The following is a 72089-nucleotide window of genomic DNA, read 5'->3' as shown; positions in this document are numbered from 1 at the left end:
AAAGTGTTCATGGAGCTAAGACCTCCCGGCATTTCAGGCAAATTGTCTCATGGTTATGCGGCTCATTGTCATCATATAGAAGAGAAGAATTCTGCTCTGTTATGCCTGGAGTTGTGCATGACAAGTCCTGACTGAGCCCTGAGGGCTCCATCCAGGAGGGCCGCTCTCTGCAGGGCCCAGGCCCAGCCAGGGACAGAGGCAGAGACAGGACGGGCACACACACCTACAACAGGGCTCAGGCAGGGACTCAAGGCCCCAGGCTGAGCTCAGACAGGTCCCCTGGGCCCTTGGCAGGAGACGGTGGCGGTGGGCGGGGGTCCCAGGGGAGCCCGGTCCCAGCCACTGAGGCCTCGGAGCACCCCCAGGATCCCAGCAGAAGCAGACTGGCTCTGCTCATGTGCTCTGCTGTAGACACTGGTGGCTGGCCACTCTAAAGACAGGGCATTGGGCCAGATGGACCTTCTCTCTGATGGAGCACTCTTGTTCTCAGGTTCTTGTATTTTAGTATGTTGGTTTTTTTTACATGGGAAACAGAACAAGAATTTCTAGAAATGAGTACTAGAAGGAAAACAATTCCATAGGATATGAACATTTATTGCTCAACTCAGAAGGATTTGCAACCATTCAGTTGAGGAGCACGTCTTGCTCCAGAGCGAGGGCTTGATCTTTGAGCCTCCCTAGTGTCAGAGATGTGGAGTTATTTCATCAGTGGAAACCCAGCTCAACTGGATGAGCACAAAAGACTCTCAAAAAACCTCCACTTTGCACTTCCTCCTTGCAAATTTGTGCAGATGGTCAAAGAAATGAAGAAGAAATGCAACAGACAGAAACAGCTCACCTTGTTATTTTGTCTTGATGTTTCTTTCTCGATTTTGCTTAAAAATTAAGAAACACCAAGTGTCATCAGCATTTCTGAGTGAATACGCGTAACGTGGTTTTATTACAAAACGTTTAAATACTTTTAAAAACATCTCCCTTTCCACACAAAACTATCAAGTGCTTAACATCAAACTGAAAGATAACATAGAAAAGAAACATTCCAACACTTTCATCTTCACTCCATAGTCATAAGGGTAACTCATGTGACTAGAGGATTCTAACCAAACCTTATAGCAAGAAACTTGCTCTACGGCATGGTTTCTTCTACCTGCTAATACTGTACCAAACAGAAGCATTTAATGGACCAACTGCATTGTCCCGTTTAGACTTGCATGTTGCCCTAGAGACAAACACGGCCATTCTTGAAGTCGGATGCAATACACCGTGATGATAACTTTTGCTGCAACAAAGGGAACCACTATCAGAAAAGCAGCTCCACAGTGGTCTCTATGGACTGCTGCCCTGTGCATAGGACCAGCTGGGCTTACTCATTAACACCCACACTCTAGGCACCTTACCTATGCATACAGATATTTATCATTTATCTTTTATTAGGAAGTCAATAAAAAATATCCATAGTTCATTACAGGTTTAAATAATGCTGCAAAACCAAAAGCAGTGGCACACCCTTATCATAACCTACTTTGTGTTGAGAACAAAAAAAAATTCGTATGGTTTTCTTCACAAAACAAGTGAAAAAAAAATAAATATAACAGAAATATATAGGCATGTTGGATTCAGTTGAAGGGAAAGACCAATTCACTACTTTCAGGACAGCAGTGTACTGGTTTTGACTGGGATAGAGTTAATTTTCTTCACAGTAGCTAGTCTGGGGCAATGATTTGGATTTGTGCTGGAGCCAGTGTTGATAATAGAGGTATCTTTTAGCTATTGCTGAGCAGTGCCTACACAGAGTCAAGGCCTTTTCTGCTTCTTGCACTGCCCCATCAGCAAAAAGGGTTGGGGTGCACCAGAAACTGGGAGGAGACACAGCCAGGAGAGCTGACCCCAACCGACCAAAGGGATATCCCATATCGTGTGATATCATGCCAAGCATAAAAACTGGGGGACATTTGGAGTTACATATAGAGCATCTAAAGGGGGGGGACATTTGGAGTGATGCCATTTATCTTCCCAAGTAATGGTTATGCGTGATGGAGCCCGGCTTTCCTGGGGATGGCTGAACAGCTGTCTGCCCATGAGAAGCAATGAATGAATCCCTTGTTTTGCTTTGCTTGTGTGCACGTCTTTTGCTTCACCTATTGAACAGTCCTTATCTCAAGCCATGAGTTTTCTCACTTTTACTCTTCTGATTCTCTCCTCCATCCCACTGGGGGGTAAGGCAGCAGCTGCGTGGTGCTTAGTTGCCGGCTGCGGTTAAACCACAACAGGCAGACAATGTCTAAAATATAACACTCAAACTGCTGATTAGCATCGTGCCTCCACTCTTAGCCAGGGTGCCCTTGAGGCACACGCTCCACCATACCAGCAAATGACCTACTTCCTTCATGCTTGGGATACTGACATCCAACAAACTGGCATAGCACCAATCGAGGTGGAAAAAGGACAACTTCCAGCCTTCTGCTGAGAAGCATGGGGTAAAGAATAACTCTGTGCTACCCTGATCCCCCTCCAGAGCTTCAGCAGAAAGGAAAAAGTAAAAGTGTGCACAACCGCTCTCACAGCTGCTGTGGTCTGTGGATGAGGCTTCTCCCAACCTGTCTCCAACCCCTTTTTACTCTATACTCAAAGCACAGGAGGCAACATTAACAATATCAGTGACTGCCAGGCTGTAATCATTTCTTGCCCACCCCCTTTCAGGGGGGAATGAGAGTGAGCTCTGTGAAGAGGGACGCAGAGTAGTGGAGAAAACCCAAAGACCAATACTCCTGCAGGTGCTACCTCACCTGTTACTGAGACAGGAAGGAAATACCTGAAAATCAGTACTCATGTCACCAGGGAGAGGCAACAAAGAGGGGTGTATATCTGGTTTGCAGCTTGACGCTCTTAGACCCAGGGGGCCTCACTAGTTCTTTGTCCCACCTTCCTTTTGGCAGCAGGAGAACGCCAGTGCTTTGTTTGCACCTCTCATGTGCACAGATTGGTTCCTGCTCCTCATCTTAGCTCCCCTGAGCTTTTGCCTGGGTTCTGGCCACTTCCTAATTTCTCCTGTATGATAGCTTCTTCCTATCAGGTGCTGCAGAATCAGCTTCCCCTATCCTCTCCTTTGCTCTCTTGCCATAATTTCAATCAAAGCCAAATAGAAATGGACAAGGAGAAAAACCATGTTTGCTACCAAGCTCAATGATTGAATAGACATGTATTTCTACAACAACATTCTAGTACTTCTTTTCCCCACTCCCCCATTTCCAACTAACTGGTTCCTAAAGAATCTGTAATTAACTTCCAAACGCTGCTCAAACTCATGTATCCACAGGCACCTAGGCATGTCATCCATGACTATCTCAGGAGGTGGATACGCTTCTGTCTACCTTGATGCAGCTGCATCCATCTTCCTAACAGACCTGGCACGGCAGAGGTGGCCTCACCACCTGGCTTGATGAGCAAAGCACAGGTTTTGTTCCCAGATCTGGCAAGCCCCTTGTCATTCCCCTGGCTCACTCAGCTCCACGGGCAAACGTTGGGATGGGTGGCTCTCCTCTGAATGTGCTTTGAAATGAGCACCGTATTGTCAGATTATTGTAGGAAAGGACAAAACTTTTCTTACAATGTCCAGGATTAAGAAAAATTAACCCTGAAATTAACACCAAACCACCTAGGACCTGAGATTTCTGAAACCACGATTTCCAGCATGAGGCATACAAAAATGGCTGAAGCTATAATCCTAACAGACTACCTGCTGAAGGCTTGTTTTTTTTTTTTTTTTTCCATGAAAATTTCCAAAGTGGTTCCCATAGAAAGAACTGTAGTGGAATGTTATTAAACATGTATCCCCCTCCTCCCCACCTCCATTTAGCTAAGTGAAAAGGAAACAACATAGCGATGAAATATTTCCCAATATTTGGACGCTTTTAAGAGCATCCAGGAGACCTCTTACCTTTAGCACAGCCTGAATCTTTCAGGACAGTGTTACATAAACTGGAGCACAGACTCCAGTGCTAGTGCTGTAGAACTACAGTTCAGCGTTATGGGTCTGAGATGTCACTGACACCACTTCTTCAATTCTTCTCCTGGTTTTGCATCATGATATTCAACTCCCCAGGGGCTTCACAATCTTTCACAAGTGTGAATTGTTCCAGAAATGATCCTTGCTTTACATGCAGGAATTATGTCTGTCTATAGGAGAATGGTATGTAACAGCCTCCCGCAACTGTGGAAAGCGGGAGGAGAACAAGAGTCCTGTAAAGAGCAGAGTAACGCAGTTGAACCCTTTCAACAAGCCATGTGTTCCCATGCTATTGGGGTTCAGACAGGACCTCAGTTTTTGACACTGCAACAGAGTCCGCTCGTAAGGGCTGTCCTTGCACTAGTTGAAAAGCGTAATTGGATGCCATGGTTTGGAACCTAATCACTAGGGTTTTCAGATCCTCCTGTGCCGTCTGCTTTGTGATACAGGTACAGTTTCCTACAGAGTCTTACCAGATCAGTAAAGGAAACTTGTAGTTGCCTGACACAAGGCATCGGAGTAAAATGGGAGTGCTAAGCCTGCTAATGCTTTTACTGGCCCACCGGGTCGGCTGGCGGAATTCCGCTGCTCTTGTCTCCATCAGACACACAAAAACCAGTCTTCTGCGCAACTGGAACTGTCCCACTGAAATCCACAAACAAAATGTATGGCAAATTAAGTGCTGGGGGAGTGATAAATATTACTGAGTGCAACATTAATCAAGAGGATGGTGGACGCACATCTATTTTTCGAGCAACTTACACTTTGGTATTTTTCCATTCTGCATGCAAGGAAATAAGGTAGAAAAAACACATCCCAGCACACAAAAAATGGTATCTTCTGAAAATCTTCCCCAAATGGATTGTACCAGTGAGATGGCTGGTTAGATGCAGCCAGGATCTCTTTGAAAGTGACAAGTGCCTTGGCACCTGCCAGATCCTGGGGAGATCTCAAGTGGTATTTCTTTCAGCATTTGACAATGAAGCCTCCTGAGCACCAGGACTGTCTCGGGGAAGCACCCCAAAGGCTTCCTCCATAGGGTGCTGAGCAGAGGGCTGGCAGGCGGGGCTGCTGCGGGCGGGGCTGCACACAGGGGCCCCGTCACCCCATGTCACAATGCCAGCACCCGGCAACGCAGCGGTCACAATGACTCGGGCAGGATAAGAAGGAGCAGCCTCCCGTGTCCACTGCCAGAGCTGGCCCAGAGGCAGCCCCAACACATCCCCGAGGAAGGCCTTGAAGAGCTGGTGGAATTCCTTGGTGGGGAGTGAGGAAGGAGAAGACTGGAGGCTGGACGAGCCTGCGGAAGGTTCTCTGCTGCACGACTCCTCTTTTGGACGGAAACCCTTCTGAGCTGGACAGCAGTGGTAAGAGCAAGGGAATGACTTCTGGAGGAGCACTGCAGAGCTCGCTGTCTTCATCCCCTGCAGAGCCAGGGTCAGCAGCGGTAAGAAATAGGATGTAGATAGAGATGTTGCCAGGGGTCCCAGTGATTTGGAGCAGCCCCTGGTGTCCTGACAGTCACGGGAAGGATTCCTGCCCGCAAGGTCCATTAGGTCAGAGGCATTTGGGCACTCTGGGAAGTCTGAGAAGTTGAGCACGGCTCCTCATCAAGGCTTCTTGAGGCCCTTTTGGCCTCAGTGCCTGCTGCTCCTGCTCTACCAATGTCGGCCTCGTGCTCTGCTCAACCCCCCTCAAGCAAAAGATCCTACCTCAAGCAAAAAAGCCTTCTTAAAACAGCCAACATGATTCTAAAAATCCCTACCCAAAGCAGAGAAGCAAAAACAAGGCAAATTATGGAAAGTGAACTACCAAAACCAGCTAAACTAGAACAAACAACCCTTAAAATCCTGAACCAAACAGCATCAACCAAAGTAAACCAAACAACCTATACCAGGCTAAACGAACGCAAAACAAACCAAGCTAAAGAAAACCCTCTTAAAACAAGCTCAAAAAAACTAGCTATTCTGCCCCATCCAAAACCAATTCAACCAATCAAGCTAAACCTAGGTAGACAGAAACACTTCAACCAAACCAAACTATGCAAAGCAAAACTACTTCAACTCGCTTTCCTAAAGACGCATATGTACAACAACCTACCTAAGCCACCTAATGAAATGAACCAATCCAAAACACCTAAATCACCTCCACAACCTAAATACCAGCAACCAAAATCAAGCAGCCTAAGCCATCCTCAAACAAGCACTGAAACCAAGTTCAAACATCCCACCTAAAACATACAACCAACCTTCAATAACAACCTAGCAGAAAAACATCAAGCAACCTCAGCCAAAAGTCACCTCACCCAGCCAACCAATCTAAACCAGCCACCCTTAACCAGCCAGCCTTCAAGAACCAGCCTCCAACAACCTGACTCAAGACAACAGCCTCTAACAACCTTAACAACCTGAACCAAGATACCCACACCAAAACACTAAAACCAAACTCTAACAGCCAACCCTGAAGAACCTTCCTAAAACAACATCAGCCTCCTCAGAAAGAGCAACAGCAAAACACACCTGAACCAAACAACAGAAATCGGAATTAAAACGGCCCCAAACCACCTCAAGCCACCAACTAACCAACTGCAACCAAGCTAATCCCAGCAACCTAAACCCAGGAACCTAAAGGCCAATGAAACAGCCCCAAAACAACCAAGCCTAAATGGCCTACAAGCACACAACCTGCAAACAAGCAGCCTCAACAAAACACCCTCAAACAACTCAGAGAAACCCAGCTAAAGCAACCAATGTCAATCAAGGCTCAAAAGAAAGAGCTTCAGGCAAGGTAGAAAACACCAACCTACAACCAATCTAGGAACAACCTATTGCAAAGGAAACAAAGTATCCAAAACCAACCAGATGGAAATGAGCCCCAACCAGCCCAGCAAGCAGCCTCAACCATACTAAATCAAAGCCTCAAGTATCAAAGTCAAGGCAGGATAGGGCTTGAGCAGCTCCTGAGAGGCATGACCAGCCTGTGGGACAAGGAGCCAGGTCTGGCTCACATGCTTAGGGAACAGCCGATCGCCAGCATTGGGGTCAGGAAGGAATTTTCCCCCGGGGCAGATTGGCCCTGGTCCCCGGGGGTTTTTTGCCTTCCTCTGCAGCATTGAGCATGACCACTTTGCAGAGCTCCTCTGGGCCCTTTTGGCTCGGTTCCTGCCTGCTGCTCAAGCATCAGGAAGATGGCCTTCCTGCCCTGCAGCTGGGGGGAGAAAGCTTCTTGGAGTTCCAGGGTGAGTGACAAGGGTTCTCTTAGGAGTTACTTCTTGTCCTCAGTAGCACTGAGCACAGCCCCGGGCTCTCTCAGGCTGTCTTACCCAGAGGAACTTTGCAGCAGGGGCCAGCTCTTCTTTTCCCTGGATTCCATTTCCCCAGGGGTTCTGGCTGCTGCAAAACAGCCTGTGCTTGGCAGGTCTCCCGGCTTGCTGCGCCATCCGGATCTGCCACTTTTCAACCCTCCCTGTGTGGAACGCTGTGCCGGTCAGTCACAAGAAAGCTAGTTAGGTGTCACTGGCCAAGAAGCACAAGAGCTTAGCAAGTTTTCAAAGGGAAAATGTCTGCTTGCCATCGCTATATGTCATAGTTTGGAAAATCCCTTCACAGTATCACCAATACTAGTACTAATACTACTAGTACTACTTCTTCTTTTCTTCTTCTCTTCTTCTTCTTCCCTTCTTATTCTTCCTTTCTTCTCTTTTTACTCTTTTTCTTCTTCTTTTCTTCTTCTTCTTTTCTTCTTCTTCTGTGCATGGTCACTCCTGATCCTCATACCGCTCATTCTCCCTCTTCAGGAACCAGGGACAGCTTGGTCTCTATTCCTGATGCTGCTCTTGCAGTTCTGTATCTTGTCTTTGCCAGACTGCAGGGGATGTTTCTTCAAGCTGAACTGAAGAATGCATCAGTCTGCTCCTGGCTACACGAGCTTGTGTTAATGCTTGTGCACATCGGCTCTGTAAACAGAGTCAGTAAATGACATAAAATAAAATCCTGTTTTGACTTATATCATTTGTGGTTTGTGTACTAGAAAGTGTTCATGGAGCTAAGACCTCCCGGCATTTCAGGCAAATTGTCTAATGGTTATGCGGCTCATTGTCAGCACACAGAAGAGAAGAATTCTGCTCTGTTATGCCTGGAGTTGTGCATGACAAGCCCTGACTGAGCCCTGAAGGCTCCATCCAGGAGAGCCGCTCTCTGCAGGGCAGGGCCCAGGCCCAGCAAGGGACAGAGGCAGAGACAGGACGGGCACACACACCTACAACAGGGCTCAGGCAGGGACCCAAGGCCCCAGGCTGAGCTGAGACACGTCCCCTGGGCCCTTGGCAGGAGACGGTGGCGGTGAGTGGGGGTCCCAGGGGAGGCCGGTCCCAGCCACTGAGGCCTCGGAGCACCCCCAGGACCCCGGCAGAAGTAGACTGGCTCTGCTCATGTGCTCTGCTGTAGACACTGGTGGCTGGCCACTCTAAAGACATGGCATTGGGCCAGATGGACCTTCTCTCTGATGGAGCACTGTTGTTCTCAGGTTCTTGTATTTTAATATATATTTTTTTTTACATGGGAAACAGCAAAAAATTTCTAGAAATGAGTACTAGAAGAAAAACAATTCCATAGGATATGAACATTTATTGCTCAACTCAGAAGGATTTGCAACCATTCAGTTGAGGAGCACGTCTTGCTCCAGAGCGAGGGCTTGATCTTTGAGCCTCCCTAGTGTCAGAGATGTGGAGTTATTTCATCAGTGGAAACCCAGCTCAACTGGATGAGCACAAAAGACTTTCAAAAAACCTGCACTTTGCACTTCCTCCTTGCAAATTAGTGCAGATGGTCAAAGAAATGAAGAAGAAATGCAACTGACAGAAACAGCTCACCTTGTTATTTTGTCTTGATGTTTCTTTCCTGATTTTGCTTAAAAATTAAGAATTACCAAGTGTCATCAGCATTTCTGAGTGAATACGCACAATGTGGTTTTACTTTTAAAAACATCTCCCTTTCCACACAAAAGTATCAAGTTAACATCAAAATGAAATATAAGGTAGAAAATATACATTGCAACACTTTCATCTTCACTGCATACTCATAAGGGTAACTCATGTGACTAGAGGATTCTAACCAAATCTTATAGCAAGAAACTTGCTCTACGGCACGGTTTCTTCTACCTACTTACACCGCACCAAACAGAAGCATTTAATGGACCAACTGCATTGTCCCGTTTAGACTTGCATGTTGCCCTAGAGACAAACACAGCCATTCTTGAAGTCGGATGCAATACACCGTGATGATAACTTTTGCTGCAACAAAGGGAACCACTATCAGAAAAGCAGCTCCACAGTGGTCTTTGTGGACTGCTGCCCTCTGTGTAGGACCAACTGGGCTTACTCATTAACACCCACACTCTAGGCACCTTACCTATGCATACAGATATTTATCATTTATCTTTTTTTTAGGAAGTCAATGAAAAATATCCATAGTTCATTACAGGTTTAAATAATGCTGCAAAACCAGAAGCAGTGGCACACCCTTACCGTAAGTCCTTCTTCACAAATCGAGTGAAAAACAATCATAACTATAACAGAAACATATCATGCTGCTGAGGTCAGTTGGAGAGAAAGACCAATTCACTACTTTCCGCACAGTAGTGTACTGGTTTTGACTGGGATAGAGTTAATTTTCTTCACAGTAGCTAGTCTGGGGCAATGATTTGGATTTGTGCTGGAGCCAGTGTTGATAATAGAGGTATCTTTTAGCTATTGCTGAGCAGTGCCTACACAGAGTCAAGGCCTTTTCTGCTTCTTGCACTGCCCCACCAGCAAAAAGGGTTGGGGTGCACCAGAAACTGGGAGGAGACACAGCCAGGAGAGCTGACCTCAACTGACCAAAGTGATATCCCGTACCGTGTGATATCATGTCCAGCATAAAAAGCTGGGGGACATTTGGAGTTACATATAGAGCATATAAAGGGGAGGGACATTTGGAGTGATGCCATTTATCTTCCCAAGTAATGGTTGTGCATGATGGAGCCTGGCTTTCTGCCAATGGGAAGCAACAAATGAATCCCTTGTTTTGCTTTGCTTGTGTGCACACTTTTGCTTCACCTATTGAACAGTCCTTATCTCAAGCCATGAGTTTTCTCACTTTTACTCTTCTGATTCTCTCCTCCATCCCATTGGGGGGTAAGGCAGCAGCTGCGTGGTGCTTGGTTGCTGGCTGGGGTTAAACCACAGCAAGCAGTCAATGTCTAAAATATAACACTCAAACTGCTGATTAGCATCATGCCTCCTCTCTTAGCCAGGGTGCCCTTGAGGCACAAGCTCCACCGTACCAGGAGATGACCTCCTTTGCTACCAAGCTCAATGATTGAATAGACATGTATTTCTACATCAACATTCTAGTACTTCTTTTCCCCACTCCCCCATTTCCAACTAACTGGTTCCTAAAGAATCTGTAATTAACCTCCAAACGCTGCTCAAACTCATGTATCCACAGGCACCTAGGCATGCCATCCATGACTATCTCAGGAGGTGGATACGGTTTTGTCTCCCTTGATGCAGCTGCATCCATCTTCCTAACAGACCTGGCACGGCAGAGGTGGCCTCACCACCTGGCTTGATGAGCAAAGCACAGGTTTTGTTCCCAGATCTGGCAAGCCCCTTGTCATTCCCCTGGCTCGCTCAGCTCCACCGGCAAACGTTGAGATGGGTGCCTCTCCTCTGAATGTGCTTTGAAATGAGCACCGTATTGTCAGATTATTGTAAGAAAGGACCAAACCTTCCTTACAATGTCCGGGATTAAGAAAAATTAACCCTGAAATTAACATCAAACCACCTAGGAACTGAGATTTCTGAAACCACGATTTCCAGCATGAGGCACACAAAAATGACTGAAGCTATAATCCTAACAGACTACCTGCTGCAGGCTTGGTTTTTTTTACAGGAAAGTTTCCAAAGTGGTTCCCATAGAAAGAACTGTAGTTATTAAACATGTATCCACCTCGTCTTCACCTCCATTTAGCTAAGTTCAGCTTTATGGGTCTGAGATGTCACTGAAACCATGTCGAGGGTTAAGATTGCTGGATGACAATAAAACACTGGCAGATGTATTGTTAACCCCCTCTTTCCCCCCCACTTCCCCCTTTTGCCCCTCCCTCTCCCCCCTTTCCACTAAGGAGAGGCGATTGGGAGGAAAAGAAGAACAGAGAGAAGAGAGTTGGAAAAAATTAAAGATGTTTTACTAATGCTACTAATAAGAATAGAGAAAATAATACAAAATATACAAAACCAATCTTGAAAGTCTCAGCAACTCCAGAGCCGGCACCCAAAGTCCTGGATTAGACTGCACAGCCAACCAGAGCTGGATTCAGTCTCTCACTAGGCCTCAGTTCGCAGGGACGACTAGCAAGGTCCTCTCCTAATGTCGGCCATAGGGAAAAGAAGGAAAAAGGAAAAAAAGGAAAAAAAGGAACGAGATCCTCGTGATCTCCCATTTTATATGAAGTATTCACCTGAATGGAATGTTATACACAGTTGGTCAGTTGTTTCTCGTAGCCCCTCTCGCGAGATGTCCATCCATGCTTACCAATAAGTTTGTATTCCATTGCTAGGTTTACCAAAACATGTATCTGGTTCTCCAGGAAAATGCAGTTAATATGAAGGCTTTAGCTGACAGGCAAAATTCACTGAAAGAGAAACTTGTTTTCAACAAAACCAGGACATTCTACCCCTTATAATATGCCATTCACTGAATACTTAAACCTTATCAATACAATCTATCAACACAATCTAATTAATCACTACTACTATATATATATATATACATATGTAGATATATACACAGGAGTAATTAATCTTAATCAGTGGACCATCCTTTGAAAAGTTCATTAAGTTCATTTTGTCACAACAGTCTCCCAGGGCAGGAAGAATGGTACAAGTGGATCTCATGACCACTGTTTGTGGGTTAAACACAGCAACTTCAAAGAAGTTGTCAGGCGCCACTCAAAGAAGCTAGCTTTGGTTTCATCATCACTGTCTTGATCTGAAAGACACTTATTAAATACTGTTAGTATGGCAATTCACATCCTGCAGTTCAGTATTGCATATTTTCACCTAAACTCAAATCCCCTTGAGGCACACACCGAACTTCTCCATCCTTAAGCATCGCCCACCAGGTGCTGCCAGGTCCCTGGGCAAAAACAATCCCACGAATGGGCTTGCCTTTGCCTGAGGCAGGAGTAACCCAGACTGCCTTTCCTAACATATTTTTCATGTGTACTACAGGAACTTTATCTCCTTCTACAGTCCGTAGAATTTCTGATTGGGCAGGCCCGGCTCGATTGGTTGATCCCCTGGTGTTGACCAACCAAGTGGCTTTTGCTAAATGTGAATCCCAGTTTTTAAAGGTTCCACCACCAAGTGCCTTTAGTGTAGTTTTTAGCAAACCATTGTACCTTTCAATTTTCCCAGAGACTGGTGCATGATATGGAATATGATATACCCAGTCAATACCATGTTCTTTGGCCCATTTGTCTATAATACTGTTTTTGAAATGAGTACCACTGTCTGATTCAATTCTTTCTGGCATACCATGTCGCCAAAGGACTTGCTTTTCAAGGCCCAAGATAGTATTTCGGGTTTGTAGCATGAGGTACAGCATATGTTTCTAACCATCCAGTGGTTGCTTCCACCATTGTAAGTACATAATACTTACCTTGACGTGTTTGTGGAAGTGAAATATAATCAATCTGCCAAGCTTCTCCATACTTATACTTTAACCATCGCCCCCCATACCATACAGGCTTTAACCGTTTCGCTTGTTTGATTTCGGCGCAAGTTTCACATTCATGAATAACCCGTGAAATAGTGTCCATAGTTAAATCCACCCCTCGATCGCGAGCCCATTTATATGTTGCATCTCTACCTTGATGCCCTGAAGCATCATGGGCCCACCGAGCTAGGAAAAGTTCACCTTTATGTTGCCCGTCCAAGTCCACCTCAGCTACTTTAATCTTAGCAGCTTGATCTGCTTGTTGGTTGTTTAGATGTTCCTCAGTGGCTCAACTTTTAGGCACATGAGCATCTACATGATGAACTTTCACAGGCAGGCTCTCTAGCCGAGCAGCAATGTCTTGCCACAGTGTGGCAGCCCAAATGGGTTTACCCCTGTGCTGCCAGTTGCTTTTCTTCCATTGCTGTAGCCACCCCCACAAGGCATTTGCTACCATCCATGAGTCAGTATAGAGATAAAGTATTGGCCACTTCTCTCGTTCAGCAATGTCCAAAGCCAGCTGGATGGCTTTCACTTCTGCAAATTGACTAGATTCACCTTGTCCTTCAGTGGCTTCTGTAACTTGTCATGTGGGACTCCACACAGCAGCTTTCCACCTTCGATGTTTTCCTACAAGACGACAGGATCCATCTGTGAACAGTGCACACTGCTTATCAGTCTCTGAAAGTGTATTATACGGTGGTGCTTCTTCAGCATGTTTTACTTCCTCCTCATCTGGAGACATCCCAAAGTCTTTGCCTTCTGGCCAGTCTGTAATCACTTCTAAGATTCCTGGACGGTTGGGACTTCAAATTTGAGCTCGTTGTGTGATCAATGCAATCCATTTACTCCACGTAACTTTGGTTGCATGATGTGGAGAGGGAACCGTCCCTTTGAACATCCAGCTCAGCACCGGCAGTGGAGGTGCTAGGAGGAGCTGTGCTTCAGTACCGATCACTTCTGAAGCAGCTCGAACTCCTTCGTATGCTGCTAGTATCTCTTTTTTCAGTTGGAGTATAGTTGACCCCGGATTCTTTGTACCCTCGACTCCAAAAACCTAAGGGTCGACCTCGGGTTTCTCCTGGTGCTTTCTGCCAGAGGCTCCAGGTAAGTCCATTATCTCCGGCTGCGGTGTAAAGCACATTTTTAACATCTAGTCCAGTCCAAACTGGTCCAAGGGCCACCGCATGAGTTATCTCACGCTTAATTTGTCCAAAGGCTTGTCGTTGTTCAGGGCCCCACTCAAATTGGTTCTTTTTATGAATCACTCGATAGAGAGGGCTCACAATCTGGCTGTAGTCAGGGATATGCATTCTCCAAAAACCTACAACGCCCAAGAAAGTCTGTGTCTCCTTTTTATTAGTAGGTGGAGACATTGCAGCAATCTTGTTGATCACATCCATTGGGATCTGACGACGGCCATCTTGCCATTTTATTCCTAAAAACTGGATCTCTCGTGCAGGTCCCTTGACCTTGCTTCGTTTTATGGCAAAGCCAGCATCCAAAAGAATCTGAATTATTCTCTCACCTTTCTCGAAGACTTCTTCGCTGTGTCGCCCCATACGATGATGTCATCAATATACTGCAAGTGTTCTGGAGCTTTACCTTGCTCCAGCGTGGTCTGGATCAGTCCATGGCAGATGGTAGGACTGTGTTTCCATCCCTGGGGCAAGCGATTCCACGTGTACTGGATGCCTCTCCAGGTGAAAGCAAACTGCGGCCTGCACTCTGCTGCTACAGGAATAGAGAAAAATGCATTAGCAATGTCAATTGTAGCATACCACTTAGCTGCCTTTGACTCCAGTTCAAATTGCAGTTCCAGCATGTCAGGCACAGCAGCACTCAGTGGTGGCGTAACTTCATTCAGGCCACGTTAGTCCACAGTTAGTCTCCACTCGTCACTAGACTTACGCACTGGCCAGATTGGGCTGTTAAAAGTTGAGTGAGTCTTACTGATCACACCCTGGATTTCCAATTGACGGATCGATTTCTGGATAGGAATCAAAGAGTCTCGGTTGGTGCGATATTGCCGGCGATGCACCGTCGTGGTAGCAATTGGCACCTGCTGATCGTCAACCATCAGCAGTCCTACAACAAAAGGATCATCTGAAAGACCAGGCAAATCAGACAGCTGTTCTATTTTCTCAGTGTCCACAGCTGCTATACCAAATGCCCACCTATACCCTTTGGGGTCCTTAAAATACCCTCTCTTGAGGTAGTCTATGCCAAGGATGCACGGAGCATCTGGACCAGTCACAATGGGATACTTTTGCCAGTTTTTTCCAGTTAGGCTCACTTCAGCCTCTACAACAGTCAGTTCCTGGGATCCCCCAGTCACTCCAACAATATTGATGGATTGCGTTCCTTTATAATTAGAAGGAATTATTGTGCACTGTGCACCAGTGTCCACTAAAGCTTTGTACTCCTGGGGGTGTGTTGTACCAGGCCATCGTATTTGTACAGTCCAATAAACTCTGTTATCCCTTTCCTCCACCTGGTTGGAGGCAGGGCACCTCTAATTTCTGTTTTGCACAGTCTCTGGGTGTGAATTAGAGGTTCCTTCAAGAGCGTCAGAATCTCTTCTGCTCCTTTTGTAAACTGGAGCAGCCACCTTCCTAGGAGTTTTTCCTTTGATCTCACGTACTCGTTCTTGAAGTTCTGAGGTAGGTCTTCCATGCCACTTACTCATGTTTTCTCTCTGCTCATGTAGGAAGAACCACAGTGAACCTCTTTTTGTGGGCTGCCTCTGTCCTCTCTCGAGATTGGAAACGCCTTTTCCTAACAGCTGAAACATAGGTTTGTGCAGGTCGTGAATGGAACGTGTCTTCTCTGAGTTCTTTGATTTCTTGCAATAGCTTTTCAAACCGGTCATCAGATTTTTCACACAGTTTCTCCACAGCAGAGACACAAGCCCGTAGAGAACCAGCAAGGCTGTCCTCAAAGTCACGGAGCTGCTCAATCACTTCAGTAATATTTTGTATACCTCTAGATGACCAGATCATTTCTGCCAATGACTTAGCATATGCAGGTGGTGCACTTTGTACAAATCTGCACCACAGAGGTCGTGAACAATTGATTCTATCTGGGTCTGTCCCCTCTTGGCTGTTTGGTCCAAAATAGATGATCTCTCGCACAGCTAATTCTCTCAGGAACTGAATACCTTTCTCCATAGTATTCCATTTCCCTAACTTGGATATACAATCTTCCTTGTAGGGAAATCTTACTTTCATAGCTGCCAGGAGTCGGGTCCAGAGAGTAGTGGCGTTAGACTCTCTTGAAATTGCCCTATCAATGGTGGAATCTCTTGACAGAGATCCCAGCTGCCCGGCTTCACCACCTTCCAGTTCAATTGTTTCTGCCCCATTGTCTCAGCATCGGAGTAACCAGGTTAAAATATTCTCGCCTTCACGACGACTAAAGTCTTTTTGCAGATCTCTCAGCTCACCTGGAGAAAAGGAGCGAGTGGTGGTCACTTCATCTCCTCCCTGTCCTAATGGTGCCCCTTGGGTTGATGTTGGCCCTGTGCCATCATCTGCTGCACGGGTAGTCTTTCTAGTGACTTTCTTACAACCAGCAACTGATGCTGATATGGGTTTACCATCATTGGATTCATTTCCAGAGTCTGAATGACTGTCACAGTGATCACTATGGTTACAGCAGCAACAGTGCCCAGTGTGTGAAGAAGGGGAGGCTGCCTTTAAGGCTGCAGAAGTAATGTTATCAGAAGCGACCTTGGCAGAGGAACTCTGCGGAGGAGCTGTAGCTTCAGCCTGCAAAGCCGCCGTTGCGGGGGCAGTGGCTGCAGCGGCAGCTTTTGCTGTTTTGCTCTTTCTCGAGCGGCCAGGAGTGCTTTTTGCTAAAGCTTCCGAAGACGCACCGCAAATTTCAGGACAACAAAGAGACGCAAACCTCCTGTTGAACGCCATTTCTCTTAACAGAAGCACAAACTGACACACATTCAGCAAAACAGATAACACCATCACCGTTCTATCAAAACTCCAAGGATATTCAAAACTCTCTAAAACATTTGCGAACTGTCCAAGCGAAAAAACGAAAGTATTGTTAGTCAGCCTTTCTAAAGATTCACTTGACCAGTTAGCAAACACAGAGCCGTACTGCTCTTTAATCTCTCCTGGAGGCTTTTCAAGGTAAAGCAGAAGCGAGTAGAAATTCATTAGCGGCTGCAGTATAATGAAATAAACCAGTGACAAACCACACAGTACCATCATGAGCATTGTCCAGTTCCTTGTTGTTATATAATGAATACTTCGATTTAAAAAGAAGGCCCAACACAGATATGGAATCAGTGAGCACAATGTAGAAAATAACTTATACAACTTATGCCATAACACTTTTAAATCAGTGTAATTCACTTTGCCTTAATACTACTAAATAATATCCAAAGCAAACAGACACGCAAGTATCACAACTCTATGAGTTGGCACCGTGCCAAGAAAATTGAAAGGTCGTCAGAGCAGTAGAAAAGCCAAAAATCTCCAAATTTACCCCTTTCTCTGGCCCCACAGAGGGCGCCAAATTATCTGTCGAGGGAAACCAGACATACCTTCCCTCAACATCTGAACCACAGGGCTGTAACTCTGACACTGCCCTGATCTTCTCACTCCATCTGGTTTCAGCTGCAGAAAGGCCAAACCTCTTTCTGCTGCTCAAAAAGAGCAGCTAACCCTGCACATCCGTCCTTTTCAAACTCTGGGTTGTCAATAGGACTCTGGTGTTTAAACACACATCTACTACTTAAAGGACAAATGCAATCTTCACTACCTCATAGAATCAGCACATAAATACTGGGAAGTCACGGGTTCCTTTCATGCTGTTTGCATACTTCTAATGTGGATATTTCCAAGGTATCCAAGATGTTTAAGTCATGAGCCAGTGTAGCCCTGCCATTGATCTGGCAGCTTTTTGTAGTTTTTAAAATAAACTCACATAATCGTTTTTTTATTTTTATCCCCCTCAGAAAGATGTAAACGTTTTCCAATCACAAGAAGCCTTCACTTCTGTCAAGAGTTTTGATTGCGGGGTGACAATAAAACCCTGGCAGATGTACTGTTAACCTCCTCTTCCCCCCACTTCCTCCTTTTGCCTCTCCCTCTCCCCACTTCCACTCAGGACAGGCGATCGGGAGGGAAAGAAGGACAGAGAGAAGAGAGTTGGAAGAATTAACAATGTTTTACTAATGCTAGTAATAAGAATAGACTAGCAAGGTCCTCTCCTAATGACGGCCATAAGGAAAAAGGGACGAGATCCTAGTGATCTCCCATTTTATATGAAGTATTCACGTGAATGGAATGTTATACACAGTTGGTCAGTTTCTTGGGCACTTGTTTATGGGAACTTGTGGTTCCCATAGAAAGAACTGTAGTGGAATGTTATTAAACATGTATCCACCTTGTCCTCACCTCCATTTAGCTAAGTTCAGTGTTATGGATCTGAGATGTCACTAACACCACTTGTTTCATTCTTCTCCTGGTTTTGCATCATGATATTCAACTCCCCAGGGGCTTCACAATCTTTCACAAGTGTAAATTGTTCCAGAAATGATCCTTGCTTTACACGCAGGAATTACGTCTGTCTATAGGAGAATGGTATGTAACAGGCTCCTGCAACTGTGGAAAGTGGGAGGAGAACAAGAGTCCTGTAAAGAGTAACGCAGTTGAACCCTTTCAACAAGCCATGTGTTCCCATGCTATTGGGGTTCAGACAGGACCTCAGTTTTTGACACTGCAACAGAGTCCACTGTTAAGGGCTGTCCTTGCACTAGTTGAAAAGCGTAATTGGATGCCATGGTTTGGAAGCTAATCACTAGGGTTTTCATATAGTCCTGTCTCGTCTGCTTTATGATACAGGTACAGTTTCCTACAGAGTCTTACCAGATCTTCTTTTTCCCAGTAAAGAAAGTTGGTAATTGCCTGACACAAGGCATCGGATTTAAATGGGAGTGCTAAGCCTGCTAATGCTTCTACTGGCCCACCGGGTCAGCTGGCCAAATTCCGCTGCTCTTGTCTCCATCAGACACACAAAAATCAGTCTGCTGCGCAACTGGAACTGTCCCACTGAAATCTACAAACACCATGTATCACATATTAAGTGCTGGGGGAGTGATAAATATTACTGATTGCAACATTAATCAAGAGGATGGTGGACACAAATCAATTATTTGAGCAACTTAAACTTTGGTATTTTTCCAATCTGCATGCAAGAAATAAGGTAGAACAAACACACCCAAGCACACAGAAAACAAATGGTATCTTCTGAATATCTTCCCCAAATGGATTGTACCAGTGAGATGGCTGGTTAGATGCAGCCAGGATCTCTTTGAAAGTAAGAAGTGTCTTGGCACCTGCCAGATCCTCGGCAGATCTCTAGTGGTATTTCTTTCAGCATTTGACAATGAAGCCTCCTGAGCACCAGGACTGTCTCGGAGCAGCACCCCAAAGGCTTCCTCCATAGGGTGCTGAGCAGAGGGCTGGCAGGCGGGGCTGCTGCGGGCGGGGCTGCACACAGGGGCCCCGTCACCCCACGTCACAATGCCAGCACCCGGCAACGCAGCGGTCACAATGACCCGGGCAGGATAAAAAGGAGCAGCCTCCCGTGTCCGCTGCCAGAGCTGGCCCGGGGTCAGCCCCAACACATCCCCGAGGAAGGCCTTGAGAAGCTGGTGGAATTCCGTGGCGGGGAGTGAGGGAGGAGAAGACTGAAGGCTGGACGAGGCTGCGGAAGGTTCTCTGCTTCAAGACTCCTCTTTTGGATGGAAAGCCTTCTGAGCTGGACAGTAGTGGTAAGAGCAAGGGAATGACTTCTGGAGGAGCACTGCAGAGCTCGCTGTCTTCATCCCCTGCAGGGCCAGGGCCAGCAGCGGTAAGAAATAGGATGCAGACAGAGATGTTGCCAGGAGTCCCAGTGATTTGGAGCAGCCCCTGGTGTCCTGACAGGCACAGGAAGGATTCTTGCCCCCAAGGTCCGTTAGGTCAGAGGCATGTGGGCACTCTGGGAAGTCTGGAAAACAGAGCACGGCCCCTTGCCAGACCTTTGGGGTCGTTCTGGCCTCAGTGCCTCCTCCTCCTGCTCTACCAAAGTGGGCCTCATGCTCCACACAACCTCCCCCAAATAAGACAACCTGCCTCAAGGAAAAGAACCGATCTAAAACATCCAACGTAATCCAAATTAATCCCTACCTGAAACATAGAACTGAAACCAAAGTAACTATGGATACGAACTTGCCCAAACCAACCAAACTAGAACAACCTCAACAATCCTAAACCAAACAGCATCAAGCAAAGTAAACCAAACAACCTCAACCAGGTTAAACTAGTGCAAACCAACTCAAGCTAAGGTAACCCCTCTTAAAAGAAACCTAAAAAATACTAGCTATTCTGCCCTATCCATAACCAATTCAACCAAGCAAGCTACACAGAAACATTTCAACCAACCTAAGCAACTCAAAGAAAACGTACTTCAACTCAGTTACCTAAAGACACATATACAAACTAACCTACTTAAACCACCCACCAAGAGGAAAAAACATAAACCACCTAAGCAACCTAAATCCAATGACCTAAATTGAACAACATAAACCATACACCCTAAGCCATCCTCAAACTAAACACTGAAAAAGACCTAAGAGAAAAAAACATCCAACATCCATCTAAACCAATCAACCAACCTTCATCACCAACCTAGCACAACAAACATCAAACAACCTCAACCAAAAATCACCTCAGCCAAACAATCTAAACCAGCCAAACTTAACCAACCAGCCTTCAAGAACCAGCCTCTAACAACCTGCCTCAAAACAAAAGCCTCCAACAACCTCAACAACCTAAACCAGGATACCTACCCCAAAATACTAAAACCAAACCAGCCAACCCTAAAGAACCTACCTAAAAAAACTCAACCAGTCACCTCCAAACAAGCAACAGCAAAAACCAGTTAAATGAAACAAGAGAAATCTAAATTAAAATGACACCAAACAACCTCAAGCCACCAACTACCCAACCGCAACCGAGCTACACCAACAAACATTAAACAACCAACCTAATGCCAACTGAAACAGCCCCAAACCAACCAAGCTAAATGGCCTACAATCACACAACCTGCAAACAAGCAGCCTCAACAAAACACCCTCAAACAACCCAGAGATATCTATCTAAAGCAACCAACATCAATCAACGCTCAAAACAAAAAGCTTCAAATAAGGTAGAAACAACCAACCTACAAACAACCTAGAAACAAGCTATTACAAAGTAAAAAAAGTGGCCGAAAACAACCGTATGGAAACGAGCCTCAACCAACAGAGCAAGGAGCCTCAACCAACCTAAATCTAAAGATCAAGAACCAAAATCTCAAACCTCAGGGCCTGCTGCTCCTGCTCTACAAAGTGGGCCTCATGCTCAGCAAACCCCCCTCAAACAGGATAACCCACCTCAACGAAAAGAACCTTCCTAAAACAACCAACATCATCTTAAAAATCCCTACCTAAACCAGAGAACTGAAACCAAAGCAAACTATGGAAAGTGACCTACCCAAACCAACTGAATCAGAACAAACAACCATAAATATCCTAAACCAAACAGCATCGATGAAAATAAACCAAACAACCTGAACCAGGCTAAACTAACGCAAAACAACCCAAACTAAAGTAACCCCTCTTAAAACAAACTTAGAAAATACTAGCTATTCTGCCCTATCCAAAACCAATTCAACCAACTAAACTAAATGAAGCTAAAGAGAACCACTTCGACCAAAAGAAACAACACGAAGCAAAACTACTTCAACTAACTTACTTAAAGACACATCTATACGCCAACCTCCCTAAGTCACCTAATGAAAAAAAACAACTTACATTGCTTCAACAACCTAAATACCAATGACCTAAATCAAGCACCCTAAGCCAACGTCAAAGAAACAACGAATACAATCTAACCAAGACCAGCTTCAAACATACACCTAAAATAACCAACCTTCATTACCAACCTAGCACAACAGACATCAAACAACCTCAGCCAAAAATCGCCTCACCTAACCAACCTCAAACAGCCACCCTAAATCAGCCAGCCTTCAAGAACCAGCCTCTAACAACCTGCCTCAAAACAACAGTCTCCAACAACCTCAGCAACCTGAACCGAGACACCTAGACCAAAACACTAAAGCCAAACTTGAACAGCCTATTCTGAAGAACCTTCCGAAAATGACATCAACCAAACTCCTCAAAACAAACAATCGCAAAGAACCTGAACTAAACAACAGAAATCTAAACTAAAATTACACCAAACCACCTCAAGTCACCACAAACCTAACAAGTCTAACAAACCTAAGAAGCTAAACCAACAAACCTAAAGCAAGGAACCTAAAACAATCAACCTAATGCCAACTGACACAGCCCGAATCCAACCAGGCTTAAATAACCTACAAGCACACAACCTGCAAACAAGCAGCCTCAACAAAACACCCTCAAACCACTCAGAGAAACCCAGCTAAAGCAACCAACCTAAATGAACAGTCAAAACAAAGAGCTTGAAACAAGGTAGAAAAAACCAACGTACAAACAACCTAGAAACAAGCTATTACAAAGTAAAAAAAGCAACAACAACAACAAAAACCTGGAAATAATGAGCCTCAACAAGCCAAACAATCGGTCTCAGCCAACCAGCCTCAACTAAGCTAAACCAAAAGACCAGTCTAGAACAAAGAGCCTTGACCAACCTACACCAAAGCTGCCTCTACCAACCAACCTGAAACAACCAACCTCAACCAAACAAGCCTCATGCAACAAACCGTAAACAACTAATTTGCAATCTTCAACAACAATCCTTAAAGAATCCCCAAACAGTAGACAAACAGTCGGAATGGCAAAAGAGACCTCAGGGACACCCGGCAGCTGTGCCCAGCGCATGGCCATTGAGGAGCAGGGACAGCCCCTCAGGACATTAGTAGAACCACCAGCCCCTAGAGGTTCCCAAGCCTATGGGGTCTTCTCAGCTGGACAGCAGTGGTAAGAGCAAAGGAATGACTTGTGCAAGAGCACTGCAGAGCTCACCGTCTTCATCCCCTGCAGAGCCAGGGGCAGCAGTGGTAAGAAACAGGATACAGAGATGTTGCCAGGGGGCTCAGCGAATTGGAGCAGCCTCTTTTGCCCTGACAGGCATGGGAAAGATTCTTGCCCCCAAGATCAAAGTGGCCAGAGGCACTTTTGCTTTCTTGGAAGCCCCTGATCTGGCTCCAAGTCAAGGCAGGATAGGGCTTGAGCAGCTCCTGGGAGGCATGACCAGCCTGTGGGACAAGGAGCCAGGTCTGGCTCACATGCTCAGGGAACAGCCGATCGCCAGCATTGGGGTCAGGAAGGAATTTTTTCCCCTGGGGCAGATTGGCCCTGGTCCCCGGGGGTTTTTTGCCTTCCTCTGCAGCATTGAGCATGACCACTTTGCAGAGCTCCTCTGGGCCCTTTTGGCTCGGTTCCTGCCTGCTGCTCAAGCATCAGGAAGATGGCCTTCCTGCCCTGCAGCTCGGGGGAGAAAGCTTCTTGGAGTTCCAAGGTGGGTCCCAAGGGTTCTCCTAGGAGTTACTTCTTGTCCTCCGTAGCATTGAGCACAGCCCCTGGCTCTCTCAGGCTGTCTTGCCCAGAGTAACTTTGCAGCAGGGGCCAGCTCTTCTTTTCCCTGGATTCCATTTCCCCAGGGGTTCTGGCTGCTGCAAAACAGCCTGTGCTTGGAAGGTCTCCCGGCTTGCTGCGCCATCCGAATCTGCCACTTTTCAGCCCTCCCTGTGTGGAACGCTGTGCCGGTCAGGCACAAGAAAGCTAGTTAGGTGTCACTGGCCAAGAAGCACAAGAGCTTAGCAAGTTTTCAAAGGGAAAATGTCTGCTTGCCATCACTATATGCCATAGTTTGGAAAATCCCTTCACAGTATCAACCACTACCAATACTAATGCTACTAGTACTACTTCTTCTTTTCTTCTTCCTTTCTTCTTCTCTTCTTCTTCTTCTCTTTTTCTTCATCCCTTCTTATTCTTCCTTTCTTCTCTTTTTGCTCTTTTTCTTATTCTTTTCTTCTTCTTTTTTTTTTTTTTCTTCTTCTGTGGATGGTCACTCCTGATCCTCATATGTCACATTCTCCCTCTTCGGGAACCAGGGACAGCTTGGTCTCTATTCCTGATGCTGCTCTTGCAGTTCTGTATCTTGTATTTGCCAGTAAATTTGTCAGTAAATGACATAAAATAACCTAATATAAAATCCTGTTTTGACTTATATCATTTGTGGTTTGTGTACTAGAAAGTGTTCATGGAGCTAAGACCCCCTGGCATTTCAGTCTCATGGTTATTCGGCTCATTGTCAGCATATAGAAGAGAAGAATTCTGCTCAGTTATGCCTGGAGTTGTGCATGACAAGCCCTGACTGAGCCTTGAGGGCTCCATCCAGGAGAGCCGCTCTCTGCAGGGCAGGGCCCAGGCCCAGCAAGGGACAGGGCAGAGACAGGATGAGCACAAAAGACTTTTGAAAAACCTGCACTTTGCAATTCCTTCTTGCAAATTTGTGCAGATGGTCAAAGAAATGAAGAAGAAATGCAACTGACAGAAACAGCTCACCTTGTTATTTTGTCTTGATGTTTCTTTCCTAATTTTGCTTAAAAATTAAGAATTACCAAGTGTGATAAGCATTTCTGAGTGAATACGCACCATGTGGTTTTATTACGAATCATTTAAATACTTTTAAAAACATCTCCCTTTCCACACAAAACTATCAAGTTCTTAACATCAAACGGAAAGGTAACGTAGAAAAGAAACATTCCAACATTATTTTCTTTACTCCATAGTCATAAGGATAACGCCTGTGACTAGAGGATTCTAACCAAACCTTATAGCAAGAAACTTGCTCTACGGCACGGTTTCTTCTACCTGCTAATACTGTACCAAACAGAAGCATTTAATGGACCAACTGCATTATCCCGTTTAGACTTGCATGTTGCCCTAGAGACAAACACGGCCATTCTTGAAGTCGGATGCAATACACCGTGATAACTCTTGCTGCAACAAAGGGAACCACTATCAGAAAAGCAGCTCCACAGTGGTCTCTATGGACTGCTGTCCTCTGTGTAGGACCAACTGGGCTTACTCATTAACACCCACACTCTAGGCACCTTACCTATGGATACAGATATTTATCATTTATCTTTTTTTAGGAAGTCAATGAAAAATATCCATAGTTCATTACAGGTTTAAATAATGCTGCGAAACTAGGAGCAGTGGCACACCCTTATCATAAATCTTTCTTCACAAATCGAGTGAAAAACAATAATAACTATAACAGAAACATATCATGATGCTGAGGTCAGTTGGAGGGAAACACCAATTCACTACTTTCCGCACAGCAGTGTACTGGTTTTGGCTGGGATAGAGTTAATGTTCTTCACAGTAGCTAGTCTGGGGCAATGATTTGGATTTGTGCTGGAACCAGTGTTGATAATAGAGGTATCTTTTAGCTATTGCTGAGCAGTGCCTACACAGAGTCAAGGCCTTTTCTGCTTCTTGCACTGCCCCACCAGCAAAAAGGGTTGGGGTGCACCAGAAACTGGGAGGAGACACAGCCAGGAGAGCTGACCCCAACTGACCAAAGTGATATCCCGTACCGTGTGATATCATGGCCAGCATAAAAGGCTGGGGGATATTTGGAGTTACATATAGAGCATCTAAAGGGGAGGGACATTTGGAGTGATGCCACTTATCTTCCCAAGTAATGGTTGTGTATGATGGAGCCCGGCTTTCCTGGGGATGGCTGAACAGCTGTCTGCCCATGGGAAGCAATGAATGAATCCCTGGTTTTTCTTTGCTTGTGTCACCCCATGTCACAATGCCAGCACCCGGCAACGCAGCGGTCACAATGACCCGGGCAGGATAAGAAGGAGCAGCCTCCCGTGTCCGCTGCCAGAGCTGGCCCGGGGGCAGCCCCAACACATCCCCGAGGAAGGCCTTGAGAAGCTGGTGGAATTCCTTGGTGGGGAGTGAGGAAGGAGAAGACTGGAGGCTGGACGAGACTGCGGAAGGTTCTCTACTGCAAGACTCCTCTTTTGGATGGAAACCCTTCTGAGCTGGACAGCAGTGGTAAGAGCAAGGGAATGACTTGTGGAGGAGCACTGCAGAGCTCGCTGTCTTCATCCCCTGCAGAGCCAGGGCCAGCAGCGGTAAGAAATAGGATGCAGATAGAGATGTTGCCAGGGGTCCAGGTGATTTGGAGCAGCCCCTGGTGTCCTGACAGGCACGGGAAGGATTCCTGCCCCTAAGGTTCATTAGGCCAGAGGCATATGGGCACTCTGGGAAGTCTGGAAAACAGAGCACGGCCCCTTGCTAGACCTATTGGGGTCAATCTGGCCTCAGTGCCCCCTCCTCCTGCTCTACCAAACTGGGCCTCATGCTCCACACAACCTCCCCCAAACAAAACAACCTGCCTCAAAGAAAAGAATCGATCTAAAACATTCACTATAATCCAAATTAATCCCTACCTGAACCACAGAATTGAAACCAAAGTAACAATGGATGACAACCTGCCCAAACCAACCGAACTAGAACAACCTCAACAATCCTGAACCAACAGCATCAAGCAAAGTAAACCAAACCACCTCAACCAGGTTAAACTAATGCCAACCAACTCAAGCTAAAGGAACCCCTCTTAAAAGAAACCTAAAAAATACTAGCTATTCTGTCCTATCCATAATCAACTCAACCAAGTAAGCTAAACAGAAACACTTTGCAGCAGGGGCCAGCTCTTCTTTTCCCTGGATTCCATTTCCCCAGGGGTCCTGACTGCTGCAAAACAGCCTGTGCTTGGAAGGTCTCCCGGCTTGCTGCGCCATCCCGATCTGCCACTTTTCAACCCTCCCTGTGTGGAACGCTGTGCCGGTCAGGCACAAGAAAGCTAGTTAGGTGTCACTGGCCAAGAAGCACAAGAGCTTAGCAAGTTTTCAAAGGGAAAATGTCTGCTTGTCATGACTATATGCCATAGTTTGGAAAATACCTTCACAGTATCAACCACTACTAGTACTAATACTGAGCTAAACAGAAACATTTCAACCAACCTAAACAACTCAAAGAAAACTTACTTCAACTCAGTTACCTAGAGACACATATACAAACTAACCTACCTAAACCACGCACCAAGAGGAAAAAACGTAAACCACCTAAACCATCTAAACAACCTAAATCCAATGACCTAAATTGAACAACATAAACCATACACCCTAAGCCATCGTCAAACTAAACACTGAAAAAAGAGAAAAAAACTTCCAACATCCATCTAAACCAATCAACCAACCTTCATTACCAGCCTAGCACAACAAACATCAAACAACCTCAACCAAAAATCACCTCAGCCAAACAATCTAAACCAGCCAAACTTAACCAACCAGCCTTCAAGAACCAGCCTCTAACAACCTGCCTCAAAACAACAGCCTCCAACAACCTCAACAACCTAAACCAGGATACCTACCCCAAAACACTAAAACCAAACCAGCCAACCCTAAAGAACCTACCTAAAAAAACTCAACCAGCCTTCTCCAAACAAGCAATAGCAAAAACCAGTTAAATGAAACAAGAGAAATCTAAATTAAAATGACACCAAACAACCTCAAGCCACCAACTACCCAACCGCAACCAAGCTAAACCAACAAACATTAAACAATCAACCTAATGCCAACTGAAAGAGCCCCAAACCAACCAAGCTAAATGGCCTACAAGCACACAACCTGCAAACAAGCAGCCTCAACAAAACACCCTCAAACAACCCAGAGAAATCCAGCTAAAGCAACCAACGTCAATCAATGCTGAAAACTAAAAGCTTCAAATAAGGTAGAAACAACTACCTACAAACAACCTAGAAACAACCTATTACATAGTAAAAAAAGTGACCGAAAACAACCGTATGGAAACGAGCCTCAACCAACAGAGCAAGCAGCCTCAACCAACCTAAACCTAAAGATCAAGCACCAAAATCTCAAACCTCAGGGCTTGCTGCTCTTGCTCTACAAAGTGGGCCTCGTGCTCAGCAAAACCCCCCTCAAACAGGATAACCCACCTCAACAAAAAGAACCTTCCTAAAACAACCAACATCATCTTAAAAATCCCTACCTAAACCAGAGAACTGAAACCAAAGCAAACTATGGAAAGTGACCTACCCAAACCAACTGAATCAGAACAAACAACCATAAATATCCTAAACCAAACAGCATAAACGAAAATAAACCAAACAACCTCAAGCAGGCTAAACTAACGCAAAACAACCCAAACTAAAGTAACCCCTCTTAAAACAAACTTAGAAAATACTAGCTATTCTGCCCTATCCAAAACCAATTCAACCAACCAATCTAAACGAAGCTAAACAGAACCACTTCGACCAAACCAAACAACACGAAGCAAACCAACTACAACTAACTTACTTAAAGACACATATATACACCAACCTCCCTAAGTCACCTAATGAAAAAAAAACAACTTACATTGCTTCAACAACCTAAATACCAATAACCGAAAACAAGCATCCTAAGCCAACGTCAAACAAACACTGAATACAATCTAACCAAGATCAGCTTCAAACATTACACCTAAACCAACCAACCTTCATTACCAACCTAGCACAACAGACATCAAACAACCTCAACCAAAAATCGCCTCACCTATCCAACCTCAACCCTCCACCATTAGTCAGCCAGCCTTCAAGAACCAGCCTCCAACAACCTGCCTCAAAACAACAGTCTCTAACAACCTCAACAACCTGAACCAAGACACCCTGACCAAAACACTAAAACCAAACTCGAACAGCCAACCCTAAGGAACCTTCCTAAAACAACATCAAACAGCCTCCTCAAAACAAGGAATAGAAAAGACACCTGAACCAAACAACAGTAATCTAAATTACTAAACCACCTCAAGCCACCAACTAGCCAAACACAACCACGCTAAACCCAGCAACCTAAACCAACCATCCTAAAGTTAACTGAAACAGCCCCAAACCAACCAAGCTTAAATGGCCAACAAGCACACAACCTGTAAACAACCAGCCTCAGAAAAACACCCTCAGACAGCTCAGAGAAATGCAGCTAAAGCCACAAACGTCAAGCAACTTTAAAAACAAAGAGCTTCAAACAAGGTAGAAACAACCAACCTAGAAATAACCTAGAAACAACCTATTACAAAGTATAAAAAGCAACCAAAAACAACAGTATGGTAACAAGCCTCAACCGGCCAAGCAAGCAGCCTCAACTAAGCTAAATCAAAAACTCAAGCACCAACATCTCAAACATGCTCAAGCACCAGCAAGATGGCCTCTCGTGCTCTGCAACTGGGATGACCAAGGCTTTTTTCCCGGGGTGAGCCAGCAAGTGCCTCCAGTGGCTTTCTTCTTTCCTCTGAAGTGTTGAGCACGGCCCATTGCCAGGCCTTCTTGGGGCCATTTTGGCCACAGTGCCTGCTGCTCCTGGTCTACCAAAGTGGGCCTCGAGCCCCACAGAAACCCTTCAAAAAAATCAACCTTCCTCAAGCAAAAGAACCTACCTAAAACAACCAACGTAATCCAAAATACCCCCTACGTGAATCAGAGAACTGTAACCAAAGCAAACTATGGATACTGACCTGCCCAAACCAACCGAACTAGAACAACCTAAACAATCCTAAATCAAACAGCACCAAGCAAAATAAACCAAACAACCTAAACCAGGCGAAACTAATGCCAACCAACTCAAGCTAAAGGAACCACTCCTAAAACAAACCTAAAAAATACTAGCTATGCTGCCCTATCCGTAACCAACTCAACCAAGCAAGCTAAACAGAAACATTTCAACCAACCTAAACAACTCAAAGTCAAACCCAATTCAACCAACCAAGCTCAACCAAGCTAAACAGCCATTTTTCAACCCACCTAAGCAACACAAAGCAAATCTACTTCAACTGTCTTACCTAAAGACACATGTACACACTAGCCTACCTAAGCAACCTACCAAGGAGAACCAACATAAAACACCTAAACCACCTAAACAATCTAAATCTGAACTGGACAACCTAAACAAAACTCCCTAAGCCAACATCAGACCAAACACTGACAACATCCTAACCAAGACCAACTTCAAACATTGCAGCTAAAACAACCAACCTTCATTACCAACTTAGCACAACAGACATCAAACAACCTCAGCCAAAAATCACCTCACCTAACCAACCTCAACCAGCCACCCTTAATCAGCCAGCCTTCAAGAACCAGCCTCCAACCACCTGCATCAAAACAACAGCCTCCAACAACCTCGGCAACCTGAACCGAGACACCTAGACCAAAACACTAAAACCAAACTCTAACAGCCAACTCTGAAGAACCTTCCTAAAGAACATCAACAAAACTCCTCAAAAAAAAACAATTGCAAAGCACCTCAACCAAACAACAGAAATCTAAATTAAAATTACACCAAACCACATCAAGCCACCACAAACCTAAGCCTAACCACAAACCTAACAAGCTTAACAAACCTAAGAAGCTAAACCAACAAACCTAAAGCAAGGAACCTAAAACAATCAACCTAATGCCAACTGACACAGCCCGAATCCAACCAGGTTTAAATGACCTACAAGCACACAACCTGCAAACAAGCAGCCTCAACAAAACACCCTCAAACAACTCAGAGAATCCTAGCTAAACAACCAACCTAAATCAACGGTCAAAAATAAGAGCTTGAAACAAGGTAGAAACGAACAACCTACAACCAACCTAGAAACAACCTATTAGAAAGTAAAAAAAGCAACAGCAACAAAAAAAAATCTGGAAACAATGAGCCTCAACAAGCCAAACAATCAGTCTCAGCCAACCAGCCTCAACTCAGCTAAACCAAAAGACCAGCCTAGAACAAAGAGCCTTGACCAACCTACACCAAAGCAGCCTCTACCAACCAACCTGAAACAACCAACCTCAACCAAACAAGCCTCATGCAACAAACCTTAAACAACCAACCTGCAACCTTCAACAACAATCCTTAAAGAATCCGCAAACAGTAGACAAACAGTCGGAATGGCAAAGGAGGTGTCAGGGATACCCGGCAGCTGTGTCCAGCGCATGGCCATTGAGGAGCAGGGACAGCCCCTCAGGACATTAGTAGAACCACCAGCTTCTAGTGGTTCCCAAGGCTATGGGGTCTTCTCAGCTGGACAGTAGTGGTAAGAGCAAAGGAATGACTTGTGGAGGAGCACCGCGGAACTCGCCGTCTTCATCCCCTGCAGAGCCAGGGGCAGCAGAGGTAAGAAGTAGGTTACAGAGATGTTGCCAGGGGTCACAGTGCTTTGGAGCAGCCCCTGCTGTCCTGACAGGCATGGGAAGGATTCTTGCCCCCAAGATCAAAGTGGCCAGAGGCACTTTTGCTTTCTTGGAAGCCCCTGATCTGGCTCCAAGTCAAGGCAGGATAGGGCTTGAGCAGCTCCTGAGAGGCATGACCAGCCTGTGGGACAAGGAGCCAGGTCTGGCTCACATGCTCAGGGAACAGCCGATCGCCAGCATTGGGGTCAGGAAGGAATTTTCCCCCGGGGCAGATTGGCCCTGGTCCCCGGGGGTTTTTTGCCTTCCTCTGCAGCATTGAGCATGACCACTTTGCAGAGCTCCTCTGGGCCCTTTTGGCTCGGTTCCTGCCTGCTGCTCAAGCATCAGGAAGATGGCCTTCCTGCCCTGCAGCTGGGGGGAGAAAGCTTCTTGGAGTTGCAGGAAGGGTGACAAGGGTTCTCCTAGGAGTTACTTCTTGTCCTCCGTAGCACTGAGCACAGCCCCGGGCTCTCTCAGGCTGTCTTGCCCAGAGGAACTTTGCAGCAGGGGCCAGCTCTTCTTTTCCCTGGATTCCATTTCCCCAGGGGTTCTGGCTGCTGCAAAACAGCCTGTGCTTGGAAGGTCTCCCGGCTTGCTGCGCCATCCGGATCTGCCACTTTTCAACACTCCCTGTGTGGAACGCTGTGCCGGTCAGGCACAAGAAAGCTAGTTAGGTGTCACTGGCCAAGAAGCACAAGAGCTTAGCAAGTTTTCAAAGGGAAAATGTCTGCTTGCCATCACTATATGCCGTAGTTTGGAAAATACCTTCACAGTATCAACCACTACTAGTACTAATACTACTAGTACTACTTGTTCTTTTCTTCTTCCTTTCTTCTTCTCTTCTTCTTCTTCCCTTCTTATTCTTCCTTTCTTCTCTTTTTAGTCTTCTTCTCATTCTTTTTTTCTTCTTTTCTTCTTCTTCTGTGCATGGTCACTCCTGATCCTCATACGTCACATTCTCCCTCTTCAGGAACCAGGGACAGCTTGGTCTCTATTCCTGATGCTGCTCTTGCAGTTCTGTATCTTGTCTTTGCCAGACTGCAGGGGATGTTTCTTCAAGGTAAACTGAAGAATGCATCAGCCTGCTCCTGGCTATACATGAGCTTGTGTTAATGCTCGTGAGCATCGGCTCTGTAAACAGAGTCAGTAAATGTCATAAAATAACCCAGAATAAAATAAAATCTAATCAAATCCTGTTTCCACTCGTATCCTTTGTGTTCTGTGCACTTGAAAGTGTTTCTGGAGCTGAAAACCCCCTGGCATTTCATGTAAATAATATTCCCATCTGTATTTGGCTCATGATGAGCACATGCAATAGAATACAATACATAGGATAGAACAGAAAATAATATAACAGTTATGCTGTGTTGTGCCTTGAGTTCTGCATGATGAGTTCTTACAGAGCTCTGAGGGCTCCATCCAGGAGAGCCGCTCTCTGCAGGGCAGGGCCCAGGCCCAGCCAGGGACAGAGGCAGAGACAGGACGGGCACACACACCTACAACACGGCTCAGGCAGGGACCCAAGGGCTCAGGCTGAGCTGAGACACGTCCCCTGGGCCCTTGGCAGGAGACGGTGGCGGTGGGTGGGGGTCCCAGGGGAGCCCGGTCCCAGCCACTGAGGCCTCGGAGCACCCCCAGGACCTCGGCAGAAGTAGACTGGCTCTGCTCATGTGCTCTGCTGTAGACACTGGTGGCTGGCCACTCTAAAGACAGGGCATTGGGCCAGATGGACCTTCTCTCTGATGGAGCACTGTTGTTCTCAGGTTCTTGTATTTTAGTATGTTTTTGACATGGGAAACAGCACAAGCATTTTTAGAAATGAGTACCAGAAGGAAAACAATTTCATAGCATGGCTGCTTAGACGCAGCCAGGATCTCTTTGAAAGTGAGAAGTATCTTGGCACCTGCCTGGTCAGATCTCAAGTGGTATGTATTTTGGCATTTGCCAATGAAGCCTCAACAAAAAACATTCCAGTCTGGTCAGTGTGTTTAGATAAAGATGAGCTGACACTCCAGTATTAGCAGCATTGGCACCTTTCTCTCCATTCAACTTTAGTTAGAAGCTGAAGCTCCCACAAAAATATGCAAGGAGATGTTTCTTTCCTGTGTCATCTGTTAAAAACACACCCACTCATTTATTTAAGTTAAAATCCCAGTCAAAAATTGGCAAGAGCAACCCTGGACAGAAATATAGTTTACACATGTCTGTCTACACATCCAGGGAGCTAGAATAGCCAACACATCTGACAGCAACAGGGGAAAGTTTAGATATTAAGGTGACCAATTATTTTTCACTATTCAATTCTCAACTGTTGTAGGCTCAATTCTACCTTCTGATCCAGCTCTGGTATAGCTAAAATTATTACAAGCATTCATGTAATACCAGCTCTCCCTCTGTTGCTCTGCATTTTGCATTGGAGTATAACCACACAGAAACCATCTTCCCTCTTAGACTCTGGAATCATTGCAAAGCTTGGTGTCACAGAAAAGGAACCCAAGATTTTCAGTAAGCCCATTTCACATATTAATAGATAAAACATTTGGCTCCTGCACATGAATATAGTGAGCATAAGGCTCAGAGAGGGTGTGTACTTTACTGCATTACGACTGCGACTGGAGTTGCCGGGGGGTCATCCAGCATGCCATGCTGATGTTAACAAGGTCTCTATGAATAGGAAAGTGCTTCCTGCACATCGTGATGCTGTTTCAGACTACTCAAAGCAAGCTGCTGGATGGCAGTGTTGTTAAGCTATTGTATGCTCACCAGGAAGCTACAGAAACTACCAAACAGACCACAGACTTCTTATCCAGCATTTTTGAAAGTCAATTCAGTTTTTAAAGCTATGAGAAGTTACAGGAAAAACTGAGTTAGGAAAAGAATTCTATATTAGTTTCATTCATAATGGAAGACTGAACTTCACAGCTTGTTACAAATTAAGGCATCTCTCTCTGGCTTGCAGTTTCATTGAACAGTACAATGCATTTCCCAAAAGGTAGCAATGGTACTGCCAGCTAACTTGGAGGGAAATACCACAGAAGGCTTTGATCCTGCCAGTGTAAGGATGTATCTTCAGCTTCTTGGAGGAGGAACAGAGAGGAAAAGGGCTCTCAGGTGCAGAGGTGCTCTGAGCAGGTTGATCCAGGAATTTCAGACAGAGAAGTGGGCTAAACCAAACACTTCTCTATGATGCAAATGTATCACTCACTTCGGGTGACTCTCTCAAGATGTACCCAAATCTTACACAATTGAAGGTATATTCCGAACAGGTGGAGGAAGCACACTGAAGTTCTCCCTGAGTGTGCCAAAAGAAAATGATTCAGAACAGATTTTTATTATTATTTCAAACTCGCAAAGGTTAAATCTCACTTTCCATTATTATGGAAAAATACTTCTGAAACAAGCTTACCTCAATTTATTGGTCTGGTTTCTGATAAGCTTTGTTAGAGCAAGTAGGGATAAATTAGCTCTGGATAAAAGGTAGCGCATGTATAGTCCCAGCTTTTACCAAGTAGGTTTTTATCAGACTAAGTTTAACCGACAATTTTGTTCACACACACAAAAAAGGCTTCTGGAATATTTAGGCTTAACTGCTTGACAACTGGCATCAGCAACAGCAAAGTTTACTGATAATGTAAGTATCAACACTGCACAAGTATTTAAAAAAAAATGGAAGTTTATTCATCTTTCAATGGCTCAAATAGCAAATAAAAGGACAGGATAAGGCATCAGCCAAGACAAATTTCATGTGTCCAGTGGCTTCATAACACCTCAGTTCCCAGTATACAGGTTCCAAAGCAAAGTCACAATGTTAGTGGTTAGACTCCCTGGTTAAATAGACCCAAATGAGTACACAGTAAGATGAAGACTGGCTTATTTGCCACAGTTACATGAGTAACTTTAATTCTGCACTTGGCAGTCTACTAAATGCACATACAAAATTCCTATTGATAAATATTTAACATGACAAATATAACTTCTAAGACTTGAGTCCCTAAAATGTCTGTTAGCATTGAAGTTAAATATTTGTTACCTAGTTTGCTTGAACACATTTTAAATTGTCAGTTATAGGCTTACACATGTATAAAAAGTCTAACAGTTTGTGGAATTAATCTAGCCTGTCTTAGCCCAGAAGAGTCCAAAACCCTCAAACATTCTGGTCTATTTTCAGTGAGGATGCAGCATACTAACCGTGTGCTAGTATTCTTGCTGTTCTGAAGCAACTGAGGCAGTACGTTTTGTTTGGGGATTTTGGATGCACATGGTAAACGTTTCTGTGTTGCAAAGCATGTTCCATTGTTTAATAACAACATTAACTAGAAAAAGTAGCTACAATGTTCCCCATTTGAAAATCAACATAAAGCAGAATAAGCCGTACAAAACCTGCAAAGAGCTTCAGCATAACACACCATGTTCCCATAGCTGAGTATTAGGAACACAAAAGAATTTAGCTGATGACACCAGAATTTCCCAGACAACATCTTAACTCAAAACACAGTAGCGCTACTGAGTCAGCTCCACTCCACCCAACTCCAGGAAGATAAAAGCCAAGGAGCATCTAGACAAAAACCTACTCGCAGAAGGGAAGTTTCAAGGTATCAGCGTGTTAAGTTTTAAACAACCATTCCAGGCTCAGATGTGCCACAGGCTTATGACTTCAGTCTTACATGTATTCTGGCCCTATGCCCTGTATTATTCACAATACCGGAGTATGGCACACAGGTAAAGAACAGACACGGCTAGCAGACAGCTAGTTAGCAAATCATTCACATCACTGCGCTCCCCAGACAGGATGGTCTCGGTCTCGCACTGCTGCAACAAAGTCGAAAATACACCCTTGATTAATCAACCTGCTATGCTTAGGTTTTAAAATTAAGGCATATTCAAATGTTTCAATGTAAAGGATTACATCCCTCTTCTAGGTTAATCAGGTAATGCGGAACCACATATATTTTCCCCCCAACATAACTGTTCGCATATACATTATTCTTTTCTAATTTGCATAACTCAATGGCAAAACAACTGCATACTGCTTTGTTAGGTATCACGTTCACAATTGTAATTTTCAAGGCAACAAAAGACAAGATGAATTGACAATTACCAGTGATAAAAAAGTATGCTTTACAAGAACCCACAAAGTAATACTTCCCCCCTCTGTTCACCATTAAAGAAAAGACTATGAAACACTACATTCAGAAGAAATGTGAGAAGGTAGGCAATTATGAAATGGACTGAACTTTGCTTCTCTTGAAGCCACATCATTTTTTTCAGTGAATTTGACTTTCAGTGCAGCTCCAATTCATGCTTTTCGCGGTAATTACAATTTCCAACATGTTAGAGTAATTTCAGTCACTTGAGCCTTCAATGGCATGCTTATAAATTATGGTTTTTATTAGTATGGTCAGGGTAGGAAAGGAATTCAGGGTTTTGATTATAAAATGCAACATCTTTCTCTGATCCTCTTGGCTAGGCTTTTTCTTTTCTTCTTCCCATTCTTTTCTTTGCTGTCTTCCATTTTTCTGGCTCTAATTTCTCTCATTAAATCGAAAAACACCTAAAAAAGATGTAATAATGTAAATGCCAACACAGACATGGACGTAAGACTTAATTTAAGCTCTCACTGATAACATCCATTTTAGTTGGTTAGAATGAAGTAGGTTATGCACAAGCAGTCTAAGCAAACAAATATTAACCCAACAAATCTTACACTGGTTTTGAAGGCCAAGTTGATATGATGCAAACTTGTTTCTTTCACGGTATCATAACGTTGCCTGTCTTCTGATATTTGCTTATGGACCCTGTCAGAATTTTCCACAAGGATTGAAATGAGAGTCATCACTGTCCAGGATTTTTTAAAATGTATTATCTATATCCTACTAAGGAGACTCAAGGAAATCAGTTTACATTTCAAGTATTTTCAGTGCTGAACTGTAATGGCTGAAAAAGTACAATATCCAATTCTAGAGGCATATTAATGGAGCAGCATTCCATGGCTGGTATGTCCACTATACAAGTCTAAACACAAAGTGACTGAAGGAAAAAATTGTTAGGTCAGTATCTCCATTAAACCAAAGTTATCAACCATACAACTATATAAACATTTTTTAATATCACTTAATCTCAACTGCAATATCAAAATCTACAAGTACATATGAACTTCATGTTCATCAAGTGGTCTACTTGGAAACAAAAATTCAGAAGTTGGAGATACACCAATGACTTAACAGTCATAAAGCCCACTGTCAGCTAAGGCTTTATGATTTGACTTCTCAAGGCTACTTTACTCACCTGAAAAGCAGATCTTGACTCATAGAAGGCTACAGCAGATAATAATTTCATCTTTATTATTTTACTGTAGGAAATCAGTTGAGCAATTCTAAGGCTTTTTTTTTTTTCCTCGGGAGATGTTATCTAGATCTTTGTCAGGGGACTTGATCCACTTATGTGAAACATGGACAGTGCAGGGGCTGTGAAGCTCCTCTGTGGAGCTCAGTAGGTTTTTATTTGCAATGACACTAATCTCATATTGACTGCAGCCAAAACATCAACCTCCATTACACAGGATACGAGGAAAATCAATGTAAGTAAGCATTGCCATCAAGAACCAAGATTGCCTTCAGATTTCTAAATGGGAGTTAAGTTACTTGCCTGTACTTAAATCTCTGCAACTGTCGACTTGCTTAAGCACTGATCCTGTACTACAGTACAGGTGCCTGGTGCACTTAACCTCCTAAAAAGATGTGTGGTGGCTCACCTTTACCAAAGTGAGTGGAAGCTTTCCTCAACTGGGCAACCTACTATACTGGAATTCAGAGAAGCCATATTCCTTATAGAATAGTAACTTAAATTCACATAACAAGCCCCGTAACTTCAAATGCTCCAAGTAACTAAGAATAACTGGTATTTACTAGTGCCAACAAATCCTCATTTGTGACCTGTCAAACCTTAATTCTATATGAAACATGCCAATCTGGATCCATAATGCCACCAGCTCCAAAAATGACTCAGCTCTGTAGTAGCCTACTGCATGTTCAAATGCTATTGACTAGAGAGCTATTAAAAATATATGTACATATACTTTTTTTCTTCCAGCTGCTAAAGGATGGTGAAGTAGATTTTGAAGAGCTGGGAACTTCTACATGACTGTAATAAATGGATGTTAACAGCAATCATGCACCAAAACTAAAAGATGTACTATTAATAGTCTTTATAGCAACACCACCAAAAAGCCCAAACAAAAAAACACCACAAGCTATATTCAACGAGACTGAGTTCTACTGCATTTAATTGGCTTAATTTTCTCTGTAGAACAGCACAAAGTTCTTACTTGAACAATCAATTTCTTCAGGAAGTCAACAGTCAAGTTTAATTTACTGCAAAACAGAACTTGCATCACAGTTGCCATGCTGCAATTGACAGCTCATATGTAAGGATTTTCACGTTACAGAGTTTTTCAATGTGTGATGAAGTCTGCCAATAGCTCTGAAAGGAAAGGCTGGCACATTGAACTGAACTACTTATTTCTTTTGCCACACATCTGTTATTTTTGCACTCTACAAGGCTGTTATCTTGACTTCTGTATTCCAAGAAATCCTGTCTTTTAGAGTTATAGATTAAATAATCACAACTAATATCTTATTGGAGACTAAGATTCTGTCTTTTATCTCATGACTTTCTAAACCAGCTTTTATCCCTGAAAACTCATGAGGCGCTTCTAGGCTGTTCAAAGTTGAACAGGGTTCAACAATTCTTCATCGAAGCAACATACCACCAGGCATCTGGTTAGATGAGGGTAGAGAGGGCTCCAATCCCTCCCTTACCTACTTTCATAAGCTGTTTCATTCTGGCTGAGGATCAGACAGCATTCCTCACTGTTCAGAAGCAGACTGGCTTCTAGTTATAGAAAATGCAGTAAGAAGTCCAGGCCAAAACTGCTGCCTCAAGAAATTTTTAATGAAGTAAGATGTTGTATAATGACTCCTTGCAGTTTGGGATGGGATTAACTTGTTATACCTAACCTTTTTACTCTTCTACATGAAGTTACTGAGTCACACACTCATCACAAGCTAAGAGAGAAAAGTATATGAATCAAATTTCACAAAAAAAGTGCTAAAATAATGAACGTATAGAGCATGATCTATAGAAAAGAGGTATAAATTAAAAAATGATGGGGAGATTCTTTGTATAAAGATGCCAGTTATTACCTTATCAACATTAGCTCGTGTTTTTGCAGAAGTTTCCACATAGTTAACATTCCATTGATCTGCTCTGTTTTTTGCTTCTTCTACTGAAACTTGCCTTTTATCTTCCAAATCTGATTTGTTACCAACTAGCAAAAAAGGAACATTCTCATCTTCTTTCACTCTTAAGATCTGTTCCCTGGAGGAAAAAAAAAAAAAAAAAAAGAGAGAGAGAGAAAGAAAAAGAAAATTAAACTTTGCAAGGAGTACTATTATTAGAACACAAAAATAAGAACTTGGATTAAATACTCTTCCACCTCACAGTGAAAACTCACTTATTCCTTTTATGAAGTTTACATAAGATTAAAATCTTAAACCTGATCATGATGCCATACAGAATGAAGCAAAGACAGACAACTAGTCCTCCAGGAAAGGAAGAGGTACACCACTAGGAAACTAAGAGAGTACAATAGGATTATTTTAGGTGAGAATTTATATTATTAAGTCCTTCCCTTTACTACAGGTGTTACTTGATGAAAGCATTTACCATTGTTTTTATATCACTGTTTGTGATTGCAATCTTTAAGCTGTTCAAATTTCAGTTTTGCTCTTGATTTTTTCCTGATAAAATGCCTGTGACATTTTTAAAGCTAATAAAATGGTCTACAGCATAGCAAGAGAAAATCTCTTCCGTTCAGGAATCTTTTGCAAGTCAATTATATTCAGTCTCTGCAGAGATTCAGTTAAGCGCCAGCGTAGAGATACAAATAGTACATGCATCAGATTTTTAATGGCGGACCCTTCTGCTGTTTGAACTGCTAGGATGAAGGTTTTAAAGTTGTAAATAAAACTCAGCACAGCAAATGGTTTGGTACATAAATCTTCAACACTGAAAAAAATAATCAAAGTTTTCTTCTAATTGAAAATGCATTAAAAGCACTCAAAAGAATGTGTTGGGTTTGGGGTTTTTTTTGTTTGTTTGTTTTCTGGAAGAGGGATATTCTCTGTTTTGTCTTAGAAAGCAGTATAAATTCAGTACTGAAATGTAGCCCTTTATAGTGGAGTAATTTCTGAAAGACTGAAAAAAAGCACAGAGAAATAAATTCCTTTTGCTGGCTGAGGTGAAACCTGTTGCCAGATTTAAAGCTGAATGGAGAGAAGCTGAAAAGAGTTAATTTAACTGATATTCTAAAGAGCCTTGATTGGGTGTCCAGTGTTATAACAAGCTCAGAAAAGCATGCAGTCTTGTGGAGGAAGTCTACTCACAGGGATAAGAAACTGCAGATAGCCCCAATTTTTTTTTTTTAAAAAACAGCAAATAGGTATTTCAGGCAGGTTGTAAGACCACATTCATCTCTGAGGTGTAATTCAAACAACATTCTTCCTCTGCCTCACACTATCAGTTCAAATATTTTACCAGGGTCAAGAGTAGTTCAAATAGTCAGTGGATTAGGAAGGGTGGCCAGAAGTAACTCAGTGTGTCACCACAGTTATCTGTGCAAATAAGACTTCTGCTATAAACTAGGAGCTTTCAACACTAATTGTTCAGGCAATGCCAAACTATTTCACCATGTAAAGAGTTAATCTAGCAGTGATCCAGATGACTGTTCTCCTTTGAGCCCTCTCTGAAGACTGATATCTCCTAAACAAGAAATACCTTATTAACGATAAGCCATCTTGAAATTAAGAATTTAAAAAAATCACTAGAGCCAGACTAATTGTACTCAAAGCAAAAGCACACTTTATCAAGCTGCCTTTCAAATATTTAAAAGTTTAGCCACTGCAGGTCTGCTTTCTATTGAATATACATACATATATATATATATAGGGAGCAATGGGATTTCAGAACACACCGCGAACCCCATCAAAAACACTGAACAGCAGCAAACAGCTCTCCTGTTGGGAGTTGTGCAGTTCCAGCAGAGCAAAATTCCATTGAAACAATCAACCATCCAAATTCTTCTTGTCACTTTCCTTCATACCTGCCTCTGAAATAGTACTCCCTCAGGCTGCTCAACAATGCCAAAGGTATTTTAACTGTACCTTCAAGAGATATAGGTTACTTGTACAGAGAGAAGAATGTAATTTTTCTGAGTTACATTTTAGCATTTAGGTTTCTACATTTTCAAAGACAATTTGGATGGCACTTTCATATTAGGATTCAGGAGAGTTTTAGTATCTTCACTGAAGAGATTCTTTCCTTCCATTTTGCTGTTTCAGCATGTGTATTGTCAAGACTCACCTTTGCTGGAAAATCAGGACTTCCTCTAGAACCATAGAATATAATGTATTTTAAAGCATTAACAGGATTTTAAACAGATTTGAATAGGTCATTTTGCACTCTAGAGGTACCCAACCATACTAAACAGTTCTCCAGGACTGACAATACGTAGCATAAGCCTGCAAACCAACCAAGGCCTGCCCCTGCCCCTGCCCCTCCCTCCCTCTCAAAATATATACATACAGAGACAGAAATAAATAGAAAAGGACGCCAGAAGAGGAAAAGCTCACTTTCTCCCCTCTCCATACCTCTTCCTCCTCCCTCAGAGATATTAAACGTATTCTGATACTTAGTGCTAATAGAAATGCGACAGCATCTCTGAGAAGCCTTATATCAGTGGGATGCAGATAATTTCTTTTAAGACTTGTTACCTTTTATCTCAAAGGTTATTTCCTCTCCTATTTTGCTACACTTTGAACTCATAAAACAAAACACAACACAACACCATTCCGGTCTCTTTCGTCCTTATTTTTTTCTAAATACGGTGATGAGTGCTTTAAATAGGCTTTACCTCTCAACCAAAACCAAGCACCTGTAATATACTGCTGCTTGTTTAATAGTTTCCTACCATTATACAGATTATAATATGCTGCATGCCTGAAAAGCATCTTAAAAAACCCTACCCTGTTAAATCTTTATTACACTGGAAAGATCCAGTCTGAAATCTAGCTTTTTACCACAGTGCTCCCTATTAAAAGTAAAATACTGACTTGGATGGGAAGGGTGAATGATATGCAGAACTCTATGCCAAATCTTTGTCCTGTAAATTCAAAAATTTACATCAGTATCTTGCAGAGAAAAATCCATCCAAGAAAAACTGAAGCAACAGACTTACAGCAGGCCTCCACACAAAATGCATAGCTACTACAGAATACGCAAAGATATTTCTCATTTCTGTTGCTCAGAAAATAATTTTTAAGAGGTAAAATTATTTGTGTTGTTGCTACTACGCATTTCACTCGTCCAGAAGACAATGCACATACTTCACATCATCTAAGACTTTGCAGACAGACATCACCAGACATGGTTCTTCTGCACAGTTTTCAACTCTAATCTGGTCACATCATCTTTATAACTATGAAGTATTCCAGCACGAAGCAGCTCTACATGCTACAGCTGCCCTTTTGCTCCAGGTGGTGCTTCACAGGTTAAGAAAAACACAACATAATCCTCTACATTACGCAAGAGCTAAAAAAGACAACTCTGGAGAGTATGCAGTATTGTACATACAGTACAAGCAACCATACAATCTATAAGCAATTTTTCTCAGATCCATTACTTTGGATAGCAGTAGGCCTTCTCACAAATACTGCTTCTTAGTGCAAGTGCCAGGCAACACTGATTTACAAAAGGCAGAAGCCTTCTGAACATTGCTATATTGCTCAGTGGCAACAGCCTTTTTGGTATTCAGAAACACAGCAGCAAAGATATCTCAAGTGGTAGAGATAGCGAAGGCATGGCTAGGCAAACGTTCAAAACATTATCTGGCTACAGTAAAAGCTGTCACCTAACCTGGACTATCGTAAGGATATTACAAAACAAATCACTTGTCATTATCTCACTGTAATTAGAATAATTATCTTGCCTTATAATTTACCTGAAGTCCGCAGTTGCTGCAAAGGATTCCAGTTCTGTAATAGAGAAGACACAAAGAAAGCCTTCTCCGCTTCGGAAGTAGTTGTCTCTAATTGCAGCATAGTCCTCCTGCCCTGCTGTGTCCAATATATCAATTTGGACTTCTTCCCCATCCAGAACCACCTTTTTCCTGTAGCTGTCTGCTTTGGTGGGCTCATAATCTTCAACAAACTAGGGAAAAAAAAAACAAAAAACCTTCATGGTATAAAATCATGGCTGTACAAGGTAAACACTTCCATTTGCATATAACAAACACCTTATACGGTTACAGTAACTAATACGTAAACATATGTACTTAGGCTATGTGACAAACCCAAATGAGTATAGTTAAAGCAGGCTCTCTATCGGATCAAACAGTTCACAGGTTTGTGCTTTCTTGAGGCATTACAAGGAAATGTTGAAGGTAATGCAAAATATCAACATCTGTGCACTACCCTAAGCCTCTGCTGCTGGTCAAGCACAACATCTGGCTTGGTTCCATTATGCTATCAGGCAGTCCTGACTTTGAATATGTTTAGTATCAATTTTTAAAGGCCACTGAAGCCACAACTTCTGCCTTTTAATCAAAAAAGAATGACTTTCACTAGCAAAAAGTTGGGAAACAAGAAACAGATTTTCTTTCCTTCCTTCAACAGCAGCCCCAACAAAATATGGAAAAAATTGGTTATCATTTCAGGCATCATGCAGCTCACCTAAGTGAAGAAGCTTTGAGCTAATAAACCTAAATAAGTTCTAGTGAACAATGACAAATGTACTGATAACATGACAGAGCATCTAATTGCTTTGAAGTCTGAAAAATGCAGAATTATACCTTCATAGGTATCTCTAGAGGGCAAATCACTAATCTCAAAAAGTAATGCTGTTCAATTTAATTGCTGACTTTCATACCACATCATATACATTTAGACCCTTTCAGAGAATAACTGTATCAGCAAATGTTTAATAACACTATGTAGCAGACATCTCCTGAAACAATTTCTGGTTCAGATTCTTACCTCATCATACATAAACTGTAGTGTTAAAGCAGATTTTCCTACACCACCACTCCCAACCATGATGACTTTGTGTAAAGCCAATGAATTCTGTCCTTTAGGCTTATTTGCCGCCATCTTTGGATTGTAGAAAATTCACAGGTATAAAATGAAAATATCTAGAAGAAAAATATTGGTTCATTAGTTTTCTTCCTCCCACATGCACTGTTTAAACTGAATTTGTTTTAAAACTCTACAAGTCTGGGACTTAATTTCAGTTCTGCTGTCTTCTACCTGCTTTTTCACTGGCAATCCCACCAATTGTACTGAACTTATCTTTTTTTGTAGCATGAGCAAAGAAAGCATTCACCACTTACAAAGGGCACAAGTGGGTTTACAGCATACAAGATCAATTAAGGGAAAGGATTTACACTTTGGCATGTAGTGGTTTTTTTTTTAGAGACACAGTACTTGTCAATAATTCTTGTTAGTTTATTAAGTAAGAACTAAAAAAGGAAGCTGCAGTGAGTCAACATCATACAGGAAAACACGAGATATAACAGCTGCAAGGAAATTAAACAGACATTTGAGGGAATTTCCAGCTTAAATAGCAAGCACCAAGACACAGAAGCAGGGATTAGCTAGTATATTTTTTCAGAGAAAAGCGAGCATGTCACTTAAAACCTAAAAATAGCCAGTAAGTCAATCAGGAGTCAAAAGAATAATCTAGTTTATGCACAGTAGAAAGATCCAACCTGCCTTCCTAGGCTACAAGTGCAGTTATTCCATATATTTGGAAAAGTTGCCTCAGTCCCTCAAACACAAATCTCTGGACCTCACTAATTCCAGGAGGGCTCTATGATACTTAATTCACATACAGCATAATGTGTATGTGCACACGTACGAAAAGCAACAATTTCAAAGCTTTTTTTAAAAATCCACATTAGAGTTTTAGCACATCTCCAACTACTATCTTCCCATAGCTTCATTTCATTCCCCCCACTATCCCAAGAGCAACATAAGGGTATTTGTGTTATATGAAGACAGAAGATTTTGTCTGCTTGCACAGTTCTTAAGACATGAAAAAGTCCCTGCACAGTGACAAAATGTACCCTCCTCCAGAGATTTAAGATCATAACGAGCTCTGATGTCCAAAAAACACAACGACGCATTACAGGATATGTAAACACAAGAGACATCTATTGCAGATCTTGTTAATTAGAAAACTCAAAAAGAGCACATTCATGTGGCAGCACAATTTATATACAGAACTATCAGATAACAACACAGTGCTGCAAAAAGACATCATAACATCACTGCTTTCACCCACCATGATCATTTGACAAACTCATAGTAAAATTACATCCTCCTGCATAATGAATCAACCTTGTGTACAGCTTAATCAGAATATGAAGCATAACTATTTTCTGAAAACTTCTATCAGTAAAAAAGCATACTGGTTTTGGCTGGGACAGAGTTAATTTCTTCGGAGTAGCTTGCGTAGTGCCATGTTTTGGATTTACGATGAAAACAGTGATGATGACAGATGTTTTAGATGTTTTACTGAACAGTGCTAACATAGTATCAAGGCTGCTTCTGGGTCTCACGCTGCCCTGCCAGCGAGTACACTGGGGGTGGGCCAGCAGTGGGGACAGCTGACCAGCGGGATACCCCATCCCACAAGCTCAGCATTAACAGCCCACAGGGAGATTTGCTGGGGCTGTCCTTGCTCGGGGGACTGGCCGGGGACTTTTTCCTTTCCAAATATCTCGCCCATCCTGCTGGCAAGGGGGAAGCAAGCAAGCAGCTCTGTGGTGCTTAGCTGCCTACCAAGTTTAGCCCACAACCTATATGAAAAACTCTCCAGATCATGTCAGTAACAGCACCCATTCTGTTGTCAAAGAATTCTGAACATGCAACTGAAAAGTAAGTCACTTCAGCTGTTTTTCCCAGAAAGGTTATCTACGTGAAACGAGCACGAGTAACTATAGAGATGTAGCAAAGAAATACAACTAACATTATGTTACAAGTTCTTTTAAAACAGAGATGGATGAGAATAACAACAACAAAAAAAAAAACCACAAACCATTTCAGTTTTGGCCATCATTGCTTAAAAAGAACCATTGCTTTCTCTTTACTCAAGAGGGAGTACAAGAACATGAAAACAGCTCCAAGCCATGTGTACATTTTCAACCTACGTTACTGCATTTTGAACTACTCCACATTGGTTTGCCTTTGCACTTTTCCCTTAAAAGGAAACACATATACCAAAAGTTGTGCTTACTTGTTCTATTATGTATTTCAGACAAGTAATATAAATAAAATTCCTCTGAATTCCATCAACTGAGAGCAGCTCAGTTTGCCGAGTTCAGATTACAATACATGTTTTCAGGAGCACATAAACTGAAGTGCTAGTATACCTGATTATAGCCTATACTAAACCTTACGAAGCAATAAAATAGACTATTCTTCTACATGCAGTTAAATACTGGAAGAAGTCCAAATTAATTCAGGACTGCTGATAGGTAAGTTTGTGCAAAATCAATACTACAATCTGTGAAAAATTTCAAATACACAATAGTAATGTTTCACTGCAATATGAGTTATAAATTAACCTACACTCTTTAAGTGGATTGAGAAATGTGACAATTATATTTTACTAGAAGTTGCAATTTAACAAGTAGTGTCTCACTGTGACAAAGAGAAGCTGCCACTTTCTGTACTTTGTGCAACAGCTGACACATACTTGAAAAGTCAAAACAACTATGTCCAACTTGTAAGATCCTTACAAATAATCAGGTCAGTGACAACACTCCTTTTTACTGAAAATTCTTTAACCAGAAGGATTTTAGGGCGGCCAATCATTTTCAGGAGCCTTGATAACATCTTTTCAAAGATACTAAGTCAAAGAAAGAAACTTGGAATTAAAAAAACCTGACCCAACCAGTCAAAGTAGTATACTGAGTCATCAATAACTGTCAGTGAACAACATTTCTATTAAGATCATGAAGATAAGACTTCACACTACCACAGACCTCAAATCTTAAAGACAAACTTATTAAAAGTACTCTGCCACATTTTGTAGCGGGAAGAAGCTCAGGGAGGTCAGTTTGCTCTCAAATTCTTCACCATGCAATAAAGATACAATTCTGGCAAAATTCAGGCCTGCTGAAAGGCAGACAATGTGAAAAGAAATACGTTACAAACAAAGCAAGTACAGTCTGATACTGTGCAAATGACACTCAGTTCAGAGAGGCTGCTTCAGAGCAAGTATTCTGCCAGAGACCAGAAAGACCTTGAAAGTGATAAGTTTTAAGCTATTGCCATTTAACTCCACCTATTTCAGACTGGTTTCAAAAACAGAGGAACATAGATTCTAATTTTACCAGTAAAGCACCTGACATGAAGTTTCATACAGAATAAATTTTTCTACCCTTAATTTATGTAGCCTGACTTATTTTCATAAGAAGTATTAATCTGGGTCATATCTAGTTTCTAAATTGTCCTCATTTATAACTATGATAAAAATAACAGACTGCAGCAAGAACCCTGTTGTATGAAGCTCAAAAAAAGCATACTTTCATATATGTACTGTGATTATTATTATCTTTTTAATCTTCACAGTGCAAAGTTGTTTTGGGGTCAGAAGATAAATACAGGCTTGTCCTTCAGTAGAAACCTTCGTCATCCTACAGCAGAGATAGGTTCACACAGAGCCAAGCAGGGTGTTGTCAGTAGCTGTATTATCCATTTATACAGGTCGGCTTTTTACCACACCCACTGGTAATCCCCATTGCAGCAATACAGCCGATGACATATATGAAAGTTTATTTTTAATCAGTTCTTCCTGTAGTCCAACAGGTTGGAAGAGAAGTGAAAGCTTAACTGGCTCAACAACATACTGCCATACCTTCACTCAGAAGGCTGACAGTATTGTCTAACCACCATGCTATGGATCACTCCTCACCTCTGCTGCAGATAAACTCCTAGGAAACTGCCCTTTTCCAACATGCTTGAGCAGATAAGGGCACAAACAAATGAATCTCAGTGGCTGCGCCACCAAAGTAAGCAGTTCTCAAAGCTCCTATAGCTGCTCATTGGCCACTTGCAGATAATGACGCCCACGATTCTGTGCTCCATTTAATGGCAGGCTTCCAGTTGGAGCCAGGATTATTTTTGTAGAGCCAGGTTAGGGAGCAATTAGATTAAGTAAGAAGAACTATAGGAGCATAAATCATAATTCTTGTTAGTATCAGCAATGGTATCTTGTCCAACAGCCTAGATATCTGGTCAAGGGAAAGAAGAGTAGGCAGTTAAATAACTTTTAAGATCCTAGGTGATTAGGATCATGTAGCAACAGGAACTTGTACCTGGAGCTGTACAACAGTTGCGTGAGTGACTGGCTTCTACGTGTACCAATACTATCTTCTCCAGAGTTTCACAGCTTACATAGCAGGTCCACTGTGCAAGAAATACAACATTATCTCTAGTCCCCAGTGGATTTAAACACAACATTCAGCTCCACCCAGCAGAAGAGTGAGCTGGAGAGTGTTCCTGTAACAGGACTTCGACACAATAAGCATCACGTTAACTTTTCTGTAAAGTTGTGAAGCACAGAGTGGTTATCCAGATCTGCAAGAGTAAGAAAGATATTCAGGTGCCAGCACAAAAAAGGGTTTTTATCTCCATGGACAATGTTTTCAGGAAAGATATCTTTGCAAATACACAGCAGGGAGGAAGAAAAAAAATAATGAACCAGGAATCCTTGATCTCTCTACATTAGTCTTTATTTTCTCTTGCCATCTCCTTCTTCAGCTCAATAAACTGAGACCTAAAAATTTGTTCATGGGTGAAAACCACTGTATGGTTTTTATCCCCTCACTCATCTTGCTCAAATTCAGAAGACTTCTCTTAAGTTGTCCTACTTCTCAGATGGCTTTTTCTTCCAGAATAACTTACTCCAAAACAGTTAATCAAAGCATGTGTCCTTACCTATCTGTGCCATTTGTCCTCTACATCCCTCTCCTCAAAAATTAATACACTAAAAGGGAGCAAAAAAGGGGTAAGAACAGACATCCAGTTCAGATTGCTTCCTCTCCTTCACAGGGAGCACTGGTACAGATTTCTCCCTCTTTAGCCAGCAACACATATTCAAGAAACTTAGGGGAACAATAATATCCAAGACACCTAAATCTCTGTCAAAACATACCCCAAAATGGCCAACAGGCCAAAAATTAAGGAAGAGCAAAACACGTGATCAGACTCATTTTCTTAGAGAATGTGACTAAAATGAGGTCAAGATGCTACCCTGTCCATTTTGATTCCCTGGAGTCTCGTAAATGCAATGTCAACGCGAGCAGACCAGGGAAGGAGAAGCATTACACTGAAGACACATCATTACAGGCACAAATTCAGCTGGCATCCTCTGCAGTGCTATACACAAAGCTGAATGCAGGCTTTGTGAAAATGCAGTTGTCCTTAACAGGAGGACTTTGATTTGCTGCAGGCATTTGTTTGAAGGGGACTAGTTAAACATAGCTTTGTGTTTAAAGATAGTTGGTACAGTTAGTATAACAGATTCTAGTTAATAAGCAGAGATAGTGCTGCCTTTCTTCAATTACAAAACAATTTCTCATATTGTTTTTTATAGCATTCATAAAACTATGACATCAAAACTGAATTCCAGTTCTTTGTTTCCTTTCCTTTAAGAGAAGATTACATAAAGATTTGCAAGACAGTCATATTAACCTCATTACCCACTCACTTTTATGATGAGTAACTTTCCTCCCTGAAGACTATTTTATATAATAAGCATCAATTACAACTGCTAACTCATACATCACAGCACCTGCTTTTACTCTTTTTTTTTAAACTGAGTTAGAATTTGACACATTTGAAAAAACAGGAATAACTTAACTGAAATATGTGAGCTATTTGCACAATATTAAGAAGTACAGTTAGCATGCTTTGACCAGAATACTTGCAAAAAGGCAAAATATTGTATCAGTCACTTACTGAACAACTAAAGAAAATTTAGTAATGGAGACTCATGTTTGTTTAAACAAATAACTCAATCTTTTAAAAATTTTTTAATTCTCAATTCTTATTTTTATTTTATTATTAATTATTTTTTATTTTATTTTTAATTATTAATTCTTCTTTTTTTAATTAGAGAAACTAATACTTGCACTACTGTGTATTTTACACTTAGTACAATCAGCTCCAGAAACATTAGCTACAACTTTTTATCTTATTCTGAAGTGAAAATTTATAGTAATTATGTCAGTAACCCTGTCTTGTAAAGTAAGATTGAATATTCGCCAAAGTTTTTAATTCCCACAAAGCGATTCCCAACTCTGTTGCCTTGCATGACCTTTCTGAAAAAAGCACAAGATCAAGAATTTTTGAAGTGTCAACATTTTCATGTCCACAGGAACCATATAATCTTATCTGTAACTAAAATACTATGATTTTGTTCAGTTACTTTATTGCTTATGGAGGCCAGTAGTTTCAGATTGGTTAACAACAGCAATATTATGCTTTGAGAATGTACTGTTTGAAAATGATCAGCACAGACCAGCATACTAGATGCAAAATATCTGGAAGACACCTCAGGAATGACTCAAATATTCCTGCAATGAATATGTTCCTGGAAATGGAGGCAGGCAACTCCGGGCAAGCAGAACCAAACCCTCCCAACAGCTGCTTCCAATTACAACATCCAAACTAGATCAGCAGAAACACCCTATGGCCCAGAAATAGATGAGATACATGGGGACCGTGGATGGGATACATGATGCCAGCTGTTTTAAGAGCTGGAGAGTAAGGAAGCTTTTTAGGTTAGATCAGCATTACTGTAATAAGTGTCATTCCACATCTTGACTTCAGTGTTTTTATTATAGTTTAAACATAAAACATCTGTCAAGTTCTGCACAAAGTAACACCAGTATTTTATTAAGGTAGAATATTTTGAATATTAAATAGTAACTATAAATTCTAAGTAGTTGCCTAAAGAAAGAGGAAACTGAACTCAAATATTCAAACCTATCTTAGAAATGACTAGTCTCATCAGACAATGAAACAGGTCATCTGAAGCTCAACCTCAGAACAAGTCAGAAACGCTTTCACAATAAGTCCTTTCCTTCCTCCTGAGAATAATCCTTTGACCTAAACCTGTTTAACTGGGAATTTGGACTCATAGCTTCCCATGACTTTACCAAGTTAAACCACATTCAAGGTTTGGTAAGAACCCTTAGTTCCAAAGCTTTCTAGTGCACACCATAAAACGTGCTTGTCTCTCTCACACCCACAAAACAAATTTACTAAAGATGACTACGCATCTACTAAAAAAAAAAAAAAAAAAAAAAAAAAAAAAAAAAGACAAAGGGTAGAAAAATGTCTTACTTTTTATCTCTCAGCAGCAGCAAACCTCCTCAGGCAAAAGACCTACATTTTCCCAGCCTCTCGGGACCAGTACATCAAGCTGTTACAATATTCAGGCATTGAACCTGGAAGAGTCAACTAGTGAACTCTTCACCAAGTAACTGAGGCCCCATCATCCTATAAATTACGTCATGTTGCTATAAAGAATAGTGGCCCCCACAGGCCCACAGCTCTGTGCTCTTAAGACATTGCAAGCACTGAGATTCCTCCAACAAGAGGTCACTAACCACTAGGAAACACTGAACAAGTTTACAGCCTTTCAGCAGTCTCCCCAAAGCTCCACAGGGCCTTAGTGCCAGCTTCTGGGCATAGTAATGAACAATGTGGCAGCCTCTGAACTGAGACTCCATATGTGTATTCCACATGTTTTAAGTCATCATTTCAGCATTTTGTAAGCAAAAAGCCTTTTTGGCATCCTGTAAGAAGACTTCTGAGGAGGCACTGCCATAAAGAAATTTATTGAAATCCATATGGCACAGCACAAGAAAACTCTGGCAAACTTAGCAGCAGAAATAGTCTAGAATAAAAACAAGGTCTTCAGATTTTAAATCTTGCAGTGTACTGAAAAGAAAATGAAGCGTGTATATTATTGCCCATGTAAAGAGCTGACACACAACACTCAAGCCCAACCATGTGTTTCTGCAATGCTGATAAAAACTGAACCTCTCACAGGCTGACTGATATTCCCACACCTTCCTTCTGATAGCACTTGTTTGCAACAACTAGGCAGCAAAGCAGTTCAGAAGCTGCTCTAGAAAAAAACTAAGCTATACTGGTTTTCAGACAGATTAGCTACCTAAACAAGCTTGCTGGCACAAAAGACATCAGAAAAACACGTAGCTGAGCATGGGGAAAGCTGAACTGCAGCACCTCCAGCCTGTAAACACTGTGAAAAAACAATCCAAGTGTTGGATTGCAATTTAGCACCTGTTGAAGATTCCTCACTTTTTATAAGTTATGTGATGGCTATTATGGAACATCTGGAGGAATTCTAGGTACTTGCAATGGTTTACCTGGACAGATCCAGAGGATTAGTGGGAAAAGAAACAAACTCAAGCACAACACCTATATTAACACAAGCAGCAAGCTTGTTTTTATAGTTCAATTGGCCGAAGTTACACTGGGAAGTAATTTTGGTAATATACACATTTACATCAGAGCCTAGAATACTCTTTGTTTCCTCAAGTCCACTACATGGCTGGCACCCTATCTCTATTCTAATCACTGAGAGAACTTAGCTTCCTGAGGGTGACACTGTTGAAGCAACACTTCAACACTAAGTGTAAGAGTCATATCTTCTCTTAGATTACATTTCTAAACATGAAGGTCTAGAATAGTAACAGAATAGTAACATTCATTTTGTATTGATTTAAAATTATATACCACGAGGAGAGATCTAACAGTAACAGCAGTCATGGTAGAAGAATGAACACTTACATGTCACTAGCCTGTAAAAGCTATCTATGCTAGAGACTTGCATGGATTCAGAGGCAAGACAGACAAACCGGTACTACAGTCAATTTTCTAGCATAAGCAAAACTAAGGATGAATGAAAGGCTGGAACAGAAGAGGGGGACATCAGCAGTGAGGTTGCAATACCAAATACCTATTATAAGTCTCCTGGGAAAAGTCAGGTCACGTTCATGGGAGATGCTATGTAAAGCAGCTGCTACTATTGAATTTTATTCAGCATTTGATTTGATACTTTTTCCCCCCCTCTTCCATAAAAGGTAAGGGGCAAGACATAGCCTACAAGAATGAATTTTAGTAATACAGGATCAACAACTCGGGGTCTTAACTTAGTGCTATTCAACTAAGGACTGAGGGAGGAACTTCAGGCATGTTTAAGGTAGCATCACCCAAGACACACTAGCTACAGACATTTTCACTCTGTGTTTGAACTACAAGAAAGCACATTCGGAAGCTAACTTTTGACTGTTGAGTCAGGTAACATTCACACTTGCACAGAGCTGCTACTTCCAGCTATTCTGGAAAGCAACGAAAATGGAGTTCCCTTGAAGGCACTATGCCAGAGCTTGCAGCATGGGCCTCAGCAGTTCACTTCCAAAAGCAGTTCAAGAGCTCTGCCTGCAAAAAGTTGCTTACAGCATATTCGGTGTCATAAGCCCAGCTTGCTTTTTTCAACAATAGTTCAAAAGAAATCTCAACAACGTCACTGTGTCCTTTTTGCCCTGTACACTTACACTTCAACATTCACTAAAGAAATCTAAGGAAGATTTAAATGTAAGCATTTTGACTTGACAATGTAAATTCTTTAAACAAAGTCTGAAGAAGGCTTCCAAAAGACATATTTGAAAAAATTGGGTTTGTCAGACCAAGTCCATAAATCAGGTTTTCCTCTAGCAGAGTATGTCCTTAATTGTTAACAACTTGATACTCTTCCTTTACTTTGAAGTTCAGAATGTCAGATGTGTATTTTCTACAAAAAGCAAATATCCATATGGTCATTTTTACAGCCAGAAAGGATGACTTAAGATCCACACATCAAAACTCCACCCAAATAGTTTCACTGCTCCATAGGCAATAAAGTTGACCCGTGACAGAGAAATCTAGAAAAAAACAGCATCTGCAAAGCAAGAACAAGCTTCCACTATGCTCATGGCAGGCTGCACTCAACACTCTTAGGGAATCTAGAGAAGGGATGCTATCCACACCCTTTCTATAGGTCAGGGTTCTGGCTGGTAGAAGCAGCCTTCTTGTGTTGGAGGCGTCTCACTTCACAGTGAGACAAGTTCTGATGCTGATATAGCTCAGGGAGTTTATTCTGCTCAAAACAACTTACTTTGCCTCATCAGCCAGTCATATAGTATTATGGCGAAAACTCACATGAACACCCTTAAATTCTTTCAAGGTATTAGTAACAACAGAATGAACACAGAAGCCTTGTTTGAATAGCATTTCTATGGAATTCTTGACATAGGGAAAGTTTTAAGCTTTCAAATAAAGCCTTTTGGAGGCAGGCACTGCCTTCTTCCGCGTGGTCACTGCCCAGCTGGATGAAGTTTCAACAAAAGTAAAATAGGAACACCAAAATACACTATCCTGCACATTTTATTAATAGGCCTCTTGTCACAAAGGATGCAGGGAACAAGTGCTTCAGCAGGTGCAAGCACATTTATTTCAAAGGTCGCAGCACAAACGGTATAACACACAGTACTAAACATCAAGCAGCAGGTACCACCAAATTCTCCGCCTCCTCTTCACAAATACAGGCAGGCATTCTCTCTCCCCACAGGCAGACGGCATCAATACACCAGCCAAATGGAACCTAATAAAATAGGAGCATGTTGGATTTTACATTTCAAAAAATTCCTTTTATTTCTCTAAGGAATCACCCAGCTGTAGCAAATAAATTTCATTAGTGAAATCTGACTTGGCAAAGTAAGTTACTTCATTTGTTTTATGACTCTGCCATCTGTTTTACCACCCAATTACAATTGTGTAAGCACTCTTTTGTAGTATTATTGTAAGAGCATTACTTTTGTAGCCGTATTTTGTTCTGGTAACTTCTCCTCCTGTTTACATTTTATGCAGTGCAAATTGTTCCTCCTAAATTACTATTTTATTTTATTTTTTTTTTTTTAATTCAGGGGAAGATGATTTCATATGCATGACTCACTGAATGAGACTGGTTTGCAAATACACAAAGACTAGTCATTAACCTTTTGAGTAGGTGACTCAAGGACACAAGTGGTTACAGACCTGATGGTGCATGGTAATACAGCATTCATGACGTTGAAACAGTGTTTACTCTGATCCCTCCCCATTTTTAGATGTTGTTTATTCTAAAACTATTAGATTTATGACTTGAAATATTGGTAGAGTCAATTCAGTAGATCTAAAAAACCCAACCAGGCAATTAATTGTCTTTTAGTTCAATATATGCTTGCCAATCATATGACACATGGTAGTGTTTCATGGCTATTTCACACATTATGGTCATAAAACATGTAGTGGCAAAAAAGAGATGGCATTCAGTTCATGAACTTAGTATGAAGTTATTAATATTCAGGTCAATTTATTAATTTCCACATTAAGTTCCAGTGCAAGGTGGTTTTAATCTTGCCCTGTTTAAAATACTGATCAGACTTCTCTTGCAGTACCACAGAAGACATTTCTGACTTAAATTTTCTCAAATTGTAAAGCAGTAACTTTTAAAAACTGGTTTTAATTCCTATTTGAATTCTTATAGCTCTTATTGTTCACATGGTAATTCAGAACACTGCAGAACTGTTAAATTACTTGTAAGTCTGTAGTTTTAACAGAACAAGCTATCTAAAAAAGTTCTTTGTACAGCAATAAATGTGAAAACCATGGATCAATTTCTGAAAACAGAAACAAGTATGTTCATTTTAGACTATATGTGTAACCACACAAAGCAGCTATCAAAAACTTCTGATAAACAACCTAAAAATAGTTTTGTAATCACATTCCAAAGGCAATGAGTCTTGCAAAAGGGACCCTTTGAGGACTGTATACTATTGCACATCACTAGATGAGTCTCATGCATCTCCTTTCCTATGGCCAGACACAATGCAAAAGCCAAAGGCATTCCAGTGGTGGTCACAGACCAAATCCAGTTTATTTTAAAGGTCAGTCCCCCACTGCAAAGAACTACTATATAAGTCTGTCTACAGTGAAACCTGATATTTTTATCAACACTTAACTGATTTAGTTCTACACATGGTGCAATGCTAAACACTACCAGTATAAGCTGTATTGCTTTCTGTACACACAAACTTTTAAATTCCAGAGAGAAGTGACCTAATAACTTTTCAATGTTGCATGGTGTAATATAGGATTTCCTCTGGCCTACAAAACCTTCAGTACTAGTGACTTAAGAAAAATTTTATTTCCAGCTGATCACTTGCATGCTTTCAATTCAGCTGCAGTACTTCTAATAGCTTCAGTTCTCCACAGAGTCAGAAGCTTATTTTACATCTTTTTTTTTTTTCCTTGAGGGCTTTTTTCTTTTTTCCTTAATACACACACAGTCTGAGTCTTGCATAAGTCTGGAAAACTTGGTTTTGTTAAAACCCATTCAAATTGTTCACAGATAATCACAGAATCAGAAAAATCACTCCTTCAAACTACTGGAAATCCAAGAATAACTTTGCCATTCTGACTGGCTTAGTTATGACCATTTCAGTATTTTAGCATATTATATTTCATGGTTCATATTTTAAAAAAAAAACAAATAAAACAAAAATCAACAACACACAAACCCATCACCTACTATTTGGCTATAAGATCTTTCTGTTTCAGTTTCTCCTCCCAGATTTTTTTTTTTTACCCATATCTGTAAAAAGGTCTTAACTTCTAAAACTGTAGTAACACCTATTAGAAAGATTACAATATAAAATTTTGCTTCTCAAGCAATAGATGGTTTTCTTCACTACTTAAGACCACTAGAACTAATTTGCTTTTGCAGCGCTCTTCAAAATAATCCAGCCTGAAGAAACTAAAACTATGCATGTTATACACATGGTCCCATTTCTAACTCACATGTCTGGCAGAGAAGAATGCTTTTGTTAGATTACTTCATTCCTCTGTCTGTTTTGACTGCAAGAGCTACAAAGCTCAACCTTTGCAAGAAAGAAAATTTAACACATATAGGTTAACCTTCATTTAATTTTATTAAAAACATACACTCTTCTACTAGAAACATTCAACACGTGCCAAACCAAGTTACCTAAAAATACTGAATTTCGCAATAAGATCCAATGAAAAATGTTAAAAGAGACAGGACAGTAATGAAGGTTCTCAAAATAAAAACCAGGACCTTCTAATGTCTTTTAATTATTCTAAACTCAAACATTTCATATCTTACTCTTTGGTCCTTGGGCAAAGAGGAGCTGAGAAATTCTGGCATTTTGGTGAGAAGCTGCCCTATAAAATGTTTCTTTTAAGTGCCATTGTAATTGCAAGCCTGTCAGTAAAACTATAACCACATGCCTAAAGTTAATGGTTGACAGGGAACCAATTGCATGGGAGTATGCATACAGGCTTTCCTAAAATATTTTGTGGACCAGCTGCTGGCCTCTGGAAGAACACCATCAATCTACAGATTATAACCTGCCTAGCTCTGAACACAGGAAACCCCAGTTGGCAATGCCTGCAATGGGATTCCTTAACAAAGAACACAGACATTAACAATGAGCCATATATATTGGTTCAAAGTATTTTCCCCTTGCAGCAGAAGGGTAAAGAGCTGAGATCATGACTTAAGATCCAAGTATTATCAAAACAAGATCTAAGAAAGAGAACTTGGACACAGCTTGGATTACGATTTAGAATTTAACTCCTCTAAGTCTAAAAGGCAGCAACAGCTCCTGCTGAACTGGCATTACACAACCACACCTGATAAATGAATTCTTCCCAGAGAGAACACTGCACCTGGAAAAACCACTTGGTTAACTTCAGCCTTTTTAATATTTCTTAAACAAATGCACCTGTATTTTTTAATTAATTGCTTTAAAACCAGTCCTTTATGTTACACTATACACTACAGTAAGTACTGATGCAAACCAAATTAATAATTCAGACTAGCAGCCTCCTTATTGTTCTTCATCAGTCTTTTAATTTTTCATTATTGTTCTTAAGTCTTCATTAAACAGGGAAAAACAAACAAGTACTAGCATTTTATGCATCTCAAGTTACAGTGGTTATCTTCCCACTAGGGTATGCCACAAATTTGCAGACCACATTGAATTTCATTATGAAAGTTACATGTAGCCATCTTTTGTTCCTTGCAACACTAACCATTTAATAACATTGTAGGTGAACTTGCTTAACAGAAAGCACTTTGATATTTAGCCTAATGCATCTGATCTTTAAATTCTGAATGACAATACTGGACTGTATAGAGGAGTCCAGAAGGCAGTGTTTTCTGTCTATGTTAAGTTTTCCCGTTTTATTACTTCCCATGCATATGAATGAGCTGGAATCTCAAAGCCATCATGGCAAATCAGCAGCAGACAAAAATACACAACCTGGAGTATGAAGCAAAATGATGCTTTCAAAAAATCACAGTCATACAAGATATTGCTGCATCATTGACTTTGCAATGTGACCTATATCAATGTAAAACAAATTCCATATTTGTTTTCAAATCAACGACAACTTCAAAAACATAAGTGTGTAAGAAGTCAGAGAATTCAAGTTGCAATAAGGTGTACTAAGCTATCAGTCACAGCCATACTCTACCAGTCACTGAAGCATTGCAATGAACTCTTAATTTGGATGCTGTTGAACAAAATTTTGACCTTACAGAAATTAGTTGTTAAGAGTATGTGATTTAAAGTGTTATTTCTTAAAATATAAGAGTTCTGAGGGCTGGAATGAAGCTTTATTTGCATGTTACACCAGAATGTGGAATTAATTAAGGTGGTTAAGTGTGTAAAAACTTTATAATGTTGTGGTGTTATTCCAAAATAGCTCTTCCACACAATCACCACTTTAATTCACTGTTTGTGCTTACTTTAAGAATGAGCTTCTACCAGCCTTGCTTTGAGTAGAGTCTTTACATTCATCTACTCAAACATCTTCCACGGCTTGACCTCACCAGTCAAGGGTGGATTTTGGGACTGACACAGCAATTCTGCAGAAGTCTGTCACAATAACATAGTTCTTCTGTCTGTATGATTTCTTTTAGTTCGAGGTCTGAAATAAATCCCACTGGGCAAAGTGCTGCTGGAACTAACTACTTCCATATTAAAAGCCTTTTCAGGAAACTGCACAGCTATATCAACAGGACAACACTGGGACAGCCCTGAAATGACAGATGACCTTAACTCTGCACTGTCTAATGGGCTTCAATGGGAGTACTGGCAAAGAGAAGGACTACACCACACACAGCTGGCCTTTAACATTCCTCACAGAAGTTTGATGTCTGGAAGATGTCCATGATTACAGCACCCTGTTTAATGTTGATAGAAACACTTCTGCCTGCCTATATGCGGGTGTTACACATAAGCATTCTCAGCCTGCTGGAGACAAGGACTGGAGTTAAAGATCAAGCCTAACAGTAGCACAGCGGAGTATTAAGTTGGCATTTTAGGGAGTAAAATGAAACAGGTACCAAGGTGTGACTGCATGGCTGATCCCTGCTACTCACCTACTACGCACAGGTGCCAAGCTCCTGTGCAAAATCACATTTTCCATAATTTACAGAAACACTTGTTTGGTCATACAATGTATTTACATGCCACGTTTAAAATGAAACCTTGTGGGCCACTGCACCAAGCATTCCCAAACACTTGCATCAAATGATGTAGTAAACTTACTGTTACAGAGAAAAATACATTAATTAATTGTACTGGTAGGAATACAAAGTATATTGTAATTGCCTGAACTAAGGAGCCTATATCACGAAAGTAAGCATCAGCAATTCCACTAAAGTAACAATTGCAGAGTTACTATGCAACCAACTCTCTTTATATCTCTTGTTTGTGCTACCTTCTTTGCATTCTTGGCTCTTCTCCATATTAGCATTATAAACTGATTACAGCATAGCTTATTTTGAATTCTCTATAGTAACTGTCTTTTTCATTACATCTCCTCCCTTTATGTTGTCTAACCTCCACAACACACCTCTTTCTCCATTTTTCCCCTTGACACACAGCTTGGACACTTCAGTGTTGCCCCAAGGGTGCTGGAAATTTTGACAGTCAAAACTAATCCTAAACAAAACATTAGTAGTAAAGACTAAGCCAGTCTCTAGACAAAGGCAATAAATTCTCACATTGGGTCATTCTAAGGCAGTGCTACTTAGCTCATACTACTTTTCTTTCCAGCTTGCTCTCACTCTTAAATACAGCACTGCTTTTTCTGTAGGAATTTCAGATTTTTCTGCTGCTGTGTAGAGCTTCTAAGACTCAGCAATATAAGCCTAACCTGCTGGCTGTGGGTTACACATCTGCGAAAGAGATTTGACAAGCAGCTGTGCCCACTGACAAATCCTTGGTTGGTAGGTGCTTGCTCTGACTCACAGTAGTTAAGAAAACACAATGAGAAGCAAAACAGGATTTAATAACTCCCTGGTCTGTCTGTAAGGCACAATTGCTATAGTTAAAGTGACTCTAAGTTTTTTACACACACAAAGACTAGAAATAATTTCAGACTCTGCAGACAGTAAGACTTACCAATAACATTTTACAACCACCCCAATAGCCAATTTTAAGTACGACAACAGACTAATAACATAAAACCATTTCTTCCCTACTTAGTAATTTATAAAATGTAAAACATTTTGTAGAACATTCAGTGGAGGCAGAGTAATTATACCAACTCTTCCATTTCCTTAGTTCCTCACATCAATTCTTCATAAGGTAGGAAGGAGACTTAAAACAGTTGTCCCATAATTGCATATATGATGTGGGCAGAATCACACAGAATCACAGAATGTTAGGGATTGGAAGGACCCCAAAAGATCATCTAGTCCAATCCCCCTGCCGGAGCAGGAACACCTAGATGAGGTTACACAGGAACGTGTCCAGGCAGGTTTTGAATGCCTCCAGAGGAGACTCCACAACCTCCCTGGGCAGTCTGTTCCAGTGTTCTGCTACCCTTACTGAGAAGAAGTTTCTTCTCAAATTTAAGTGGAACCTCCTGTGTTCCAGTTTGTACCCACTACCCCTTGTCCTATCATTGGTTGTCACTGAGAAGAGTCTGGCTCCATCGTCATGACACTCACCGTTCGCATACTTGTAAACATTAATGAGGTCACCCCTCAGCCTCCTCTTCTCCAAACTAAAGAGACCCAGCTCCCTCAGCCTTTCTTCATAAGGGAGACGCTCCACTCCATCATCTTAGTTGCCCTGTGCTGGACTCTGGCAAATGCCTTACTGAAGTCAAGGTAGACCACGTCCATCACTCTGCCATCATCCATCCATCTTGTGATGTTCTCATAAAAGTCAATGATATGTTCACAAGAATGCTGTCACTAGCCTACCAAACTACCTGGTTCATTTAAAATAGATTTTAATTGAGATGCAAAATAATTTCAATAGCTTGGAGTCATTAGAAGTTTACTAAAAGCTGGCTGTAAGCACTCTCAAGAGGGTGGGAGTTCCCTGTACAAAACATACCAGGGATGTGATGAGCAACTCATTTTCAGGACTACCATATCCTATAGCACTTTCTGAGTTGGCAAAACAAACAAATCTAATCACAAAGTTCCAAGATTTTTCTCATACAATTATTTCTTCTTCATTTGTGAAACTGCAGGGAAAATAGCGTAATTGGCAATTAGCCCAAAAGCAGTTGCCTAAACAACTTTTTACGTAACAAGACACTGTATCTCACTATTTTTCAATACCAGAGACTGCCATACATCAGTTTCCAAGACAGCAACACCCTTTGCCTCAGCAATTATCTTCTTCCAAGTCAGATGTACTTAATATTTAACAAGAGTAAAAGCTCATCTCGGATGCAACATCCCTGTTTCATGGTAATCCCTTAGAAAAAGTAAATGAAAGGACATCAGTGCATGACTTGACTGAGGATAAGAACACAACTGTTTTTACGGAAGTCAGTCTGAATACAGAAGACACATGGACCACTTCAGGGTCTCCAACACACTCATTTAACAGTCTTATGTTCTTCCTTGATTGCTTTCAGACAGCATTGCCTTATCCTCACAGCCACATCTCTCCCTGTCTCCCTCCCTAACTCCTTTTTCTCCCGAATAGCCTAGTATTTCTGTGGGTTATTTATGTAGAGTACATGCCCACAGGTGACACAGATAATAATAAATGCACAGCTGGTGGACATTCTAGCTTTCTCTTTCATGGCTAAAGATCCTCTCTTCAAGGTCCTAAAAAAAAAAAAAAAATCACATTATTTCAACATTGTCAAAGTGCATGCAACTCAAAATACTGACTCCACCTTAAAATGGCTATATTTTTTTCCCTTCTTCAAATTCAGAAGAACATGACAAAGTGAAGACTGAGATCAAGGAATTTCCAGTAGTAAAGGAGTATATTAACTATTTAGTATCACAGCTTCTTTAACCCCTCAGTTGACCTCTCATGCAGTGGACTGAATGCTTTTTTAAAATCTTTTAGTGCAACAGTATGTCACATTCTCCCATTTTTACAGAAAAGTAAAAAAGGGTAAACATCACTAGCACTGGCAATATCTATAACTCCTACCATTTGGAGGCTTCCACAAAAAATGTTTGACAAGCTGTCTCACAAGCACAGACTAAAGGGTTTGAAATTATGTCAGAGATCTACACATCACATAGTTGTTCTTCATTCTATTAAGAACGGTCATAGTTTCCTGAGATTTAAATGTTTAGGCACATGCTGTTAGATGAATAAACTGGCTGAAAATAAAAGGACTTTTAATTAAGGATCCAGGTACAATCTCTCTTAGTTGTACTGATAGCTAATAGAATGTCAATATCTTCTCCTAGCCCATGCAGCTCTTCTCCAAGGAGCTCCTCACTTTTCAGTTTAGCTTTCACTGGAAAAGACAAAGAACAACTGGCAGCTTTTTTGTGCAGACTGCTCCATAACCTGTCACCAGATACTAAAATGCCAGCAGTGGCACATCTTGCTTCCACTTGTGGAAGTGTATTGGTTTGCACTGCAGAATGCAAAGTCTCTTTCCAATGAGAACTGGAAATGCAAGCTTGAAACAAAACACTAGCATCACTTTGAGTCTGAAAAAAAACATTTGGCATTCTTTCTGCCAGGATGGTCCAGTGATGTCAAAAAGCAGACACATGCATCATACATAAAATTGTCCCTCCAGGTGACTCTTGGGATACATACGACCCACTTAACATCTTCATTTTGAAAGAGACTCAAGTAAGGGGAAGGAGCTGAAGCTATTAGCTTCCATTTAAAAGAAAACCAAAAGTAAATACCAAATTATTTACCTAATCAAATATACGAGCGCTCAAAGGCTCTTTTACTTAATAGCCACACTTTGCACTTCTTTTCCTTTTGTTGCAGGCAAACACAAGCTACAGTTAGCAGCAACGCCTTTTAACGCGTACTACTACAAGAAAAGAACTGTACACGAAAGCGAGCTGCAATTAAACGTTGCAGAAACGCCGCTCTCTACTCGTCCTCGAACTGCAGCACACGCACACACAAGCACCCGCCGCTGACACGCTGACACGCCGCCACGGCAGGAGCCGTCGCCGCAGCTGCCGCTCCGTCCATCCCGGCCCGGGGACGAGAGCTCCGGCTCCTTCCCCCGCCGGCCCGAGGCGCGGCCCCTTTGTTCGGGGCGAAGGCGCTGCCGCGCTCCGCCCTCCGCAGGTGCGGGCGTTGGCCGCGGTCACCCCGCGCCCTCAGGACGCGGCCGCGGCGGGGACGCCGCACCTGCCTCACGCCGCCGCCGCTCCCGTGGCAACAGGAGGCGGCCAGACCCAGCCGCACCCACACCCCGGGGGCTCCGTCGCCCCGACACTCCCTCCCGGCTCCCCTCACCGCCCGGGCGGGCAGCGGCAGGCCTGGGGCGGGAGGCCCCCAAGGTGGACGCCCGTAACCTTCAGGGAGCAACCGGGTGCCGGTCACCGGGCCCCCACGGGAGGCTCTGGGCCACGCCCGCGTCCGCGCCCGCCTCTCCCCACACCTCAAGGTGCGGCCGGCCGGCAGGGCAGCAGCCGCGCCCCAATACCGACCCCCGGGCGTGGGGGACAGTGGCGGGCACTGAGCCGCCGGGAGCCCCCACCCACCCGCCCGCCCGCTCGCTCCCCCTCCCCTGGGGAGGGAGGGCGGGGAGGGGTCCCTATGCTCTCCCACTCCGCAGCCCCCGTGGCGAGTCGCCAGGCGGCTGCCCCTGACCCGCGGCGCGGCCCGCCCTCCCCGCGCTGCCCCCGGCTCACCTGCGGCGGCGGGGCGAGCTCCGCTGCCCGCTGGACGAGCGAGTGCGGAGGGCGGGGCGGGCGGGGGGACCCTGGTGCCGCCTGGCGCCGCCCCCGCTCGCAGAGCCGGCGGCGCGCGCGGCCCGCGGCGGAGGGCGGGGCCTGGAGGGAGGGGGTGGGGGGGGCTGCGTCGCGCCGGAGTCCGCCGCAGAGGCAGGAGCGTCACCGCGCGCAGCCCCGCCCCTTACGCCGCGCGAGACGAGCCCGGCGCCTGGCGCGCAGGCGCAGTGCTTGCGCGGCCGCGCGCGGCGGGGGCGGGCGGAGCGGGGCGGGGCAGGCGCGCGCGGCGGGGCACGGGCCAGTCTGTCGGTGCGCGCGGGCGGGACCAGCTTCCGGCAGGAGGCGGGGCGGCCCGCGGGCAGCTGCTTCCGGCAGAGCGGGCGGTGGGGCCGGGCGGGGCCGCTGCAGGTCCGTTGGGCTGTGGCGGCGGCGGGTGACGAGAGGCTGTCCCCGAGGGTCGCGCGGGGCCCGTTCTTCTCGGCAGCCGCGTCCTGAAGCGGGGGACAGGCCCCCGCCTCGGCAAGCCCGCTGCGGGCTGCGTCCCGCTCACCCCATCAGCGCGTTAGCTCGGGAGCCTAACGGCGGCAGAGCGCCGGCTTCTCCGCCATTCATTTCAGCTGAATGTTTTAAGGGAGACAGGGAGACAAACACCGTGGCTTCATGTCCGCTCTTCCTTATCCCCCAGCTAATCCCCGATCTGGCGAGTAGATGAGGCATGTTCTGCCATGGTAAGGAGATAAGTTCCTGACATCTGTCGCTAGATTTATAAACACAATTATTTTTAGTGATGAAAGCAGAACATGAGCTTTCCTCAAGGGATAAGTACAAGCTGAGGAAACATTTAATATACTGACTTTAAGAAGAATTATACTCGGCAGAAGGGAACGTGAAGCACTGACGTTGTTAGGAGGTCTTTTGTAGTCATGTACCAACCCATGCATGAATAAAATAAATAAATAAAAAACAGTTTTATAGATGCCTAACGGAACAGGGAGATACGAGAGTTTCCATGTGAATAACAAGAATTCAGATAATAATAATGAAGCCTTGATAACTGTATCTTTCACTGTTAACCATTTACTTAAATGGGAGCTTTCTGTAAACACAGCATGATTTAAACTCAAGTATACTTTATACTTGATATGATTTATACTCAAGTATACAGGTTACTTGATGTAACCTAAGTATAATATAGAAATTGACTGCTCAGTATGTTTTTTCGTTTCATCAGGCTGCAATAATTCAGGGATGACACAAATTGTGTTGATTCCTCGCCTCCTCCTCACAATTACTTGGCTGAAGGTAGTTTGTAAGTTTGAAATTTCCAGTTTTTAACACCTCAGCTAGAAATCTTGGACCTCAGTGTTCACATCATGCAAACATTGGGTTTTATTTGCAAAGCAGATGCACTTTAAAATCTTTGTTGTTCTTTGTGCTCTGTTTTCTGCAGTTTCTGAAATCTTGGACATTTAGCCAGTGTTTATGGCATGTCCCTCTAGGATTTAGTTTCATTAGTCTCATCTTTAGCTTGAGGTACTTCATGCGTATTCCACAGTTTGAGAAACTGATTGCAACAAAGAAGCAATCCAGATGCAGTCAGTTATGATTAAAATACTAAAATTTGTTCATTTACACAAAGAGATGTTAGATTCTGTTAAGTGGAGAGGTGGGGAAAAGGGGGAGTGGGGAAGGAAAGCTGGTAATACTGATTCAACAGAACAGCCAAAATAACAGCCAACAGCCATTTTGGATATTTCATGACGGGGGAAAATTTGCATTCTAGCTATGATTAGCCTTCTCTTGAGACCATGGAAATATTGTGAGTCCTAGCATGACCCTGTACACGTATTGATTTGGGGGTCTTCAAGAAATCCTCATGCAACTTCTGCAGCCCTTTGAGGCTGTATTATTCCTCAATACATGTTCCAGAACCCTTCTGTTGGAAGAGTGGCTGAGTCATAGTTAAGGTGTCATTAATACTGTGGTCTGCAGCCATCCAATACTTCCTAGTGCACAAAGGAACCAAGAATAGGATGTTAGTTTTGCCTCCCCTGATTATACCCTGCCTTCCACACCTGCATTCAATCACACCCTGAAATCACACAGTTTTTAAGATAATTAGTTGCAGAAAAGGTGTCACTGGTGGTTGACAAAATGGACATGCAGTCACTTCTCCCTCTCTTATTCCCTTCATCTTTTCTTGACTGGTAATCATACCCCTTCCCTTCACGTTGTGTGAAAGGCAAGTTCCATTGCTGAAGCTAACCAAGTCTTTGAATTTATTTTAATAGCAATTTGGGTCACACTTAAAAAGTATAAAGGACATTTTTTGGCCATTAGTGTTACACTTCAGATCAGGAGTGCACCTCTGAAACTAAGCTCTAGGTTGTTCTGATTTACTTCTTTTTGATTTGCACTGTAGAGTGGTCTTGGAACAGGTAAATCTGATTTGTGTAGGATGGGACACTGAGATGCACTGAGTGTGCCTCAGCCTCTTCCACTGCCAATGGATATTCTGTTCATGGGACCAGATCAGAGCTAGTCCAAAATAATCTCTGCACGAAAGACACATAATGTGGTTGCCAGGTCCTTGGTGCCAAATATTTCACTCAATGCTGCATGTTAATGGCCATGGCCTTTGTCCTTTTGGTCTCCCTTTAGGAGCTATCTTGTTTGAGATGACAAATGTCATTTTATTTTGAATTTTTGTCCCATGGCCCAAACTACATATCATAATGCAATAAAAAAGAGATTATAGTATACCTCTCATCCTCTGTTTGTGAAATGTCCCCTAGGACCTTGCCTAAACCAAGTGGAAAAAATGAACTTTAAAAAAACCCCAACTTCGATGCACAATGCAATTGCTAACCATCCACAACCTATACCCAGGCTGTCATTAGCAACAATTGCCTGCCCCGCCCCCCCACCCAACTCCCCAAGTGTATATATCAAGCATGATGTCATATGGTATGGAATATTTATTTGGGCAGTTTGGGTCAGCTGTCCTGCCTGGTTGTGTCTTTTTCTGGGTTCTATGCACCAGCAGCCTCCTCACAGAAAACTCCTTGACTTGGTATAAACATTTCTTAGCAACAACTAAAGCATTAATGTGTTATCAACATTCTTCTCATACTAAATCCAACACACAGCACATACCACTGCTAGAAGTAAATTAAATCTATCCCAGCTGAAACTGGGAAAATTGCTTATTGCTGTCTGGTGTTTGAATGCTACAGCGGGCACCTAAAACCATGTAGACAGTGTAGTAGCCATTCACAATGCGGCCCTAAGGATGTATGTAGTGACTGTCCTTCGTCACGTATTAGCGTATGTTCTAGTACAGCTCTGCACATAAAATACTTGCAAAGAAAAATTACAAAGTGTAATTAAGCAGAGATGTAATTAATTGTTCGCTAGTAGTATTTGCATTATGTACCATAATACAACTGAGAAATCAACTGATACTGACAAGAATTTAACTTATTTTAAAAAGCTAAAGATACAGTGGACATGTCAGACAAGACATCCAAATCTTTGGGGAAAAGCATTGATGTGCAACTTCCCAGGGGACAAAAAGTACTTCTTCCCTTTACTTTAGCACACATTTTATAGCACACAAATATATCCAAAGTAGGCATAATTTAACACTGTAATTTTATCTTAGATTTCTGTTCGCATGAATGAATGAACCACATTCTTTGGAAAAACCACCTTATCATGCATAAAACATCTATTCTTCCTTCAAGATCTCAATAAATCTTCCAGGGCAAGACTTCATTTTTCTAAGAGACAAAATAGAAATGGAACAAAACCACTTAGTGGTTTTTGAGGGCACCCTTCTATTTCAGCCCAGAATCGATTAGTGTGGCATCTGCTGGGTCTGTGGGCCTCTGTGATGTCAAGTATTTCTGAACTGAAATGAATACAAGGAGGTAGGATTTCTTGGTATTACAGGTAATTTCTTCTATGCTGGTGGCACAACTGTATTAGAATTTATTAGACATCGTTTTATTACCAATGCATAAGGATGCATGAAGTCTATTTGTGATTTAATGGAGTTTCTAAGTAGGAGGACTGAAGGAATGAAACCATCCAACTCAAATCCACCATGGATTCTGGGGAGAATCAGCCCCTCAACAAAAGGGGAGAGCTAAAAGCTTTCACCCCCCTCCAGTTTGTACTAGTTGTGAGAAATCAGAAGTAACAATGAGTGAAGAATATGGCAAACTATTGCTTGGCTAATTATCTACATACTCATACTTCCCAAGTTTGTAACTCTGTGTGCTTTTGTGTGTGCTTGTGTAAGGGTTTTAGGGGCATACTACATTTGAGGTATATCACTGGCCTGCCCAAGTGCATACTTGGTACATAGCTCCCGCTTTACACGACTGAGAGCAACGGCTGCCTCGAGAGGATGGTGCATGCATTTGTGGGTTGAATCTCCCTCTGAGTGTGCCTGTTCCTCTCCAAAAAGTAGCAGGAGAATCTGATGAGATAAAGCTTATTTGAGTGCCTGCCATTTTGGCAGTACAGATCCAAGTCTGAGGGGACAGCCTACTGAATTGGGATTCAGGTACTCTGTGCTGGCTTTTGCTAAAATAGAGTTAATTTTCTTCATGGTAGCTCGTATGGGGCTATGTTTTGGATTTGTGCTGAAAACAGTGTTGATAATACAGGGATATTTTCATTATTGCTGCATAGTGTTTACATAGAGTCAAGGCCTTTTCTGCTTCTCACTCCACCAGAGAGTAGGATGGGGGTGCACAAGAAGTTGGGAGGGTACAGAGCTGGGACAGCTGAGACAAACTGACCAAAGGGGTATTCCATACCATATGATGTCACACTCAGCAATAAAAGGTATGGGAAGAAGAAGGAAGGGAGGACATTCTGCGTGATGGTGTTTGCCTTCTGAAGTAACTGTTAGGCGTGTTGGAGCCCTGCTGCCCTGGAGATGGCTGAACACCTGCCTGCCCATGGGAAGTAATGAATGAATCCCTTGTTTTGCTTTGCTTGCATGCACAGCTTTTGCTTTACCTATTAAACAGTCTTTATCTCAACCCACAAGTTTTCTCAATTTTACCCTTCTGATTTTCTCGCCCATTCCACCAGCGGAGGAGAGCGAGTGGCTGCATAGTGCATAGCTGCTGGCTGGGGTTATACCACGACATACTCTCACAGTGTTACTGATCTGCCTTCATCTTGGCCAGTCCACTCTCCATCCATTCCCCATACCAACTTTAATCTGCCTTTTCTACTCAGAGGTTAAGCTCTACAAGGTAGGAATACTCTTTCTTTCTCTGTGCTTTTGCAGCATATACAACACAGGGAATATTTTTGTGATGTGCACAAGTAAACATCAACTATTCTCCAAATGAAGGAATTGAGTCCAGATTCTCAACACTACAAAAACCACAAAGGTTGTGTGGGCAGTTGCTCCTGCTACTCTTGCTCAATGCAAGGACATCTTAATCTGTCAGCTAACAGAGAAGCTTCCCATCATCTGTGACTGCCTACAAACCTGTCACACCTGTCACTCTACACTTGCAAACAGATACATACTCCCTAAAAACAAGATAGTGGGATTATTGTAGTAAACTGTTTGGTAATGAGATACTTGCATTTGCTTATCTCTACTAGCTGTCCAAATGACATTTTTCTCAGTACACCATCTGAGCTAGTCACAGTGCTTGGCACTCAAAACTTTCTTACCATTTTGAAAAGATAATCTATCCCTGAATGTTTTGTGCCTATACAGAAAGTGCAGTGAAGTGACTTGAATAACAATGAAATGAAGAGTAACGATGAGTTTGCAGTCATTCATCTTGTCATTCAAAAGAGCTGGGAGAAAACACATCATTCTAGTAGGTGACTAGGAATCTGGAAATCTGAGGTTTGAGGGTTACAGCACAGTTGGTTTATGAGATGTTAGAATAGACAAAACATTATTAGAAACATAGTTAAGGAATTATCAAATGTTTAAAAATAGACAGGCACTAAAATGTGTAATAGAATGTTTAATGTATCTATTTTTAACAAGTTTTCGTAGTTTAATTAGTTTAGGTTTTAAAACGTAAGATACAAAAAGCAGTATCAAATTGCTTAAGCAGTATAGAATAATGTAAAATGTGTAGTTTATATGGAGTGCCTGTCTGCATGGCACTGATGCAACATCTTTAACTGACATTTGTTGGGATGGAGCTCCTTAATGGTACTATCTTTCCTGAAAAATGTGTCCTTCTCACATAGTATTTTACTGAAATCAGTATTTGCTATGGAGTGCTGTTTCTTTTTTCAGTCTGCATGTTATATAACCCTTGTCCTAATATATATTCAATCAGAACACTTAAGCCTAACAATCATCCCCAAACCAATATTGGTTTAAAATAGCTCAAAGTAGACCTAAAGTCATTTCACTATTCTGTCATGAAAACAACACACAAAAAAATTGTAAAAATATTTTTTCTAATCTTAGATTTGTCTATATAATTAATTCTCTTATCTTTTCCTTTTTATACATTTTCTGCTTTCTGTAGCCTTCATTTTCTATTGCTCCTGTTTTTCATACTTTATATTATATAGTTTCATACTTCATGGATTTTATGTGTCTTTTTACAGCCTTTCCTCCTGTGTTTCTCTGGTCTCTCTCTCCATTTCTTTCCTTCTTTGAAAGTTTATTTCTTGCTTCTGATAGGGATGTGCTACAGCGGAGTCAGGTAAACTGCAGTTTGGTTTCTAGTTCTGTGGCCAGGAGCCACTTCTTCTCCCCATCTCTCTGGCAAAACAAGATCATAAAGCTGGCCTCCTATGTTCTTAGCTTTGAGACATATCAGTGGAAAGGTCCTTTAAGCACAATTATTCTCTTTCTCTATTTCACCTCTTCTCTATCTCAGTTACCTCCTCAATGCTTATCATGATTTTCAACTCCCCAGCTAACTCTTAGCTCCCATTCTTTCCCCCTCTTCTAACAGTAACATTTTCAATGTGGACCTCCAGCATATTATGGTTATTACTAATTCTGCAGAATACATGCCAGCTGCATTCACTTTCTTGAAGGAGAACTGTTGTGGCTCTTAAGTGATGGGTTCCATTGATTTCAGCTGACTGATGTCAGTAAAGAACATAAATGATAGTGTAACACCTGATTTTAGTTATGATCAGAATGGGCTTAGAAAGATGACAGATGTGGGATAAACAACAAATGTTTGGTTATGAACACCAGCCACAGTGTCCTATGAAAGGAAAAATGTGTGCTTATGAAGCCAGCTCTCCCATGTTCATTCATGAAGTTATTTAAATCACGGTCACGTGTCTTTAGTAACTTTGGGAAAACACTTAGACAAGAACAACTTGGAGATTATAACACTAATGTCAAGCAGAAATGTTAGCCATATCTTGACTGTGCTCCAAAGAAAATATATGCCTTGTCAGTGTCAATATATTTCTACATTCATGGCCATTTGCTACGAACCTATTTTTTTTTATGTCTATCTATACAGGCTTTGGCTTTGAAGGATCTTTTACACTTTCAGTGAAGGAGTATGAAACAGTCAAAACCTGACAGTGTTAAGTGCCCCAGAC

The 72089-nt window shown here is 42.3% G+C and overlaps 1 protein-coding gene across 4 annotated transcripts; it reads right to left on the bottom strand.

Annotated features, from left to right (window-relative positions):
* Positions 1–34858: 34858 nt before the first annotated feature.
* RALA (RAS like proto-oncogene A) lies at positions 34859–64608 on the bottom strand. 4 transcript variants are annotated; one of them, XM_080339722.1, is made up of 6 exons: positions 64473–64543; positions 54810–54896; positions 44189–44343; positions 43156–43364; positions 39302–39476; positions 34859–36651 (listed from the first exon to the last, which is right to left on the bottom strand). In XM_080339722.1, the coding sequence occupies exons 3-6, from the start codon at positions 44300–44302 to the stop codon at positions 36529–36531; spliced, it is 621 nt and encodes a 206-aa protein (XP_080195848.1). In that variant the 5' UTR covers positions 44303–44343; positions 54810–54896; positions 64473–64543; the 3' UTR covers positions 34859–36528. The 4 variants fall into 4 exon arrangements, with proteins under 4 accessions (XP_080195848.1, XP_080195846.1, XP_080195849.1 ...); XM_080339720.1 differs by having other exon boundaries at positions 54807–54896; positions 64473–64542; XM_080339723.1 differs by lacking the exon at positions 54810–54896 and having other exon boundaries at positions 64473–64608.
* Between the last annotated feature and the right edge of the window lie 7481 nt (positions 64609–72089).

Source organism: Nesoenas mayeri (assembly GCF_963082525.1).
Source record: "Nesoenas mayeri genome assembly, chromosome: 2".
NCBI lineage: Eukaryota > Metazoa > Chordata > Aves > Columbiformes > Columbidae > Nesoenas > Nesoenas mayeri.
This window is presented reverse-complemented; position numbering and strand designations above follow the sequence as displayed.

Excerpts from the sequence above, each read along its gene's own strand:
- RALA (XM_080339723.1), bottom strand. The coding sequence starts at position 44,302 with ATGGCGGCAAATAAGCCTAAAGGACAGAATTCATTGGCTTTACACAAA. Across the intron at positions 43,365-44,188 it reads TACAGTTTATGTATGATGAG|TTTGTTGAAGATTATGAGCC; the intron begins GTAAGAATCTGA and ends TTTTTTCCCTAG. Across the intron at positions 36,652-39,301 it reads CACGAGCTAATGTTGATAAG|GTGTTTTTCGATTTAATGAG; the intron begins GTAATAACTGGC and ends CATCTTTTTTAG.